Here is a 69,473-nt window from a genome sequence, read left to right on the forward strand (position 1 = left end):
TGTAGGGTATAGAGTGTAGGGTATAGAGTGTATGGTATAGAGTGTAGGGTATAGAGTGTATGGTATAGAGTGTAGGGTATAAAGTGTAGAGTGTATGGTATAGAGTGTAGGGTATAGAGTGTAGAGTGTAGGGTATAGAGTGTATGGTATAGAGTGTAGGATGTAGAGTGTATGGTATAGAGTGTAGGGTATAGAGTGTAGAGTGTAGGGTATAGAGTGTAGGGTATAGAGTGTAGGGTATAGAGTGTAGGGCATAGAGTGTAGGGTATAGAGTGTAGGGTAAAGAGTGTAGAGTGTAGGGTATAGAGTGTAGGGTATAGAGTGTAGGGTATAGAGTGTAGGGTATAGAGTGTAGGGTATAGAGTGAAGAGTGTAGGGTATAGAGTGTAGGGTACAGAGTGCAGGGTGTAGAGTGTAGGGTATAGAGTGTAGAGTGTAGGGTGTAGAGTGTAGGGTATAGAGTGTAGGGTATAAAGTGTAGGGTATAGAGTGTAGAGTATAGGGTATAGAGTGTAGAGTGTAGGGTATAGAGTGTAGGGTATAGAGTGTAGGGTATAGAGTGTAGGGTTGAGAGTGTGGAGTGTAGGGTATAGAGTGTAGGGTATAGAGTGTAGGGTATAGAGTGTAGAGTGTAGGGATTAGAGTGTAGGGTATAGAGTGTAGGGTGTAGAGTGTAGGGTATAGAGTGTAGAGTGTAGGGTATAGAGTGTATGGTATAGAGTGTAGGGTGTAGAGTGTAGGGTATAGAGTGTAGAGTGTAGGGTATCGAGTGCAGGGTATAGAGTGTAGGGTATAGAGTGTAGGGTATAGAATGTAGGGTATAGAGTGTAGATGTAGGGTATAGAGTGTAGGGTATAGAGTGTAGGGTGTAGAGTGTAGGGTATAGAGTGTAGGGTATAGAGTGTAGAGTGTAGGGTATAGAGTGTAGGGTATAGAGTGTATGGTATAGAGTGTAGAGTGTAGGGATTAGAGTGTAGGGTATAGAGTGTAGGGTATAGAGTGTATGGTATAGAGTGTAGGGTATAGAGTGTATGGTATAGAGTGTAGGGTATAGAGTGTATGGTATAGAGTGTAGGGTATAAAGTGTAGAGTGTATGGTATAGAGTGTAGGGTATAGAGTGTAGAGTGTAGGGTATAGAGTGTAGGGCATAGAGTGTAGGGTATAGAGTGTAGAGTGTAGGGCATAGAGTGTAGGGTATAGAGTGTAGGGTGTAGAGTGTAGGGTATAGAGTGTAGGGTATAGAGTGTAGAGTGTAGGGTATAGAGTGTAGAGTGTAGGGTATAGAGTGTAGGGTATAGAGTGTAGGGTATAGAGTGTAGGGTATAGAGTGAAGGGTAGAGAGTGTAGAGTGTAGGGTATAGAGTGTAGGGTATAGAGTGTAGGGTATAGAGTGTAGAATGTAGGGATTAGAGTGTAGGCTATAGAGTGTAGGGTGTAGAGTGTAGGGTATAGAGTGTAGAGTGTAGGGTATAGAGTGTATGGTATAGAGTGTAGGGTATAGAGTGTAGGGTGTAGAGTGTAGGGTATAAAGTGTAGGGTATAGAGTGTAGGGTATAGAGTGTAGGGTATAGAGTGTAGGGAATAGAGTGTAGAGTGTAAGGTGTAGAGTGTAGAGTGTAGGGTATAGAGTGAAGGGTATAGAGTGTAGAGTGTAGGGATTAGAGTGTAGGGTATAGAGTGTAGGGTGTAGAGTGTAGGGTATAGAGTGTAGAGTGTAGGGTATAGAGTGTATGGTATAGAGTGTAGGGTATAGAGTGTATGGTGTAGAGTGTAGGGTATAGAGTGTAGGGTATAGAGTGTAGGGTATAGAGTCTAGGGTATAGAGTGTAGGGAATAGAGTGTAGAGTGTAAGGTATAGAGTGTAGAGTGTAGGGTATAGAGTGTAGGGTATAGAGTGTAGGGTATAGAGTGTAGGGTATAGATTGTAGAGTGTAGGCTATAGAGTGTAGGGTATAGAGTGTGGAGTGTAGGGTATAGAGTGTTGGGTATAGAGTGTAGGGTATAGAGTGTAGGGTATAGAGTGTAGAGTGTAGGGTATAGTGTGTAGGGTATAGAGTGCAGGGTGTAGAGTGTAGGGTATAGAGTGTAGGGTATAAAGTGTAGAGTGTAGGGTATAGAGTGTATAGTGTAGGGTATAGAGTGTAGGGTATAGAGTGTAGGGTATAGAGTGTAGGGTATGGAGTGCAGGGTATAGAGGGTAGAGTGTAAGGTATAGAGTTTATGCTAAAGAGTGTATGGTGTAGAGTGTATGGTATAGAGTGTAGGGTATAGAGTGTAGAGTGTATGGTATAGAGTGTAGGGTATAGAGTGTATGTTATAGAGTGTAGGGTATAGAGTGTAGAGTGTAGGGTATAGAGTTTAGATTGTAGGTTATAGAGTGTAGGGTATAGAGTGTAAGGTATAGAGTGTAGGGTGTAGAGTGTAGGGTATAGAGTGTATAGTATAGAGTGTAGGGTATAGAGTGTATGGTATAGAGTGTAGGGTATAGAGTGTATGGTATAGAGTGTAGGGTATAGAGTGTAGAGTGTAGGGTGTAGAGTGTAGGGTATAGAGTGTAGAGTGTAGGGTATAGAGTGTAGGGAATAGAGTGTAGGGTATAGAGTGTAGGGTATAGAGTGTAGAGTGTAGGGATTAGAGTGTAGGGTATAGAGTGTAGGGTATAGAGTGTATGGATTAGAGTGTAGGGTATAGAGTGTAGGGTATAGAGTGTATGGTATAGAGTGTAGGGTATAGAGTGTAGGGTATAGAGTGTAGGGTATAGAGTGTAGAGTGTAAGGTATAGAGTGTAGAGTGTAGGGTATAGAGTGAAGGGTATAGAGTGTAGAGTGTAGGGATTAGAGTGTAGGGTATAGAGTGTAGGGTGTAGAGTGTTGGGTATAGAGTGTAGAGTGTAGGGTATAGAGTGTATGGTATAGAGTGTAGGGTATAGAGTGTATGGTGTAGAGTGTAGGGTATAGAGTGTAGGGTATAGAGTGTAGGGTATAGAGTCTAGGGTATAGGTGTAGGGAATAGAGTGTAGAGTGTAGAGTGTAGAGTGTAGGGTATAGAGTGTAGGGTATAGAGTGTAGGGTATAGAGTGTATGGTATAGAGTGTAGGGTATAGCGTGTAGAGTGTAGGGTATAGAGTGTAGGGTATAGAGTGTAGGGTATAGAGTGTATGGTATAGAGTGTAGAGTGTAGGGATTAGAGTGTAGGGTATAGAGTGTAGGGTATAGAGTGTATGGTATAGAGTGTAGAGTATAGAGTGTATGGTAAAGAGTGTAGGGTATAGAGTGTAGAGTGTAGGGTATAGAGTGTATGGTATTGAGTGTAGGGTGTAGAGTGTATGGTATAGAGTGTAGGGTATAGAGTGTAGAGTGTAGGGTATAGAGTGTAGGGTATAGAGTGTAGGGCATAGAGTGTAGGGTATAGAGTGTAGGGTATAGAGTGTAGAGTGTAGTGTATAGAGTGTAGGGTATAGAGTGTAGGGTATAGAGTGTAGAGTGTAGGGCATAGAGTGTAGGGTATAGAGTGTATGGTATAGAGTGTAAGGCATAGAGTGTAGGGTATAGAGTGTAGGGTATAGAGTGTAGAGTGTATGGTATAGAGTGTAGGGTATAGAGTGTAGGGTATACAGTGTAGGGTATAGAGTGTAGAGTGTAAGGTATAGAGTGTAGAGTGTAGGGTATAGAGTGAAGGGTATAGAGTGTAGAGTGTAGGGATTAGAGTGTAGGGTATAGAGTGTAGGGTGTAGAGTGTTGGGTATAGAGTGTAGAGTGTAGGGTATAGAGTGTAGGGTATGGAGTGTAGGGTATAGAGTGTAGGGCATAGAGTGTAGGGTATAGAGTGTAGGGTAAAGAGTGTAGAGTGTAGGGTATAGAGTGTAGGGTATAGAGTGTAAGGTATAGAGTGTAGGGTATAGAGTGTAGGGTATAGAATGAAGAGTGTAGGGTATAGAGTGTAGGGTATAGAGTGTAGAGTGTAGGGTATAGAGTGTAGGGTATAGAGTGTAGGGTATAGAGTGTAGGGTATAGAGTGTAGGGTATAGAGTGAAGAGTGTAGGGTATAGAGTGTAGGGTACAGAGTGCTAGGTGTAGAGTGTAGGGTATAGAGTGTAGAGTGTAGGGTGTAGAGTGTAGGGTATAGAGTGTAGGGTATAAAGTGTAGGGTATAGAATGTAGAGTATAGGGTATAGAGTGTAGAGTGTAGGGTATAGAGTGTAGGGTATAGAGTGTAGGGTATAGAGTGTAGGGTTGAGAGTGTGGAGTGTAGGGTATAGAGTGTAGGGTATAGAGTGTAGGGTATAGAGTGTAGAGTGTAGGGATTAGAGTGTAGGGTATAGAGTGTAGGGTGTAGAGTGTAGGGTATAGAGTGTAGAGTGTAGGGTATAGAGTGTATGGTATAGAGTGTAGGGTGTAGAGTGTAGGGTATAGAGTGTAGAGTGTAGGGTATAGAGTGAAGGGTATAGAGTGTAGGGTATAGAGTGTAGGGTATAGAATGTAGGGTATAGAGTGTAGATGTAGGGTATAGAGTGTAGGGTATAGAGTGTAGGGTGTAGAGTGTAGGGTATAGAGTGTAGGGTATAGAGTGTAGAGTGTAGGGATTAGAGTGTAGGGTATAGAGTGTAGGGTATAGAGTGTATGGATTAGAGTGTAGGGTATAGAGTGTAGGGTATAGAGTGTATGGTATAGAGTGTAGGGTATAGAGTGTATGGTATAGAGTGTAGGGTATAAAGTGTAGAGTGTATGGTATAGAGTGTAGGGTATAGAGTGTAGAGTGTAGGGTATAGAGTGTATGGTATAGAGTGTAGGATGTAGAGTGTATGGTATAGAGTGTAGGGTATAGAGTGTAGAGTGTAGGGTATAGAGTGTAGGGTATAGAGTGTAGGGTATAGAGTGTAGGGCATAGAGTGTAGGGTATAGAGTGTAGGGTAAAGAGTGTAGAGTGTAGGGTATAGAGTGTAGGGTATAGAGTGTAGGGTATAGAGTGTAGGGTATAGAGTGTAGGGTATAGAGTGAAGAGTGTAGGGTATAGAGTGTAGGGTACAGAGTGCAGGGTGTAGAGTGTAGGGTATAGAGTGTAGAGTGTAGGGTGTAGAGTGTAGGGTATAGAGTGTAGGGTATAGAGTGTAGGGTATAGAGTGTAGGGTATAGAGTGTAGGGTTGAGAGTGTGGAGTGTAGGGTATAGAGTGTAGGGTATAGAGTGTAGGGTATAGAGTGTAGAGTGTAGGGATTAGAGTGTAGGGTATAGAGTGTAGGGTGTAGAGTGTAGGGTATAGAGTGTAGAGTGTAGGGTATAGAGTGTATGGTATAGAGTGTAGGGTGTAGAGTGTAGGGTATAGAGTGTAGAGTGTAGGGTATCGAGTGCAGGGTATAGAGTGTAGGGTATAGAGTGTAGGGTATAGAATGTAGGGTATAGAGTGTAGATGTAGGGTATAGAGTGTAGGGTATAGAGTGTAGGGTGTAGAGTGTAGGGTATAGAGTGTAGGGTATAGAGTGTAGAGTGTAGGGTATAGAGTGTAGGGTATAGAGTGTATGGTATAGAGTGTAGAGTGTAGGGATTAGAGTGTAGGGTATAGAGTGTAGGGTATAGAGTGTATGGTATAGAGTGTAGGGTATAGAGTGTATGGTATAGAGTGTAGGGTATAGAGTGTATGGTATAGAGTGTAGGGTATAAAGTGTAGAGTGTATGGTATAGAGTGTAGGGTATAGAGTGTAGAGTGTAGGGTATAGAGTGTAGGGCATAGAGTGTAGGGTATAGAGTGTAGAGTGTAGGGCATAGAGTGTAGGGTATAGAGTGTAGGGTGTAGAGTGTAGGGTATAGAGTGTAGGGTATAGAGTGTAGAGTGTAGGGTATAGAGTGTAGAGTGTAGGGTATAGAGTGTAGGGTATAGAGTGTAGGGTATAGAGTGTAGGGTATAGAGTGAAGGGTAGAGAGTGTAGAGTGTAGGGTATAGAGTGTAGGGTATAGAGTGTAGGGTATAGAGTGTAGAATGTAGGGATTAGAGTGTAGGCTATAGAGTGTAGGGTGTAGAGTGTAGGGTATAGAGTGTAGAGTGTAGGGTATAGAGTGTATGGTATAGAGTGTAGGGTATAGAGTGTAGGGTGTAGAGTGTAGGGTATAAAGTGTAGGGTATAGAGTGTAGGGTATAGAGTGTAGGGTATAGAGTGTAGGGAATAGAGTGTAGAGTGTAAGGTGTAGAGTGTAGAGTGTAGGGTATAGAGTGAAGGGTATAGAGTGTAGAGTGTAGGGATTAGAGTGTAGGGTATAGAGTGTAGGGTGTAGAGTGTAGGGTATAGAGTGTAGAGTGTAGGGTATAGAGTGTATGGTATAGAGTGTAGGGTATAGAGTGTATGGTGTAGAGTGTAGGGTATAGAGTGTAGGGTATAGAGTGTAGGGTATAGAGTCTAGGGTATAGAGTGTAGGGAATAGAGTGTAGAGTGTAAGGTATAGAGTGTAGAGTGTAGGGTATAGAGTGTAGGGTATAGAGTGTAGGGTATAGAGTGTAGGGTATAGATTGTAGAGTGTAGGCTATAGAGTGTAGGGTATAGAGTGTGGAGTGTAGGGTATAGAGTGTTGGGTATAGAGTGTAGGGTATAGAGTGTAGGGTATAGAGTGTAGAGTGTAGGGTATAGTGTGTAGGGTATAGAGTGCAGGGTGTAGAGTGTAGGGTATAGAGTGTAGGGTATAAAGTGTAGAGTGTAGGGTATAGAGTGTATAGTGTAGGGTATAGAGTGTAGGGTATAGAGTGTAGGGTATAGAGTGTAGGGTATGGAGTGCAGGGTATAGAGGGTAGAGTGTAAGGTATAGAGTTTATGCTAAAGAGTGTATGGTGTAGAGTGTATGGTATAGAGTGTAGGGTATAGAGTGTAGAGTGTATGGTATAGAGTGTAGGGTATAGAGTGTATGTTATAGAGTGTAGGGTATAGAGTGTAGAGTGTAGGGTATAGAGTTTAGATTGTAGGTTATAGAGTGTAGGGTATAGAGTGTAAGGTATAGAGTGTAGGGTGTAGAGTGTAGGGTATAGAGTGTATAGTATAGAGTGTAGGGTATAGAGTGTATGGTATAGAGTGTAGGGTATAGAGTGTATGGTATAGAGTGTAGGGTATAGAGTGTAGAGTGTAGGGTGTAGAGTGTAGGGTATAGAGTGTAGAGTGTAGGGTATAGAGTGTAGGGAATAGAGTGTAGGGTATAGAGTGTAGGGTATAGAGTGTAGAGTGTAGGGATTAGAGTGTAGGGTATAGAGTGTAGGGTATAGAGTGTATGGATTAGAGTGTAGGGTATAGAGTGTAGGGTATAGAGTGTATGGTATAGAGTGTAGGGTATAGAGTGTAGGGTATAGAGTGTAGGGTATAGAGTGTAGAGTGTAAGGTATAGAGTGTAGAGTGTAGGGTATAGAGTGAAGGGTATAGAGTGTAGAGTGTAGGGATTAGAGTGTAGGGTATAGAGTGTAGGGTGTAGAGTGTTGGGTATAGAGTGTAGAGTGTAGGGTATAGAGTGTATGGTATAGAGTGTAGGGTATAGAGTGTATGGTGTAGAGTGTAGGGTATAGAGTGTAGGGTATAGAGTGTAGGGTATAGAGTCTAGGGTATAGGTGTAGGGAATAGAGTGTAGAGTGTAGAGTGTAGAGTGTAGGGTATAGAGTGTAGGGTATAGAGTGTAGGGTATAGAGTGTATGGTATAGAGTGTAGGGTATAGCGTGTAGAGTGTAGGGTATAGAGTGTAGGGTATAGAGTGTAGGGTATAGAGTGTATGGTATAGAGTGTAGAGTGTAGGGATTAGAGTGTAGGGTATAGAGTGTAGGGTATAGAGTGTATGGTATAGAGTGTAGAGTATAGAGTGTATGGTAAAGAGTGTAGGGTATAGAGTGTAGAGTGTAGGGTATAGAGTGTATGGTATTGAGTGTAGGGTGTAGAGTGTATGGTATAGAGTGTAGGGTATAGAGTGTAGAGTGTAGGGTATAGAGTGTAGGGTATAGAGTGTAGGGCATAGAGTGTAGGGTATAGAGTGTAGGGTATAGAGTGTAGAGTGTAGTGTATAGAGTGTAGGGTATAGAGTGTAGGGTATAGAGTGTAGAGTGTAGGGCATAGAGTGTAGGGTATAGAGTGTATGGTATAGAGTGTAAGGCATAGAGTGTAGGGTATAGAGTGTAGGGTATAGAGTGTAGAGTGTATGGTATAGAGTGTAGGGTATAGAGTGTAGGGTATACAGTGTAGGGTATAGAGTGTAGAGTGTAAGGTATAGAGTGTAGAGTGTAGGGTATAGAGTGAAGGGTATAGAGTGTAGAGTGTAGGGATTAGAGTGTAGGGTATAGAGTGTAGGGTGTAGAGTGTTGGGTATAGAGTGTAGAGTGTAGGGTATAGAGTGTATGGTATAGAGTGTAGGGTATAGAGTGTATGGTGTAGAGTGTAGGGTATAGTGTGTAGGGTATAGAGTGTAGGGTATAGAGTCTAGGGTATAGAGTGTAGGGAATAGAGTGTAGAGTGTAGAGTGTAGAGTGTAGGGTATAGAGTGTAGGGTATAGAGTGTAGGGTATAGAGTGTAGAGTGTAGAGTGTAGGGTATAGAGTGTAGGGTATAGAGTGTAGGGTATAGAGTGTATGGTATAGAGTGTAGGGTATAGCGTGTAGAGTGTAGGGTATAGAGTGTAGGGTATAGAGTGTAGGGTATAGAGTGTATGGTATAGAGTGTAGAGTGTAGGGATTAGAGTGTAGGGTATAGAGTGTATGGTAAAGAGTGTAGGGTATAAAGTGTAGAGTGTATGGTATAGAGTGTAGGGTATAGAGTGTAGAGTGTAGGGTATAGAGTGTATGGTATTGAGTGTAGGGTGTAGAGTGTATGGTATAGAGTGTAGGGTATAGAGTGTAGAGTGTAGGGTATAGAGTGTAGGGTATAGAGTGTAGGGTATAGAGTGTAGGGCATAGAATGTAGGGTATAGAGTGTAGGGTATAGAGTGTAGAGTGTAGGGTATAGAGTGTAGGGTATAGAGTGTAGGGTATAGAGTGTAGAGTGTAGGGCATAGAGTGTAGGGTATAGAGTGTATGGTATAGAGTGTAAGGCATAGAGTGTAGGGTATAGAGTGTAGGGTATAGAGTTTAGAGTGTAGGGTATAGAGTGTAGGGTATAGAGTGTAGAGTGTAGGGTATAGAGTGTAGGGTATAGAGTGTAGGGTATAGAGTGTAGGGTATAGAGTGTAGAGTGTAGGATATAGAGTGAAGAGTGTAGGGTATAGAGTGTAGGGTATAGAGTGTAGGGTATAGAGTGAAGGGTAGAGAGTGTAGAGTGTAGGGTATAGAGTGTAGGGTATAGAGTTTAGAATGTAGGGATTAGAGTGTAGGGTATAGAGTGTAGGGTGTAGAGTGTAGCGTATAGAGTGTAGAGTGTAGGGTATAGAGTGTATGGTATAGAGTGTAGGGTATAGAGTGTAGGGTATAGAGTGTAGGGTATAGAGTGTAGGGTATAGAGTGTAGGGTATAGAGTGTAGAGTGTAAGGTATAGAGTGTAGAGTGTAGGGTATAGAGTGAAGGGTATAGAGTGTAGAGTGTAGGGATTAGAGTGTAGGGTATAGAGTGTAGGGTATAAAGTGTAGAGTGTATGGTATAGACTGTAGGGTATAGAGTGTAGAGTGTAGGGTATAGAGTGTATGGTATAGAGTTTAGGGTGTAGAGTGTATGGTATAGAGTGTAGGGTATAGAGTGTAGAGTGTAGGGTATAGAGTGTAGGGTATGGAGTGTAGGGTATAGAGTGTAGGGCATAGAGTGTAGGGTATAGAGTGTAGGGTAAAGAGTGTAGAGTGTAGGGTATAGAGTGTAGGGTATAGAGTGTAAGGTATAGAGTGTAGGGTATAGAGTGTAGGGTATAGAGTGAAGAGTGTAGGGTATAGAGTGTAGGGTACAGAGTGCAGGGTGTAGAGTGTAGGGTGTAGAGTGTAGGGTGTAGAGTGTAGGTTATAGAGTGTAGGGTATAGAGTGTAGGGTATAGAGTGTAGGGTATAGAGTGTAGGGTTGAGAGTGTGGAGTGTAGGGTATAGAGTGTAGGGTATAGAGTGTAGGGTATAGAGTGTAGGGTATAGAGTGTAGAGTGTAGGGATTAGAGTGTAGGGTATAGATTGTAGGGTGTAGAGTGTAGGGTATAGAGTGTAGAGTGTAGGGTATAGAGTGTATGGTATAGAGTGTAGGGTGTAGAGTGTAGGGTATAGAGTGTAGAGTGTAGGGTATAGAGTGTAGGGTATAGAGTGTAGAGTGTAGGGTATAGAGTGTAGGGTATAGAGTGTAGAGTGTAGGGATTAGAGTGTAGGGTATAGAGTGTAGGGTATAGAGTGTAGGGTATAGAGTGTAGAGTGTAGGGTATAGAGTGTAGGGTATAGAGTGTAGGGTATAGAGTGTAGGGTATAGAGTGTAGAGAGTAGGGTATAGAGTGTAGGGTATAGAGTGTAGAGTAAAGGGTATAGAGTGTAGGGTAAAGAGTGTAGGGTATAGAGGGTAGATTGTAGTGTATAGATTGTAGGGTATAGAGTGTAGGGTATAGAGTGTATGGTATAGAGTGTAGGGTATAGAGTGTAGAGTGTAGGGTATAGAGTGTTGGGTATAGAGTGTAGGGTATAGAGTGTAGGGTATAGAGTGTAGAGTGTAGGGTATAGTGTGTAGGGTATAGAGTGCAGGGTGTAGAGTGTAGGGTATAGAGTGTAGGGTATAGAGTGTAGGGTATAAAGTGTAGAGTGTAGGGTATAGAGTGTATAGTGTAGGGTATAGAGTGTAGGGTATAGAGTGTAGGGTATAGAGTGTAGGGTATAGAGTGCAGGGTATAGAGTGTAGAGTGTAAGGTATAGAGTTTATGCTATAGAGTGTATGGTGTAGAGTGTATGGTATAGAGTGTAGGGTATAGAGTGTAGAGTGTATGGTATAGAGTGTAGGGTATAGAGTGTATGTTATATAGTGTAGGGTATAGAGTGTAGAGTGTAGGGTATAGAGTTTAGATTGTAGGTTATAGAGTGTAGGGTATAGAGTGTAAGGTATAGAGTGTAGGGTGTAGAGTGTAGGGTATAGAGTGTAGAGTATAGAGTGTAGGGTATAGAGTGTATGATATAGAGTGTAGGGTATAGAGTGTATGGCATAGAGTGTAGGGTATAGAGTGTAGAGTGTAGGGTATAGAGTGTAGGGTATAGAGTGTAGAGTGTAGGGTATAGAGTGTAGGGTATAGAGTGTAGGGTATAGAGTGTAGGGTATAGAGTGTAGAGTGTAGGGATTAGAGTGTAGGGTATAGAGTGTAGGGTATAGAGTGTATGGATTAGAGTGTAGGGTATAGAGTGTAGGGTATAGAGTGTATGGTATAGAGTGTAGGGTATAGAGTGTATGGTATAGAGTGTAGGGTATAAAGTGTAGAGTGTATGGTATAGAGTGTAGGGTATAGAGTGTAGAGTGTAGGATATAGAGTGTATGGTATAGAGTGTAGGATGTAGAGTGTATGGTATAGAGTGTAGGGTATAGAGTGTAGAGTGTAGGGTATAGAGTGTAGGGTATAGAGTGTAGGGTATAGAGTGTAGGGCATAGAGTGTAGGGTATAGAGTGTAGGGTAAAGAGTGTAGAGTGTAGGGTATAGAGTGTAGGGTATAGAGTGTAGGGTATAGAGTGCAGGGTATAGAGTGTAGGGTATAGAGTGAAGAGTGTAGGGTATAGAGTGTAGGGTACAGAGTGCAGGGTGTAGAGTGTAGGGTATAGAGTGTAGAGTGTAGGGTGTAGAGTGTAGGGTATAGAGTGTAGGGTATAAAGTGTAGGGTATAGAGTGTAGAGTGTAGGGTATAGAGTGTAGAGTGTAGGGTATAGAGTGTAGGGTATAGAGTGTAGAGTGTAGGGTATAGAGTGTAGGGTATAGAGTGTAGGGTATAGAGTGTAGGGTATAGAGTGTAGAGTGTAGGGATTAGAGTGTAGGGTATAGAGTGTAGGGTATAGAGTGTATGGATTAGAGTGTAGGGTATAGAGTGTAGGGTATAGAGTGTATGGTATAGAGTGTAGGGTATAGAGTGTAGGGTATAGAGTGTAGGGTATAGAGTGTAGAGTGTAAGGTATAGAGTGTAGAGTGTAGGGTATAGAGTGAAGGGTATAGAGTGTAGAGTGTAGGGATTAGAGTGTAGGGTATAGAGTGTAGGGTGTAGAGTGTTGGGTATAGAGTGTAGAGTGTAGGGTATAGAGTGTATGGTATAGAGTGTAGGGTATAGAGTGTATGGTGTAGAGTGTAGGGTATAGAGTGTAGGGTATAGAGTGTAGGGTATAGAGTCTAGGGTATAGGTGTAGGGAATAGAGTGTAGAGTGTAGAGTGTAGAGTGTAGGGTATAGAGTGTAGGGTATAGAGTGTAGGGTATAGAGTGTATGGTATAGAGTGTAGGGTATAGCGTGTAGAGTGTAGGGTATAGAGTGTAGGGTATAGAGTGTAGGGTATAGAGTGTATGGTATAGAGTGTAGAGTGTAGGGATTAGAGTGTAGGGTATAGAGTGTAGGGTATAGAGTGTATGGTATAGAGTGTAGAGTATAGAGTGTATGGTAAAGAGTGTAGGGTATAGAGTGTAGAGTGTAGGGTATAGAGTGTATGGTATTGAGTGTAGGGTGTAGAGTGTATGGTATAGAGTGTAGGGTATAGAGTGTAGAGTGTAGGGTATAGAGTGTAGGGTATAGAGTGTAGGGTATAGAGTGTAGGGCATAGAGTGTAGGGTATAGAGTGTAGGGTATAGAGTGTAGAGTGTAGTGTATAGAGTGTAGGGTATAGAGTGTAGGGTATAGAGTGTAGAGTGTAGGGCATAGAGTGTAGGGTATAGAGTGTATGGTATAGAGTGTAAGGCATAGAGTGTAGGGTATAGAGTGTAGGGTATAGAGTGTAGAGTGTATGGTATAGAGTGTAGGGTATAGAGTGTAGGGTATACAGTGTAGGGTATAGAGTGTAGAGTGTAAGGTATAGAGTGTAGAGTGTAGGGTATAGAGTGAAGGGTATAGAGTGTAGAGTGTAGGGATTAGAGTGTAGGGTATAGAGTGTAGGGTGTAGAGTGTTGGGTATAGAGTGTAGAGTGTAGGGTATAGAGTGTATGGTATAGAGTGTAGGGTATAGAGTGTATGGTGTAGAGTGTAGGGTATAGTGTGTAGGGTATAGAGTGTAGGGTATAGAGTCTAGGGTATAGAGTGTAGGGAATAGAGTGTAGAGTGTAGAGTGTAGAGTGTAGGGTATAGAGTGTAGGGTATAGAGTGTAGGGTATAGAGTGTAGAGTGTAGAGTGTAGAGTGTAGAGTGTAGGGTATAGAGTGTAGGGTATAGAGTGTAGGGTATAGAGTGTATGGTATAGAGTGTAGGGTATAGCGTGTAGAGTGTAGGGTATAGAGTGTAGGGTATAGAGTGTAGGGTATAGAGTGTATGGTATAGAGTGTAGAGTGTAGGGATTAGAGTGTAGGGTATAGAGTGTAGGGTATAGAGTGTATGGTAAAGAGTGTAGGGTATAAAGTGTAGAGTGTATGGTATAGAGTGTAGGGTATAGAGTGTAGAGTGTAGGGTATAGAGTGTATGGTATTGAGTGTAGGGTGTAGAGTGTATGGTATAGAGTGTAGGGTATAGAGTGTAGAGTGTAGGGTATAGAGTGTAGGGTATAGAGTGTAGGGTATAGAGTGTAGGGCATAGAATGTAGGGTATAGAGTGTAGGGTATAGAGTGTAGAGTGTAGGGTATAGAGTGTAAGGTATAGAGTGTAGGGTATAGAGTGTAGAGTGTAGGGCATAGAGTGTAGGGTATAGAGTGTATGGTATAGAGTGTAAGGCATAGAGTGTAGGGTATAGAGTGTAGGGTATAGAGTTTAGAGTGTAGGGTATAGAGTGTAGGGTATAGAGTGTAGAGTGTAGGGTATAGAGTGTAGGGTATAGAGTGTAGGGTAAAGAGTGTAGGGTATAGAGTGTAGAGTGTAGGATATAGAGTGAAGAGTGTAGGGTATAGAGTGTAGGGTATAGAGTGTAGGGTATAGAGTGAAGGGTAGAGAGTGTAGAGTGTAGGGTATAGAGTGTAGGGTATAGAGTTTAGAATGTAGGGATTAGAGTGTAGGGTATAGAGTGTAGGGTGTAGAGTGTAGGGTATAGAGTGTAGAGTGTAGGGTATAGAGTGTATGGTATAGAGTGTAGGGTATAGAGTGTAGGGTATAGAGTGTAGGGTATAGAGTGTAGGGTATAGAGTGTAGGGTATAGAGTGTAGAGTGTAAGGTATAGAGTGTAGAGTGTAGGGTATAGAGTGAAGGGTATAGAGTGTAGAGTGTAGGGATTAGAGTGTAGGGTATAGAGTGTAGGGTGTAGAGTGTTGGGTATAGAGTGTAGAGTGTAGGGTATAGAGTGTATGGTATAGAGTGTAGGGTATAGAGTGTATGGTGTAGAGTGTAGGGTATAGAGTGTAGGGTATAAAGTGTAGAGTGTATGGTATAGACTGTAGGGTATAGAGTGTAGAGTGTAGGGTATAGAGTGTATGGTATAGAGTTTAGGGTGTAGAGTGTATGGTATAGAGTGTAGGGTATAGAGTGTAGAGTGTAGGGTATAGAGTGTAGGGTATGGAGTGTAGGGTATAGAGTGTAGGGCATAGAGTGTAGGGTATAGAGTGTAGGGTAAAGAGTGTAGAGTGTAGGGTATAGAGTGTGGGGTATAGAGTGTAAGGTATAGAGTGTAGGGTATAGAGTGTAGGGCATAGAGTGAAGAGTGTAGGGTATAGAGTGTAGGGTACAGAGTGCAGGGTGTAGAGTGTAGGGTGTAGAGTGTAGGGTGTAGAGTGTAGGTTATAGAGTGTAGGGTATAGAGTGTAGGGTATAGAGTGTAGGGTATAGAGTGTAGGGTTGAGAGTGTGGAGTGTAGGGTATAGAGTGTAGGGTATGGAGTGTAGGGTATAGAGTGTAGGGCATAGAGTGTAGAGTGTAGGGATTAGAGTGTAGGGTATAGAGTGTAGGGTGTAGAGTGTAGGGTATAGAGTGTAGAGTGTAGGGTATAGAGTGTATGGTATAGAGTGTAGGGTGTAGAGTGTAGGGTATAGAGTGTAGAGTGTAGGGTATAGAGTGTAGGGTATGGAGTGTAGAGTGTAGGGTATAGAGTGTAGGGTATAGAGTGTAGAGTGTAGGGATTAGAGTGTAGGGTATAGAGTGTAGGGTATAGAGTGTAGGGTATAGAGTGTAGAGTGTAGGGTATAGAGTGTAGGGTATAGAGTGTATGGTATAGAGTGTAGGGTATAGAGTGTAGAGTGTAGGGTATAGAGTGTAGGGTATAGAGTGTAGAGTAAAGGGTATAGAGTGTAGGGTATAGAGTGTAGGGTATAGAGGGTAGATTGTAGTGTATAGATTGTAGGGTATAGAGTGTAGGGTATAGAGTGTATGGTATAGAGTGTAGGGTATAGAGTGTAGAGTGTAGGGTATAGAGTGTTGGGTATAGAGTGTAGGGTATAGAGTGTAGGGTATAGAGTGTAGAGTGTAGGGTATAGTGTGTAGGGTATAGAGTGCAGGGTGTAGAGTGTAGGGTATAGAGTGTAGGGTATAGAGTGTAGGGTATAAAGTGTAGAGTGTAGGGTATAGAGTGTATAGTGTAGGGTATAGAGTGTAGGGTATAGAGTGTAGGGTATAGAGTGTAGGGTATAGAGTGCAGGGTATAGAGTGTAGAGTGTAAGGTATAGAGTTTATGCTATAGAGTGTATGGTGTAGAGTGTACGGTATAGAGTGTAGGGTATAGAGTGTAGAGTGTATGGTATAGAGTGTAGGGTATAGAGTGTATGTTATATAGTGTAGGGTATAGAGTGTAGAGTGTAGGGTATAGAGTTTAGATTGTAGGTTATAGAGTGTAGGGTATAGAGTGTAAGGTATAGAGTGTAGAGTATAGAGTGTAGGGTATAGAGTGTATGATATAGAGTGTAGGGTATAAAGTGTATGGTATAGAGTGTAGGGTATAGAGTGTAGAGTGTAGGGTATAGAGTGTAGGGTATAGAGTGTAGAGTGTAGGGTATAGAGTGTAGGGTATAGAGTGTAGGGTATAGAGTGTAGGGTATAGAGTGTAGAGTGTAGGGATTAGAGTGTAGGGTATAGAGTGTAGGGTATAGAGTGTATGGATTAGAGTGTAGGGTATAGAGTGTAGGGTATAGAGTGTATGGTATAGAGTGTAGGGTATAGAGTGTATGGTATAGAGTGTAGGGTATAAAGTGTAGAGTGTATGGTATAGAGTGTAGGGTATAGAGTGTAGAGTGTAGGGTATAGAGTGTATGGTATAGAGTGTAGGATGTAGAGTGTATGGTATAGAGTGTAGGGTATAGAGTGTAGAGTGTAGGGTATAGAGTGTAGGGTATAGAGTGTAGGGTATAGAGTGTAGGGCATAGAGTGTAGGGTATAGAGTGTAGGGTAAAGAGTGTAGAGTGCAGGGTATAGAGTGTAGGGTATAGAGTGTAGGGTATAGAGTGCAGGGTATAGAGTGTAGGGTATAGAGTGAAGAGTGTAGGGTATAGAGTGTAGGGTACAGAGTGCAGGGTGTAGAGTGTAGGGTATAGAGTGTAGAGTGTAGGGTGTAGAGTGTAGGGTATAGAGTGTAGGGTATAAAGTGTAGGGTATAGAGTGTAGAGTGTAGGGTATAGAGTGTAGAGTGTAGGGTATAGAGTGTAGGGTATAGAGTGTAGGGTATAGAGTGTAGGGTTGAGAGTGTGGAGTGTAGGGTATAGAGTGTAGGGTATAGAGTGTAGAGTGTAGGGATTAGAGTGTAGGGTATAGAGTGTAGGGTGTAGAGTGTAGGGTATAGAGTGTAGAGTGTAGGGTATAGAGTGTATGGTATAGAGTGTAGGGTGTAGAGTGTAGGGTATAGAGTGTAGAGTGTAGGGTATAGAGTGCAGGGTATAGAGTGTAGGGTATAGAGTGTAGGGTATAGAATGTAGGGTATAGAGTGTAGATGTAGGGTATAGAGTGTAGGGTGTAGAGTGTAGGGTATAGAGTGTAGGGTATAGAGTGTAGAGTGTAGGGTATAGAGTGTAGGGTATAGAGTGTATGGTATAGAGTGTAGTGTGTAGGGATTAGAGTGTAGGGTATAGAGTGTAGGGTATAGAGTGTATGGTATAGAGTGTAGGGTATAGAGTGTATGGTATAGAGTGTAGGGTATAAAGTGTAGAGTGTATGGTATAGAGTGTAGGGTATAGAGTGTAGAGTGTAGGGTATAGAGTGTAGGGCATAGAGTGTAGGGTATAGAGTTTAGAGTGTAGGGTATAGAGTTTAGATTGTAGGTTATAGAGTGTAGGGTATAGAGTGTAAGGTATAGAGTGTAGGGTGTAGAGTGTAGGGTATAGAGTGTAGAGTATAGAGTGTAGGGTATAGAGTGTATGATATAGAGTGTAGGGTATAGAGTGTATGGTATAGAGTGTAGGGTATAGAGTGTAGAGTGTAGGGTATAGAGTGTAGGGTATAGAGTGTAGAGTGTAGGGTATAGAGTGTAGGGTATAGAGTGTAGGGTATAGAGTGTAGGGTATAGAGTGTAGAGTGTAGGGATTAGAGTGTAGGGTATAGAGTGTAGGGTATAGAGTGTATGGATTAGAGTGTAGGGTATAGAGTGTAGGGTATAGAGTGTATGGTATAGAGTGTAGGGTATAGAGTGTATGGTATAGAGTGTAGGGTATAAAGTGTAGAGTGTATGGTATAGAGTGTAGGGTATAGAGTGTAGAGTGTAGGGTATAGAGTGTATGGTATAGAGTGTAGGATGTAGAGTGTATGGTATAGAGTGTAGGGTATAGAGTGTAGAGTGTAGGGTATAGAGTGTAGGGTATAGAGTGTAGGGTATAGAGTGTAGGGCATAGAGTGTAGGGTATAGAGTGTAGGGTAAAGAGTGTAGAGTGTAGGGTATAGAGTGTAGGGTATAGAGTGTAGGGTATAGAGTGTAGGGTATAGAGTGAAGAGTGTAGGGTATAGAGTGTAGGGTACAGAGTGCAGGGTGTAGAGTGTAGGGTATAGAGTGTAGAGTGTAGGGTGTAGAGTGTAGGGTATAGAGTGTAGGGTATAAAGTGTAGGGTATAGAGTGTAGAGTGTAGGGTATAGAGTGTAGAGTGTAGGGTATAGAGTGTAGGGTATAGAGTGTAGGGTATAGAGTGTAGGGTTGAGAGTGTGGAGTGTAGGGTATAGAGTGTAGGGTATAGAGTGTAGAGTGTAGGGATTAGAGTGTAGGGTATAGAGTGTAGGGTGTAGAGTGTAGGGTATAGAGTGTAGAGTGTAGGGTATAGAGTGTATGGTATAGAGTGTAGGGTGTAGAGTGTAGGGTATAGAGTGTAGAGTGTAGGGTATAGAGTGCAGGGTATAGAGTGTAGGGTATAGAATGTAGGGTATAGAGTGTAGATGTAGGGTATAGAGTGTAGGGTATAGAGTGTAGGGTGTAGAGTGTAGGGTATAGAGTGTAGGGTATAGAGTGTAGAGTGTAGGGTATAGAGTGTAGGGTATAGAGTGTAGAATGTAGGGATTAGAGTGTAGGGTATAGAGTGTAGGGTATAGAGTGCATGGTATAGAGTGTAGGGTATAGAGTGTATGGTATAGAGTGTAGGGTATAGAGTGTATGGTATAGAGTGTAGGGTATAAAGTGTAGAGTGTATGGTATAGAGTGTAGGGTATAGAGTGTAGAGTGTAGGGTATAGAGTGTAGGGCATAGAGTGTAGGGTATAGAGTGTAGAGTGTAGGGTATAGAGTGTAGGGTATAGAGTGTAGGGTGTAGAGTGTAGGGTATAGAGTGTAGGGTATAGAGTGTAGAGTGTAGGGTATAGAGTGTAGAGTGTAGGGTATAGAGTGTAGGGTATAGAGTGTAGGGTATAGAGTGAAGGGTAGAGAGTGTAGAGTGTAGGGTATAGAGTGTAGGGTATAGAGTGTAGGGTATAGAGTGTAGAATGTAGGGATTAGAGTGTAGGGTATAGAGTGTAGGGTGTAGAGTGTAGGGTATAGAGTGTAGAGTGTAGGGTATAAAGTGTATGGTATAGAGTGTAGGGTATAGAGTGTAGGGTGTAGAGTGTAGGGTATAAAGTGTAGGGTATAGAGTGTAGGGTATAGAGTGTAGGGTATAGAGTGTAGGGAATAGAGTGTAGAGTGTAAGGTGTAGAGTGTAGAGTGTAGGGTATAGAGTGAAAGGTACAGAGTGTAGAGTGTAGGGTATAGAGTGTAGGGTATAGAGTGTAGAATGTAGGGATTAGAGTGTAGGGTATAGAGTGTAGGGTGTAGAGTGTAGGGTATAGAGTGTAGAGTGTAGGGTATAGAGTGTATGGTATAGAGTGTAGGGTATAGAGTGTAGGGTATAGAGTGTAGGGTATAGAGTGTAGGGTATAGAGTGTAGGGTATAGAGTGTAGAGTGTAAGGTATAGAGTGTAGAGTGTAGGGTATAGAGTGAAGGGTATAGAGTGTAGAGTGTAGGGATTAGAGTGTAGGGTATAGAGTGTAGGGTGTAGAGCGTTGGGTATAGAGTGTAGAGTGTAGGGTATAGAGTGTATGGTATAGAGTGTAGGGTATAGAGTGTATGGTGTAGAGTGTAGGGTATAGAGTGTAGGGTATAGAGTGTAGGGTATAGAGTCTAGGGTATAGAGTGTAGGGAATAGAGTGTAGAGTGTAGAGTGTAGAGTGTAGGGTATAGAGTGTAGGGTATAGAGTGTAGGGTATAGAGTGTAGGGTATAGATTGTAGAGTGTAGGCTATAGAGTGTAGGGTATAGAGTGTGGAGTGTTGGGTATAGAGTGTAGGGTATAGAGTGTAGGGTATAGAGTGTAGGGTATAGAGTGCAGGGTATAGAGTGTAGAGTGTAGGGTATAGTGTGTAGGGTATAGAGTGCAGGGTGTAGAGTGTAGGGTATAGAGCGTAGGGTATAGAGTGTAGGGTATAAAGTGTAGAGTGTAGGGTATAGAGTGTATAGTGTAGGGTATAGAGTGTAGGGTAGAGTGTAGGGTATAGAGTGTAGGGTATAGAGTGTAGAGTGTAGGGTATAGAGTGTATGCTATAGAGTGTATGGTGTAGAGTGTATGGTATAGAGTGTAGGGTATAGAGTGTAGAGTGTATGGTATAGGGCGTAGGGTATAGAGTGTATGTTATAGAGTGTAGGGTATAGATTGTAGAGTGTAGGGTATAGAGTTTAGATTGTAGGGTATAGAGTGTAGGGTATAGAGTGTAAGGTATAGAGTGTAGGGTGTAGAGTGTAGGGTATAGAGTGTAGAGTATAGAGTGTAGGGTATAGAGTGTATGGCATAGAGTGTAGGGTATAGAGTGTATGGTATAGAGTGTAGGGTATAGAGTGTAGAGTGTAGGATATAGAGTGTAGGGTATAGAGTGTAGAGTGTAGGGTATAGAGTGTAGGGTATAGAGTGTAGGGTATAGAGTCTAGGGTATAGAGTGTAGGGAATAGAGTGTAGAGTGTAGAGTGTAGAGTGTAGGGTATAGAGTGTAGGGTATAGAGTGTAGGGTATAGAGTGTAGGGTATAGAGTGTAGGGTATAGATTGTAGAGTGTAGGCTATAGAGTGTAGGGTATAGAGTGTGGAGTGTTGGGTATAGAGTGTAGGGTATAGAGTGTAGGGTATAGAGTGTAGGGTATAGAGTGTAGGGTATAGAGTGTAGAGTGTAGGGTATAGTGTGTAGGGTATAGAGTGCAGGGTGTAGAGTGTAGGGTATAGAGTGTAGGGTATAGAGTGTAGGGTATAAAGTGTAGAGTGTAGGGTATCGAGTGTATAGTGTAGGGTATAGAGTGTAGGGTAGAGTGTAGGGTATAGAGTGTAGGGTATAGAGTGTAGAGTGTAGGGTATAGAGTGTATGCTATAGAGTGTATGGTGTAGAGTGTATGTTATAGAGTGTAGGGTATAGAGTGTAGAGTGTATGGTATAGAGCGTAGGGTATAGAGTGTATGTTATAGAGTGTAGGGTATAGATTGTAGAGTGTAGGGTATAGAGTTTAGATTGTAGGGTATAGAGTGTAGGGTATAGAGTGTAAGGTATAGAGTGTAGGGTGTAGAGTGTAGGGTATAGAGTGTAGAGTATAGAGTGTAGGGTATAGAGTGTATGGCATAGAGTGTAGGGTATAGAGTGTATGGTATAGAGTGTAGGGTATAGAGTGTAGAGTGTAGGATATAGAGTGTAGGGTATAGAGTGTAGAGTGTAGGGTATAGAGTGTAGGGTATAGAGTGTAGGGTATAGAGTCTAGGGTATAGAGTGTAGGGAATAGAGTGTAGAGTGTAGAGTGTAGAGTGTAGGGTATAGAGTGTAGGGTATAGAGTGTAGGGTATAGAGTGTAGGGTATAGAGTGTAGGGTATAGATTGTAGAGTGTAGGCTATAGAGTGTAGGGTATAGAGTGTGGAGTGTTGGGTATAGAGTGTAGGGTATAGAGTGTAGGGTATAGAGTGTAGGGTATAGAGTGTAGGGTATAGAGTGTAGAGTGTAGGGTATAGTGTGTAGGGTATAGAGTGCAGGGTGTAGAGTGTAGGGTATAGAGTGTAGGGTATAGAGTGTAGGGTATAAAGTGTAGAGTGTAGGGTATCGAGTGTATAGTGTAGGGTATAGAGTGTAGGGTAGAGTGTACGGTATAGAGTGTAGGGTATAGAGTGTAGAGTGTAGGGTATAGCGTGTATGCTATAGAGTGTATGGTGTAGAGTGTATGTTATAGAGTGTAGGGTATAGAGTGTAGAGTGTATGGTATAGAGTGTAGGGTATAGAGTGTATGTTATAGAGTGTAGGGTATAGATTGTAGAGTGTAGGGTATAGAGTTTAGATTGTAGGGTATAGAGTGTAGGGTATAGAGTGTAAGGTATAGAGTGTAGGGTGTAGAGTGTAGGGTATAGAGTGTAGAGTATAGAGTGTAGGGTATAGAGTGTATGGCATAGAGTGTAGGGTATAGAGTGTATGGTATAGAGTGTAGGGTATAGAGTGTAGAGTGTAGGATATAGAGTGTAGGGTATAGAGTGTAGAGTGTAGGGTATAGAGTGTAGGGTACAGAGTGTAGGGTATAGAGTGTAGGGTGTAGGGATTAGATTGTAGTGTATAGAGTGTAGGGTATAGAGTGTAGGGTATAGAGTGTAGGGTATAGAGTGAAGAGTGTAGGGTATAGAGTGTAGGGTACAGAGTGCAGGGTGTACAGTGTAGGGTATAGAGTGCAGAGTGTAGGGTGTAGAGTGTAGGGTATAGAGTGTAGGGTATAGAGTGTAGGGTATAGAGTGTAGAGTGTAGGGTATAGAGTATATAGTGTAGGGTATAGAATGTAGGGTATAGAGTGTAGGGTATAGAGTGTAGAGTATAGAGTGTAGGGTATAGAGTGTAGGGTAGAGAGTGTAGAGTGTAGGGATTAGAGTTTAGGGTATAGAGTGAAGGGTGTAGAGTGTAGGGTATAGAGTGTAGAGTGTAGGGTATAGAGTGTATGGTATAGAGTGTAGGGTATAGAGTGTAGGGTGTAGAGTGTAGGGTATAGAGTGTAGGGTATAGAGTGTAGGGTATAGAGTGTAGAGTGTAGGGTATAGAGTGTAGGGTATAGAGTGTATGGTATAGAGTGTAGGGTATAGAGTGTAGAGTGTAGGGTATAGAGTGTAGGGTATAGAGTGTAGGGTATAGAGTGTAGGGTATAGAGTGTAGAGTGTAGGGATTAGAGTGTAGGGTATAGAGTGTAGGGTATAGAGTGTATGGATTAGAGTGTAGGGTATAGAGTGTAGGGTATAGAGTGTAGGGTATAGAGTGTAGGGTATAGAGTGTATGGTATAGAGTGTAGGGTATAAAGTGTAGAGTGTATGGTATAGACTGTAGGGTATAGAGTGTAGAGTGTAGGGTATAGAGTGTATGGTATAGAGTTTAGGGTGTAGAGTGTATGGTATAGAGTGTAGGGTATAGAGTGTAGAGTGTAGGGTATAGAGTGTAGGGTATGGAGTGTAGGGTATAGAGTGTAGGGCATAGAGTGTAGGGTATAGAGTGTAGGGTAAAGAGTGTAGAGTGTAGGGTATAGAGTGTAGGGTATAGAGTGTAAGGTATAGAGTGTAGGGTATAGAGTGTAGGGTATAGAGTGAAGAGTGTAGGGTATAGAGTGTAGGGTACAGAGTGCAGGGTGTAGAGTGTAGGGTGTAGAGTGTAGGGTGTAGAGTGTAGGTTATAGAGTGTAGGGTATAGAGTGTAGGGTTTAGAGTGTAGAGTGTTGGGTATAGAGTGTAGAGTGTAGGGTATAGAGTGTAGGGTATAGAGTGTAGGTTATAAAGTGTAGGGTATAGAGTGTAGAGTGTAGGGTATAGAGTGTAGAGTGTAGGGTATAGAGTGTAGGGTATAGAGTGTAGGGTATAGAGTGTAGGGTAGAGAGTGTAGAGTGTAGGGATTAGAGTGTAGGGTATAGAGTGTAGGGTGTAGAGTGTAGGGTATAGAGTGTAGAGTGTAGGGTATAGAGTGTATGGTATAGAGTGTAGGGTGTAGAGTGTAGGGTGTAGAGTGTAGGGTATAGAGTGTAGGGTATAGAGTGTAGAGTGTAGGGTATAGAGTGTAGGGTATAGAGTGTAGGGTATAGAGTGTATGGTATAGAGTGTATGGTATAGAATGTAGAGTGTAGGATATAGAGTGTAGGGTATAGAGTGTAGAGTGTAGGGTATAGAGTGTAGGGTATAGAGTGAAGGGTATAGAGTGTAGGGTATAGAGTGTAGAGTGTAGTGTATAGATTGTAGGGTATAGAGTGTAGGGTATAGAGTGTATGGTATAGAGTGTAGGGTATAGAGTGTAGAGTGTAGTGTATAGAGTGTAGGGTATAGAGTGTAGGGTATAGAGTGTATGGTATAGAGTGTAGAGTGTAGGGATGAGAGTGTAGGCTATAGAGTGTAGGGTATAGAGTGTATGGTATAGAGTGTAGGGTATAGAGTGTATGGTATAGAGTGTAGGGTATAAAGTGTAGAGTGTATGTTATAGAGTGTAGGGTATAGAGTGTAGAGTGTAGGGTATAGAGTGTATGGTATTGAGTGTAGGGTGTAGAGTGTATGGTATAGAGTGTAGGGTATAGAGTGTAGAGTGTAGGGTATAGAGTGTAGGGTATAGAGTGTAGGGTATAAAGTGTAGGGTATAGAATGTAGAGTGTAGGGTATAGAGTGTAGGGTATAGAGTGTAGGGTATAGAGTGTAGAGTGTAGGGTATAGAGTGTAGGGTATAGAGTGTATGGTATAGAGTGTAGGGTATAGAGTGTAGGGTATAGAGTGTAGAGTGTAGGGTATAGAGTGTAGGGTATAGAGTGTAGAGTGTAGGGTATAGAGTGTAGGGTATAGAGTGTAGGGTATAGAGTGTAGGGTATAGAGTGTAGGGTATAGAGTGTAGAGTGTAGGGTATAGAGTGTAGAGTGTAGGGTATAGAGTGTAGGGTATAGAGTGTAGGGTAAAGAGTGTAGAATGTAGGGATTAGAGTGTAGGGTATAGAGTGTAGGGTGTAGGGTATAGAGTGTATGGTATAGAGTGTAGGGTATAGAGTGTAGGGTGTAGAGTGTAGGGTATAGAGTGTAGGGTATAGAGTGTAGGGTATAGAGTGTAGGGTATAGAGTGTAGAGTGTAAGGTATAGAGTGTAGATTGTAGGGTATAGAGTGAAGGGTCTAGAGTGTAGGGATTAGAGTGTAGGGTATAGAGTGTAGGGTGTAGAGTGTAGGGTATAGAGTGTAGAGTGTAGGGTATAGAGTGTATGGTATAGAGTGTAGGGTATAGAGTGTATGGTGTAGAGTGTAGGGTATAGAGTGTAGGGTATAGAGTGTAGGGTATAGAGTCTAGGGTATAGAGTGTAGGGAATAGAGTGTAGAGTGTAGGATATAGAGTGTAGTGTATAGAGTGTAGGGTATAGAGTGTAGGGTATAGAGTGTAGGGTATAGAGTGTAGGGTATAGATTGTAGAGTGTAGGCTATAGAGTGTAGGGTATAGAGTGTGGAGTGTAGGGTATACAGTGTAGGGTATAGAGTGTAGGGTATAGAGTGTAGAGTGTAGGGTATAGTGTGTAGGGTATAGAGTGCAGGGTGTAGAGTGTAGGGTATAGAGTGTAGGGTATAGAGTGTAGGGTATAAAGTGTAGAGTGTAGGGTATAGAGTGTATAGTGTAGGGTATAGAGTGTAGGGTATAGAGTGTAGGGTATAGAGTGTAGGGTATAGAGTGTAGAGTGTATGGTATAGAGTGTAGGGTATAGAGTGTATGTTATAGAGTGTAGGGTATAGAGTGTAGAGTGTAGGGTATAGAGTTTAGATTGTAGGGTATAGAGTGTAGGGTATAGAGTGTAAGGTATAGAGTGTAGGGTGTAGAGTGTAGGGTATAGAGTGTAGAGTATAGAGTGTAGGGTATAGAGTGTATGGTATAGAGTGTAGGGTATAGAGTGTATGGTATAGAGTGTAGGGTATAGAGTGTAGAGTGTAGGATATAGAGTGTAGGGTATAGAGTGTAGAGTGTAGGGTATAGAGTGTAGGGTATAGAGTGTAGGGTATAGAGTGTAGGGTGTAGGGATTAGATTGTAGTGTATAGAGTGTAGGGTATAGAGTGTAGAGTGTAGGGTATAGAGTGTAGGGTATAGAGTGTATGGTATAGAGTGTACGGCATAGAGTGTAGGGTATAGAGTGTAGGGTATAGAGTGTAGAGTGTAGGGTATAGAGTGTAGGGTAAAGAGTGTAGAGTGTAGGGTATAGAGTGTAGGGTATAGAGTGTAGGGTATAGAGTGTAGGGTATAGAGTGTAGAGTGTAGGGTATAGAGTGTAGAGTGTAGGGTATAGAGTGTAGGGTAAAGAGTGTAGAATGTAGGGATTAGAGTGTAGGGTATAGAGTGTAGGGTGTAGGGTATAGAGTGTATGGTATAGAGTGTAGGGTATAGAGTGTAGGGTGTAGAGTGTAGGGTATAGAGTGTAGGGTATAGAGTGTAGGGTATAGAGTGTAGGGTATAGAGTGTAGAGTGTAAGGTATAGAGTGTAGATTGTAGGGTATAGAGTGAAGGGTCTAGAGTGTAGAGTGTAGGGATTACAGTGTAGGGTATAGAGTGTAGGGTATAGAGTGTATGGTGTAGAGTGTAGGGTATAGAGTGTAGGGTATAGAGTGTAGGGTATAGAGTCTAGGGTATAGAGTGTAAGTAATAGAGTGTAGAGTGTAGGATATAGAGTGTAGTGTATAGAGTGTAGGGTATAGAGTGTAGGGTATAGAGTGTAGGGTATAGATTGTAGGGTATAGATTGTAGAGTGTAGGCTATAGAGTGTAGGGTATAGAGTGTGGAGTGTAGGGTATAGAGTGTAGGGTATAGAGTGTAGGGTATAGAGTGTAGGGTATAGTGTGTAGGGTATAGAGTGCAGGGTGTAGAGTGTAGGGTATAGAGTGTAGGGTATAGAGTGTAGGGTATAAAGTGTAGAGTGTAGGGTATAGAGTGTATAGTGTAGGGTATAGAGTTTAGGGTATAGAGTGTAGGGTATAGAGTGTAGGGTATAGAGTGTAGAGTGTATGGTATAGAGTGTAGGGTATAGAGTGTATGTTATAGAGTGTAGGGTATAGAGTGTAGAGTGTAGGGTATAGAGTTTAGATTGTAGGGTATAGAGTGTAGGGTATAGAGTGTAAGGTATAGAGTGTAGGGTGTAGAGTGTGGGGTATAGAGTGTAGAGTATAGAGTGTAGGGTATAGAGTGTATGGTATAGAGTGTAGGGTATAGAGTGTAGGGTATAGAGTGTAGAGTGTAGGATATAGAGTGTAGGGTATAGAGTGTAGAGTGTAGGGTATAGAGTGTAGGGTATAGAGTGTAGGGTATAGAGTGTAGGGTGTAGGGATTAGATTGTAGTGTATAGAGTGTAGGGTATAGAGTGTAGAGTGTAGGGTATAGAGTGTAGGGTATAGAGTGTATGGTATAGAGTGTACGGCATAGAGTGTAGGGTATAGAGTGTAGGGTATAGAGTGTAGAGTGTAGGGTATAGAGTGTAGGGTAAAGAGTGTAGAGTGTAGGGTATAGAGTGTAGGGTATAGAGTGTAAGGTATAGAGTGTAGGGTGTAGAGTGTGGGGTATAGAGTGTAGAGTATAGAGTGTAGGGTATAGAGTGTATGGTATAGAGTGTAGGGTATAGAGTGTAGGGTATAGAGTGTAGAGTGTAGGATATAGAGTGTAGGGTATAGAGTGTAGAGTGTAGGGTATAGAGTGTAGGGTATAGAGTGTAGGGTATAGAGTGTAGGGTGTAGGGATTAGATTGTAGTGTATAGAGTGTAGGGTATAGAGTGTAGAGTGTAGGGTATAGAGTGTAGGGTATAGAGTGTATGGTATAGAGTGTACGGCATAGAGTGTAGGGTATAGAGTGTAGGGTATAGAGTGTAGAGTGTAGGGTATAGAGTGTAGGGTAAAGAGTGTAGAGTGTAGGGTATAGAGTGTAGGGTATAGAGTGTAGGGTATAGAGTGTAGGGTATAGAGTGTAGAGTGTAGGCTATAGAGTGTAGGGTATAGAGTGTGGAGTGTAGGGTATACAGTGTAGGGTATAGAGTGTAGGGTATAGAGTGTAGAGTGTAGGGTATAGTGTGTAGGGTATAGAGTGCAGGGTGTAGAGTGTAGGGTATAGAGTGTAGGGTATAGAGTGTAGGGTATAAAGTGTAGAGTGTAGGGTATAGAGTGTATAGTGTAGGGTATAGAGTGTAGGGTATAGAGTGTAGGGTATAGAGTGTAGGGTATAGAATGTAGAGTGTATGGTATAGAGTGTAGGGTATAGAGTGTATGTTATAGAGTGTAGGGTATAGATTGTAGAGTGTAGGGTATAGAGTTTAGATTGTAGGGTATAGAGTGTAGGGTATAGAGTGTAAGGTATAGAGTGTAGGGTGTAGAGTGTAGGGTATAGAGTGAAGAGTATAGAGTGTAGGGTATAGAGTGTATGGCATAGAGTGTAGGGTATAGAGTGTATGGTATAGAGTGTAGGGTATAGAGTGTAGAGTGTAGGATATAGAGTGTAGGGTATAGAGTGTAGAGTGTAGGGTATAGAGTGTAGGGTACAGAGTGTAGGGTATAGAGTGTAGGGTGTAGGGATTAGATTGTAGTGTATAGAGTGTAGGGTATAGAGTGTAGGGTATAGAGTGTAGGGTATATAGTGTAGGGTATAGAGTGTAGGGTATAGAGTGAAGAGTGTAGGGTATAGAGTGTACGGTACAGAGTGCAGGGTGTACAGTGTAGGGTATAGAGTGCAGAGTGTAGGGTGTAGAGTGTAGGGTATAGAGTGTAGGGTATAGAGTGTAGGGTATAGAGTGTAGAGTGTAGGGTATAGAGTGTATAGTGTAGGGTATAGAGTGTAGGGTATAGAGTGTAGGGTATAGAGTGTAGGGTATAGAGTGTAGAGTATAGAGTGTAGGGTATAGAGTGTAGGGTAGAGAGTGTAGAGTGTAGGGATTAGAGTGTAGGGTATAGAGTGAAGGGTGTAGAGTGTAGGGTATAGAGTGTAGAGTGTAGGGTATAGAGTGTATGGTATAGAGTGTAGGGTATAGAGTGTAGGGTGTAGAGTGTAGGGTATAGAGTGTAGGGTATAGAGTGTAGGGTATAGAGTGTAGAGTGTAGGGTATAGAGTGTAGGGTATAGAGTGTAGGGTATAGAGTGTATGGTATAGAGTGTAGGGTATAGAGTGTAGAGTGTAGGGTATAAAGTGTAGGGTATAGAGTGTAGGGTATAGAGTGTAGGGTATAGAGTGTAGAGTGTAGGGATTAGAGTGTTGGGTATAGAGTGTAGGGTATAGAGTGTATGGATTAGAGTGTAGGGTATAGAGTGTAGGGTATAGAGTGTAGGGTATAGAGTGTAGGGTATAGAGTGTATGGTATAGAGTGTAGGGTATAAAGTGTAGAGTGTATGGTATAGAGTGTAGGGTATAGAGTGTAGAGTGTAGGGTATAGAGTGTATGGTATAGAGTTTAGGGTATGGAGTGTAGGGTATAGAGTGTAGGGCATAGAGTGTAGGGTATAGAGTGTAGGGTAAAGAGTGTAGAGTGTAGGGTATAGAGTGTAGGGTATAGAGTGTAAGGTATAGAGTGTAGGGTATAGAGTGAAGAGTGTAGGGTATAGAGTGTAGGGTACAGAGTGTATGGTATAGAGTGTACGGCATAGAGTGTAGGGTATAGAGTGTAGGGTATAGAGTGTAGAGTGTAGGGTATAGAGTGTAGGGTATAGAGTGTAGAGTGTAGGGTATAGAGTGTAGGGTATAGAGTGTAGGGTATAGAGTGTAGGGTATAGAGTGTAGGGTATAGAGTGTAGAGTGTAGGCTATAGAGTGTAGGGTATAGAGTGTGGAGTGTAGGGTATACAGTGTAGGGTATAGAGTGTAGGGTAGAGAGTGTAGAGTGTAGGGTATAGTGTGTAGGGTATAGAGTGCAGGGTGTAGAGTGTAGGGTATAGAGTGTAGGGTATTGAGTGTAGGGTATAAAGTGTAGAGTGTAGGGTATAGAGTGTATAGTGTAGGGTATAGAGTGTAGGGTATAGAGTGTAGGGTATAGAGTGTAGGGTATAGAGTGTAGAGTGTATGGTATAGAGTGTAGGGTATAGAGTGTATGTTATAGAGTGTAGGGTATAGATTGTAGAGTGTAGGGTATAGAGTTTAGATTGTAGGGTATAGAGTGTAGGGTATAGAGTGTAAGGTATAGAGTGTAGGGTGTAGAGTGTAGGGTGTAGAGTATAGAATGTAGGGTATAGAGTGTATGGCATAGAGTGTAGGGTATAGAGTGTATGGTATAGAGTGTAGGGTATAGAGAGTAGAGTGTAGGATATAGAGTGTAGGGTATAGAGTGTAGGGTATAGAGTGTAGGGTACAGAGTGTAGGGTATAGAGTGTAGGGTGTAGGGATTAGATTGTAGTGTATAGAGTGTAGGGTATAGAGTGTAGGGTATAGAGTGTAGGGTATATAGTGTAGGGTATAGAGTGTAGGGTATAGAGTGAAGAGTGTAGGGTATAGAGTGTAGGGTACAGAGTGCAGGGTGTACAGTGTAGGGTATAGAGTGCAGAGTGTAGGGTGTAGAGTGTAGGGTATAGAGTGTAGGGTATAGAGTGTAGGGTATAGAGTGTAGAGTGTAGGGTATAGAGTGTATAGTGTAGGTTATAGAGTGTAGGGTATAGAGTGTAGGGTATAGAGTGTAGGGTATAGAGTGTAGAGTATAGAGTGTAGGGTATAGAGTGTAGGGTAGAGAGTGTAGAGTGTAGGGATTAGAGTGTAGGGTATAGAGTGAAGGGTGTAGAGTGTAGGGTATAGAGTGTAGAGTGTAGGTTATAGAGTGTATGGTATAGAGTGTAGGGTATAGAGTGTAGGGTGTAGAGTGTAGGGTATACAGTGTAGGGTATAGAGTGTAGGGTATAGAGTGTAGAGTGTAGGGTATAGAGTGTAGGGTATAGAGTGTAGGGTATAGAGTGTATGGTATAGAGTGTAGGGTATAGAGTGTAGAGTGTAGGGTATAGAGTGTAGGGTATAGAGTGTAGGGTATAGAGTGTAGGGTATAGAGTGTAGAGTGTAGGGATTAGAGTGTAGGGTATAGAGTGTATGGTATAGAGTGTAGAGTGTAGGGATGAGAGTGTAGGGTATAGAGTGTAGGGTATAGAGTGTATGGTATAGAGTGTAGGGTATAGAGTGTATGGTATAGAGTGTAGGGTATAAAGTGTAGAGTGTATGTTATAGAGTGTAGGGTATAGAGTGTAGAGTGTAGGGTATAGAGTGTATGGTATTGAGTGTAGGGTGTAGAGTGTATGGTATAGAGTGTAGGGTATAGAGTGTAGAGTGTAGGGTATAGAGTGTAGGGTATAGAGTGTAGGGTATAAAGTGTAGGGTATAGAATGTAGAGTGTAGGGTATAGAGTGTAGGGTATAGAGTGTAGGGTATAGAGTGTAGAGTGTAGGGTATAGAGTGTAGGGTATAGAGTGTATGGTATAGAGTGTAGGGTATAGAGTGTAGGGTATAGAGTGTAGAGTGTAGGGTATAGAGTGTAGGGTATAGAGTGTAGAGTGTAGGGTATAGAGTGTAGGGTATAGAGTGTAGGGTATAGAGTGTAGGGTATAGAGTGTAGGGTATAGAGTGTAGAGTGTAGGGTATAGAGTGTAGAGTGTAGGGTATAGAGTGTAGGGTATAGAGTGTAGGGTAAAGAGTGTAGAATGTAGGGATTAGAGTGTAGGGTATAGAGTGTAGGGTGTAGGGTATAGAGTGTATGGTATAGAGTGTAGGGTATAGAGTGTAGGGTATAGAGTGTAGAGTGTAAGGTATAGAGTGTAGATTGTAGGGTATAGAGTGAAGGGTCTAGAGTGTAGAGTATAGGGATTAGAGTGTAGGGTATAGAGTGTAGGGTGTAGAGTGTAGGGTATAGAGTGTAGAGTGTAGGGTATAGAGTGTATGGTATAGAGTGTAGGGTATAGAGTGTATAGTGTAGAGTGTAGGGTATAGAGTGTAGGGTATAGAGTGTAGGGTATAGAGTCTAGGGTATAGAGTGTAGGGAATAGAGTGTAGAGTGTAGGATATAGAGTGTAGTGTATAGAGTGTAGGGTATAGAGTGTAGGGTATAAAGTGTAGGGTATAGAATGTAGAGTGTAGGGTATAGAGTGTAGGGTATAGAGTGTAGGGTATAGAGTGTAGAGTGTAGGGTATAGAGTGTAGGGTATAGAGTGTATGGTATAGAGTGTAGGGTATAGAGTGTAGGGTATAGAGTGTAGAGTGTAGGGTATAGAGTGTAGGGTATAGAGTGTAGAGTGTAGGGTATAGAGTGTAGGGTATAGAGTGTAGGGTATAGAGTGTAGGGTATAGAGTGTAGGGTATAGAGTGTAGAGTGTAGGGTATAGAGTGTAGAGTGTAGGGTATAGAGTGTAGGGTATAGAGTGTAGGGTAAAGAGTGTAGAATGTAGGGATTAGAGTGTAGGGTATAGAGTGTAGGGTGTAGGGTATAGAGTGTATGGTATAGAGTGTAGGGTATAGAGTGTAGGGTATAGAGTGTAGAGTGTAAGGTATAGAGTGTAGATTGTAGGGTATAGAGTGAAGGGTCTAGAGTGTAGAGTATAGGGATTAGAGTGTAGGGTATAGAGTGTAGGGTGTAGAGTGTAGGGTATAGAGTGTAGAGTGTAGGGTATAGAGTGTATGGTATAGAGTGTAGGGTATAGAGTGTATAGTGTAGAGTGTAGGGTATAGAGTGTAGGGTATAGAGTGTAGGGTATAGAGTCTAGGGTATAGAGTGTAGGGAATAGAGTGTAGAGTGTAGGATATAGAGTGTAGTGTATAGAGTGTAGGGTATAGAGTGTAGGGTATAGAGTGTAGGGTATAGAGTGTAGGGTATAGATTGTAGAGGGTAGGCTATAGAGTGTAGGGTATAGAGTGTGGAGTGTAGGGTATACAGTGTATGGTATAGAGTGTAGGGTATAGAGTGTAGAGTGTAGGGTATAGTGTGTAGGGTATAGAGTGCAGGGTGTAGAGTGTAGGGTATAGAGTGTAGGGTATAGAGTGTAGGGTATAAAGTGTAGAGTGTAGGGTATAGAGTGTATAGTGTAGGGTATAGAGTGTAGGGTATAGAGTGTAGGGTATAGAGTGTAGGGTATAGAGTGTAGAGTGTATGGTATAGAGTGTAGGGTATAGAGTGTATCTTATAGAGTGTAGGGTATAGAGTGTAGAGTGTAGGGTATAGAGTTTAGATTGTAGGGTATAGAGTGTAGGGTATAGAGTGTAAGGTATAGAGTGTAGGGTGTAGAGTGTAGGGTATAGAGTGTAGAGTATAGAGTGTAGGGTATAGAGTGTATGGTATAGAGTGTAGGGTATAGAGTGTATGGTATAGAGTGTAGGGTATAGAGTGTAGAGTGTAGGATATAGAGTGTAGGGTATAGAGTGTAGAGTGTAGGGTATAGAGTGTAGGGTATAGAGTGTAGGGTGTAGGGATTAGATTGTAGTGTATAGAGTGTAGGGTATAGAGTGTAGAGTGTAGGGTATAGAGTGTAGGGTATAGAGTGTATGGTATAGAGTGTACGGCATAGAGTGTAGGGTATAGAGTGTAGGGTATAGAGTGTAGAGTGTAGGGTATAGAGTGTAGGGTAAAGAGTGTAGAGTGTAGGGTATAGAGTGCAGGGTATAGAGTGTAGGGTATAGAGTGTAGGGTATAGAGTGTAGAGTGTAGGGTATAGAGTGTAGAGTGTAGGGTATAGAGTGTAGGGTATAGAGTGTAGGGTAAAGAGTGTAGAATGTAGGGATTAGAGTGTAGGGTATAGAGTGTAGGGTGTAGGGTATAGAGTGTATGGTATAGAGTGTAGGGTATAGAGTGTAGGGTGTAGAGTGTAGGGTATAGAGTGTAGGGTATAGAGTGTAGGGTATAGAGTGTAGAGTGTAAGGTATAGAGTGTAGATTGTAGGGTATAGAGTGAAGGGTCTAGAGTGTAGAGTGTAGGGATTAGAGTGTAGGGTATAGAGTGTAGGGTGTAGAGTGTAGGGTATAGAGTGTAGAGTGTAGGGTATAGAGTGTATGGTATAGAGTGTAGGGTATAGAGTGTATGGTGTAGAGTGTAGGGTATAGAGTGTAGGGTATAGAGTGTAGGGTATAGAGTCTAGGGTATAGAGTGTAGGGAATAGAGTGTAGAGTGTAGGATATAGAGTGTAGTGTATAGAGTGTAGGGTATAGAGTGTAGGGTATAGAGTGTAGGGTATAGAGTGTAGGGTATAGATTGTAGAGTGTAGGCTATAGAGTGTAGGGTATAGAGTGTGGAGTGTAGGGTATACAGTGTAGGGTATAGAGTGTAGGGTATAGAGTGTAGAGTGTAGGGTATAGTGTGTAGGGTATAGAGTGCAGGGTGTAGAGTGTAGGGTATAGAGTGTAGGGTATAGAGTGTAGGGTATAAAGTGTAGAGTGTAGGGTATAGAGTGTATAGTGTAGGGTATAGAGTGTAGGGTATAGAGTGTAGGGTATAGAGTGTAGGGTATAGAGTGTAGAGTGTATGGTATAGAGTGTAGGGTATAGAGTGTATGTTATAGAGTGTAGGGTATAGAGTGTAGAGTGTAGGGTATAGAGTTTAGATTGTAGGGTATAGAGTGTAGGGTATAGAGTGTAAGGTATAGAGTGTAGGGTGTAGAGTGTAGGGTTTAGAGTGTAGAGTATAGAGTGTAGGGTATAGAGTGTATGGTATAGAGTGTAGGGTATAGAGTGTATGGTATAGAGTGTAGGGTATAGAGTGTAGAGTGTAGGATATAGAGTGTAGGGTATAGAGTGTAGAGTGTAGGGTATAGAGTGTAGGGTATAGAGTGTAGGGTATAGAGTGTAGGGTGTAGGGATTAGATTGTAGTGTATAGAGTGTAGGGTATAGAGTGTAGAGTGTAGGGTATAGAGTGTAGGGTTTAGAGTGTATGGTATAGAGTGTACGGCATAGAGTGTAGGGTATAGAGTGTAGGGTATAGAGTGTAGAGTGTAGGGTATAGAGTGTAGGGTAAAGAGTGTAGAGTGTAGGGTATAGAGTGTAGGGTATAGAGTGTAGGGTATAGAGTGTAGGGTATAGAGTGTAGAGTGTAGGCTATAGAGTGTAGGGTATAGAGTGTGGAGTGTAGGGTATACAGTGTAGGGTATAGAGTGTAGGGTATAGAGTGTAGAGTGTAGGGTATAGTGTGTAGGGTATAGAGTGCAGGGTGTAGAGTGTAGGGTATAGAGTGTAGGGTATAGAGTGTAGGGTATAAAGTGTAGAGTGTAGGGTATAGAGTGTATAGTGTAGGGTATAGAGTGTAGGGTATAGAGTGTAGGGTATAGAGTGTAGAGTGTATGGTATAGAGTGTAGGGTATAGAGTGTATGCTATAGAGTGTAGGGTATAGATTGTAGAGTGTAGGGTATAGAGTTTAGATTGTAGGGTATAGAGTGTAGGGTATAGAGTGTAAGGTATAGAGTGTAGGGTGTAGAGTGTAGGGTATAGAGTGTAGAGTATAGAGTGTAGGGTATAGAGTGTATGGCATAGAGTGTAGGGTATAGAGTGTAGGGTATAGAGTGTAGGGTATATAGTGTAGGGTATAGAGTGTAGGGTATAGAGTGAAGAGTGTAGGGTATAGAGTGTACGGTACAGAGTGCAGGGTGTACAGTGTAGGGTATAGAGTGCAGAGTGTAGGGTGTAGAGTGTAGGGTATAGAGTGTAGGGTATAGAGTGTAGGGTATAGAGTGTAGAGTGTAGGGTATAGAGTGTATAGTGTAGGGTATAGAGTGTAGGGTATAGAGTGTAGGGTATAGAGTGTAGAGTATAGAGTGTAGGGTATAGAGTGTAGGGTAGAGAGTGTAGAGTGTAGGGATTAGAGTGTAGGGTATAGAGTGAAGGGTGTAGAGTGTAGGGTATAGAGTGTAGAGTGTAGGGTATAGAGTGTATGGTATAGAGTGTAGGGTATAGAGTGTAGGGTGTAGAGTGTAGGGTATAGAGTGTAGGGTATAGAGTGTAGGGTATAGAGTGTAGAGTGTAGGGTATAGAGTGTAGGGTATAGAGTGTAGGGTATAGAGTGTATGGTATAGAGTGTAGGGTATAGAGTGTAGAGTGTAGGGTATAAAGTGTAGGGTATAGAGTGTAGGGTATAGAGTGTAGGGTATAGAGTGTAGAGTGTAGGGATTAGAGTGTTGGGTATAGAGTGTAGGGTATAGAGTGTATGGATTAGAGTGTAGGGTATAGAGTGTAGGGTATAGAGTGTAGGGTATAGAGTGTAGGGTATAGAGTGTATGGTATAGAGTGTAGGGTATAAAGTGTAGAGTGTATGGTATAGAGTGTAGGGTATAGAGTGTAGAGTGTAGGGTATAGAGTGTATGGTATAGAGTTTAGGGTGTAGAGTGTATGGTATAGAGTGTAGGGTATAGAGTGTAGAGTGTAGGGTATAGAGTGTAGGGTATGGAGTGTAGGGTATAGAGTGTAGGGTATGGAGTGTAGGGTATAGAGTGTAGGGCATAGAGTGTAGGGTATAGAGTGTAGGGTAAAGAGTGTAGAGTGTAGGGTATAGAGTGTAGGGTATAGAGTGTAAGGTATAGAGTGTAGAGTATAGAGTGTAGGGTATAGAGTGAAGAGTGTAGGGTATAGAGTGTAGGGTACAGAGTGTATGGTATAGAGTGTACGGCATAGAGTGTAGGGTATAGAGTGTAGGGTATAGAGTGTATTGTGTAGGGTATAGAGTGTAGGGTATAGAGTGTAGAGTGTAGGGTATAGAGTGTAGGGTATAGAGTGTAGGGTATAGAGTGTAGGGTATAGAGTGTAGAGTGTAGGCTATAGAGTGTAGGGTATAGAGTGTGGAGTGTAGGGTATACAGTGTATGGTATAGAGTGTAGGGTAGAGAGTGTAGAGTGTAGGGTATAGTGTGTAGGGTATAGAGTGCAGGGTGTAGAGTGTAGGGTATAGAGTGTAGGGTATAGAGTGTAGGGTATAAAGTGTAGAGTGTAGGGTATAGAGTGTATAGTGTAGGGTATAGAGTGTAGGGTATAGAGTGTAGGGTAAAGAGTGTAGGGTATAGAGTGTAGAGTGTATGGTATAGAGTGTAGGGTATAGAGTGTATGTTATAGAGTGTAGGGTATAGATTGTAGAGTGTAGGGTATAGAGTTTAGATTGTAGGGTATAGAGTGTAGGGTATAGAGTGTAAGGTATAGAGTGTAGGGTGTAGAGTGTAGGGTGTAGAGTATAGAGTGTAGGGTATAGAGTGTATGGCATAGAGTGTAGGGTATAGAGTGTATGGTATAGAGTGTATGGTATAGAGTGTAGGGTATAGAGTGTAGAGTGTAGGATATAGAGTGTAGGGTATAGAGTGTAGAGTGTAGGGTATAGAGTGTAGGGTATAGAGTGTAGGGTGTAGGGATTAGATTGTAGTGTATAGAGTGTAGGGTATAGAGTGTAGAGTGTAGGGTATAGAGTGTAGGGTATAGAGTGTATGGTATAGAGTGTACGGCATAGAGTGTAGGGTATAGAGTGTAGGGTATAGAGTGTAGAGTGTAGGGTATAGAGTGTAGGGTAAAGAGTGTAGAGTGTAGGGTATAGAGTGCAGGGTATAGAGTGTAGGGTATAGAGTGTAGGGTATAGAGTGTAGAGTGTAGGGTATAGAGTGTAGAGTGTAGGGTATAGAGTGTAGGGTATAGAGTGTAGGGTAAAGAGTGTAGAATGTAGGGATTAGAGTGTAGGGTATAGAGTGTAGGGTGTAGGGTATAGAGTGTATGGTATAGAGTGTAGGGTATAGAGTGTAGGGTGTAGAGTGTAGGGTATAGAGTGTAGGGTATAGAGTGTAGGGTATAGAGTGTAGAGTGTAAGGTATAGAGTGTAGATTGTAGGGTATAGAGTGAAGGGTCTAGAGTGTAGAGTGTAGGGATTAGAGTGTAGGGTATAGAGTGTAGGGTGTAGAGTGTAGGGTATAGAGTGTAGAGTGTAGGGTATAGAGTGTATGGTATAGAGTGTAGGGTATAGAGTGTATGGTGTAGAGTGTAGGGTATAGAGTGTAGGGTATAGAGTGTAGGGTATAGAGTCTAGGGTGTAGAGTGTAGGGAATAGAGTGTAGAGTGTAGGATATAGAGTGTAGTGTATAGAGTGTAGGGTATAGAGTGTAGGGTATAGAGTGTAGGGTATAGAGTGTAGGGTATAGATTGTAGAGTGTAGGCTATAGAGTGTAGGGTATAGAGTGTGGAGTGTAGGGTATACAGTGTAGGGTATAGAGTGTAGGGTATAGAGTGTAGAGTGTAGGGTATAGTGTGTAGGGTATAGAGTGCAGGGTGTAGAGTGTAGGGTATAGAGTGTAGGGTATAGAGTGTAGGGTATAAAGTGTAGAGTGTAGGGTATAGAGTGTATAGTGTAGGGTATAGAGTGTAGGGTATAGAGTGTAGGGTATAGAGTGTAGGGTATAGAGTGTAGAGTGTATGGTATAGAGTGTAGGGTATAGAGTGTATGTTATAGAGTGTAGGGTATAGAGTGTAGAGTGTAGGGTATAGAGTTTAGATTGTAGGGTATAGAGTGTAGGGTATAGAGTGTAAGGTATAGAGTGTAGGGTGTAGAGTGTAGGGTTTAGAGTGTAGAGTATAGAGTGTAGGGTATAGAGTGTATGGTATAGAGTGTAGGGTATAGAGTGTATGGTATAGAGTGTAGGGTATAGAGTGTAGAGTGTAGGATATAGAGTGTAGGGTATAGAGTGTAGAGTGTAGGGTATAGAGTGTAGGGTATAGAGTGTAGGGTATAGAGTGTAGGGTGTAGGGATTAGATTGTAGTGTATAGAGTGTAGGGTATAGAGTGTAGAGTGTAGGGTATAGAGTGTAGGGTTTAGAGTGTATGGTATAGAGTGTACGGCATAGAGTGTAGGGTATAGAGTGTAGGGTATAGAGTGTAGAGTGTAGGGTATAGAGTGTAGGGTAAAGAGTGTAGAGTGTAGGGTATAGAGTGTAGGGTATAGAGTGTAGGGTATAGAGTGTAGGGTATAGAGTGTAGGGTATAGAGTGTAGAGTGTAGGCTATAGAGTGTAGGGTATAGAGTGTGGAGTGTAGGGTATACAGTGTAGGGTATAGAGTGTAGGGTATAGAGTGTAGAGTGTAGGGTATAGTGTGTAGGGTATAGAGTGCAGGGTGTAGAGTGTAGGGTATAGAGTGTAGGGTATAGAGTGTAGGGTATAAAGTGTAGAGTGTAGGGTATAGAGTGTATAGTGTAGGGTATAGAGTGTAGGGTATAGAGTGTAGGGTATAGAGTGTAGAGTGTATGGTATAGAGTGTAGGGTATAGAGTGTATGCTATAGAGTGTAGGGTATAGATTGTAGAGTGTAGGGTATAGAGTTTAGATTGTAGGGTATAGAGTGTAGGGTATAGAGTGTAAGGTATAGAGTGTAGGGTGTAGAGTGTAGGGTATAGAGTGTAGAGTATAGAGTGTAGGGTATAGAGTGTATGGCATAGAGTGTAGGGTATAGAGTGTAGGGTATAGAGTGTAGGGTATATAGTGTAGGGTATAGAGTGTAGGGTATAGAGTGAAGAGTGTAGGGTATAGAGTGTACGGTACAGAGTGCAGGGTGTACAGTGTAGGGTATAGAGTGCAGAGTGTAGGGTGTAGAGTGTAGGGTATAGAGTGTAGGGTATAGAGTGTAGGGTATAGAGTGTAGAGTGTAGGGTATAGAGTGTATAGTGTAGGGTATAGAGTGTAGGGTATAGAGTGTAGGGTATAGAGTGTAGAGTATAGAGTGTAGGGTATAGAGTGTAGGGTAGAGAGTGTAGAGTGTAGGGATTAGAGTGTAGGGTATAGAGTGAAGGGTGTAGAGTGTAGGGTATAGAGTGTAGAGTGTAGGGTATAGAGTGTATGGTATAGAGTGTAGGGTATAGAGTGTAGGGTGTAGAGTGTAGGGTATAGAGTGTAGGGTATAGAGTGTAGGGTATAGAGTGTAGAGTGTAGGGTATAGAGTGTAGGGTATAGAGTGTAGGGTATAGAGTGTATGGTATAGAGTGTAGGGTATAGAGTGTAGAGTGTAGGGTATAAAGTGTAGGGTATAGAGTGTAGGGTATAGAGTGTAGGGTATAGAGTGTAGAGTGTAGGGATTAGAGTGTTGGGTATAGAGTGTAGGGTATAGAGTGTATGGATTAGAGTGTAGGGTATAGAGTGTAGGGTATAGAGTGTAGGGTATAGAGTGTAGGGTATAGAGTGTATGGTATAGAGTGTAGGGTATAAAGTGTAGAGTGTATGGTATAGAGTGTAGGGTATAGAGTGTAGAGTGTAGGGTATAGAGTGTATGGTATAGAGTTTAGGGTGTAGAGTGTATGGTATAGAGTGTAGGGTATAGAGTGTAGAGTGTAGGGTATAGAGTGTAGGGTATGGAGTGTAGGGTATAGAGTGTAGGGTATGGAGTGTAGGGTATAGAGTGTAGGGCATAGAGTGTAGGGTATAGAGTGTAGGGTAAAGAGTGTAGAGTGTAGGGTATAGAGTGTAGGGTATAGAGTGTAAGGTATAGAGTGTAGAGTATAGAGTGTAGGGTATAGAGTGAAGAGTGTAGGGTATAGAGTGTAGGGTACAGAGTGTATGGTATAGAGTGTACGGCATAGAGTGTAGGGTATAGAGTGTAGGGTATAGAGTGTAGAGTGTAGGGTATAGAGTGTAGGGTATAGAGTGTAGAGTGTAGGGTATAGAGTGTAGGGTATAGAGTGTAGGGTATAGAGTGTAGGGTATAGAGTGTAGAGTGTAGGCTATAGAGTGTAGGGTATAGAGTGTGGAGTGTAGGGTATACAGTGTATGGTATAGAGTGTAGGGTAGAGAGTGTAGAGTGTAGGGTATAGTGTGTAGGGTATAGAGTGCAGGGTGTAGAGTGTAGGGTATAGAGTGTAGGGTATAGAGTGTAGGGTATAAAGTGTAGAGTGTAGGGTATAGAGTGTATAGTGTAGGGTATAGAGTGTAGGGTATAGAGTGTAGGGTATAGAGTGTAGGGTATAGAGTGTAGAGTGTATGGTATAGAGTGTAGGGTATAGAGTGTATGTTATAGAGTGTAGGGTATAGATTGTAGAGTGTAGGGTATAGAGTTTAGATTGTAGGGTATAGAGTGTAGGGTATAGAGTGTAAGGTATAGAGTGTAGGGTGTAGAGTGTAGGGTGTAGAGTATAGAGTGTAGGGTATAGAGTGTATGGCATAGAGTGTAGGGTATAGAGTGTATGGTATAGAGTGTAGGGTATAGATTGTAGAGTGTAGGGTATAGAGTTTAGATTGTAGGGTATAGAGTGTAGGGTATAGAGTGTAAGGTATAGAGTGTAGGGTGTAGAGTGTAGGGTGTAGAGTATAGAGTGTAGGGTATAGAGTGTATGGCATAGAGTGTAGGGTATAGAGTGTAGGGTATAGAGTGTATGGCATAGAGTGTAGGGTATAGAGTGTAGGGTATAGAGTGTAGGGTATAGAGTGTAAGGTATAGAGTGTAGGGTATAGAGTGTAGGGTATAGAGTGAAGAGTGTAGGGTATAGAGTGTAGGGTACAGAGTGTATGGTATAGAGTGTACGGCATAGAGTGTAGGGTATAGAGTGTAGGGTATAGAGTGTAGAGTGTAGGGTATAGAGTGTAGGGTATAGAGTGTAGAGTGTAGGGTATAGAGTGTAGGGTATAGAGTGTAGGGTATAGAGTGTAGAGTGTAGGCTATAGAGTGTAGGGTATAGAGTGTGGAGTGTAGGGTATACAGTGTAGGGTATAGAGTGTAGGGTAGAGAGTGTAGAGTGTAGGGTATAGTGTGTAGGGTATAGAGTGCAGGGTGTAGAGTGTAGGGTATAGAGTGTAGGGTATAGAGTGTAGGGTATAAAGTGTAGAGTGTAGGGTATAGAGTGTATAGTGTAGGGTATAGAGTGTAGGGTATAGAGTGTAGGGTATAGAGTGTAGGGTATAGAGTGTAGAGTGTATGGTATAGAGTGTAGGGTATAGAGTGTATGTTATAGAGTGTAGGGTATAGATTGTAGAGTGTAGGGTATAGAGTTTAGATTGTAGGGTATAGAGTGTAGGGTATAGAGTGTAAGGTATAGAGTGTAGGGTGTAGAGTGTAGGGTGTAGAGTATAGAGTGTAGGGTATAGAGTGTATGGCATAGAGTGTAGGGTATAGAGTGTATGGTATAGAGTGTAGGGTATAGAGTGTAGAGTGTAGGATATAGAGTGTAGGGTATACATTGTAGGGTATAGAGTGTAGGGTACAGAGTGTAGGGTATAGAGTGTAGGGTGCAAGGATTGGATTGTAGTGTATAGAGTGTAGGGTATAGAGTGTAGGGTATAGAGTGTAGGGTATATAGTGTAGGGTATAGAGTGTAGGGAATAGAGTGAAGAGTGTAGGGTATAGAGTGTAGGGTACAGAGTGCAGGGTGTACAGTGTAGGGTATAGAGTGCAGAGTGTAGGGTGTAGAGTGTAGGGTATAGAGTGTAGGGTATAGAGTGTAGGGTATAGAGTGTAGAGTGTAGGGTATAGAGTGTATAGTGTAGGGTATAGAGTGTAGGGTATAGAGTGTAAGGTATAGAGTGTAGGGTATAGAGTGTAGAGTATAGAGTGTAGGGTATAGAGTGTAGGGTAGAGAGTGTAGAGTGTAGGGATTAGAGTGTAGGGTATAGAGTGAAGGGTGTAGAGTGTAGGGTATAGAGTGTAGAGTGTAGGGTATAGAGTGTATGGTATAGAGTGTAGGGTATAGAGTGTAGGGTGTAGAGTGTAGGGTATAGAGTGTAGGGTATAGAGTGTAGGGTATAGAGTGTAGAGTGTAGGGTATAGAGTGTAGGGTATAGAGTGTAGGGTATAGAGTGTATGGTATAGAGTGTAGGGTATAGAGTGTAGAGTGTAGGGTATAGAGTGTAGGGTATAGAGTGTAGGGTATAGAGTGTAGGGTATAGAGTGTAGAGTGTAGGGATTAGAGTGTAGGGTATAGAGTGTAGGGTATAGAGTGTATGGATTAGAGTGTAGGGTATAGAGTGTAGGGTATAGAGTGTAGGGTATAGAGTGTAGGGTATAGAGTGTATGGTATAGAGTGTAGGGTATAAAGTGTAGAGTGTATGGTATAGAGTGTAGGGTATAGAGTGTAGAGTGTAGGGTATAGAGTGTAGGGTATGGAGTGTAGGGTATAGAGTGTAGGGCATAGAGTGTAGGGTATAGAGTGTAGGGTAAAGAGTGTAGAGTGTAGGGTATAGAGTGTAGGGTATAGAGTGTAAGGTATAGAGTGTAGGGTATAGAGTGTAGGGTATAGAGTGAATAGTGTAGGGTATAGAGTGTAGGGTACAGAGTGCAGGGTGTAGAGTGTAGGGTGTAGAGTGTAGGTTATAGAGTGTAGGGTATAGAGTGTAGGGGTTAGAGTGTAGAGTGTTGGGTATAGAGTGTAGAGTGTAGGGTATAGAGTGTAGGGTATAGAGTGTAGGTTATAAAGTGTAGGGTATAGAGTGTAGAGTGTAGGGTATAGAGTGTAGAGTGTAGGGTATAGAGTGTAGGGTATAGAGTGTAGGGTATAGAGTGTAGGGTAGAGAGTGTAGAGTGTAGGGTATAGAGTGTAGGGTATAGAGTGTAGGGTATAGAGTGTAGAGTGTAGGGATTAGAGTGTAGGGTATAGAGTGTAGGGTGTAGAGTGTAGGGTATAGAGTGTAGAGTGTAGGGTATAGAGTGTAGGGTATAGAGTGTAGGGTGTAGAGTGTAGGGTGTAGAGTGTAGGGTATAGAGTGTAGGGTATAGAGTGTAGAGTGTAGGGTATAGAGTGTAGGGTATAGAGTGTAGGGTATAGAGTGTATGGTATAGAGTGTAGGGTATAGAGTGTAGAGTGTAGGGTATAGAGTGTAGGGTATAGAGTGTAGAGTGTAGGGTATAGAGTGTAGGGTATAGAGTGTAGGGTATAGAGTGTAGGGTATAGAGTGTAGAGTGTAGTGTATAGATTGTAGGGTATAGAGTGTAGGGTATAGAGTGTATGGTATAGAGTGTAGGGTATAGAGTGTAGAGTGTAGTGTATAGAGTGTAGGGTATAGAGTGTAGGGTATAGAGTGTATGGTATAGAGTGTAGAGTGTAGGGATTAGAGTGTAGGGTATAGAGTGTAGGGTATAGAGTGTATGGTATAGAGTGTAGGGTATAGAGTGTATGGTATAGAGTGTAGAGTGTAGGGATTAGAGTGTAGGGTATAGAGTGTAGGGTATAGAGTGTATGGTATAGAGTGTACGGCATAGAGTGTAGGGTATAGAGTGTAGGGTATAGAGTGTAGAGTGTAGGGTATAGAGTGTAGGGTAAAGAGTGTAGAGTGTAGGGTATAGAGTGTAGGGTATAGAGTGTAGGGTATAGAGTGTAGGGTATAGAGTGTAGGGTATAGAGTGTAGAGTGTAGGCTATAGAGTGTAGGGTATAGAGTGTGGAGTGTAGGGTATACAGTGTAGGGTATAGAGTGTAGGGTATAGAGTGTAGAGTGTAGGGTATAGTGTGTAGGGTATAGAGTGCAGGGTGTAGAGTGTAGGGTATAGAGTGTAGGGTATAGAGTGTAGGGTATAAAGTGTAGAGTGTAGGGTATAGAGTGTATAGTGTAGGGTATAGAGTGTAGGGTATAGAGTGTAGGGTATAGAGTGTAGGGTATAGAATGTAGAGTGTATGGTATAGAGTGTAGGGTATAGAGTGTATGTTATAGAGTGTAGGGTATAGATTGTAGAGTGTAGGGTATAGAGTTTAGATTGTAGGGTATAGAGTGTAGGGTATAGAGTGTAAGGTATAGAGTGTAGGGTGTAGAGTGTAGGGTATAGAGTGAAGAGTATAGAGTGTAGGGTATAGAGTGTATGGCATAGAGTGTAGGGTATAGAGTGTATGGTATAGAGTGTAGGGTATAGAGTGTAGAGTGTAGGATATAGAGTGTAGGGTATAGAGTGTAGAGTGTAGGGTATAGAGTGTAGGGTACAGAGTGTAGGGTATAGAGTGTAGGGTGTAGGGATTAGATTGTAGTGTATAGAGTGTAGGGTATAGAGTGTAGGGTATAGAGTGTAGGGTATATAGTGTAGGGTATAGAGTGTAGGGTATAGAGTGAAGAGTGTAGGGTATAGAGTGTAGGGTACAGAGTGCAGGGTGTACAGTGTAGGGTATAGAGTGCAGAGTGTAGGGTGTAGAGTGTAGGGTATAGAGTGTAGGGTATAGAGTGTAGGGTATAGAGTGTAGAGTGTAGGGTATAGAGTGTATAGTGTAGGGTATAGAGTGTAGGGTATAGAGTGTAGGGTATAGAGTGTAGGGTATAGAGTGTAGAGTATAGAGTGTAGGGTATAGAGTGTAGGGTAGAGAGTGTAGAGTGTAGGGATTAAAGTGTAGGGTATAGAGTGAAGGGTGTAGAGTGTAGGGTATAGAGTGTAGAGTGTAGGGTATAGAGTGTATGGTATAGAGTGTAGGGTATAGAGTGTAGGGTGTAGAGTGTAGGGTATAGAGTGTAGGGTATAGAGTGTAGGGTATAGAGTGTAGAGTGTAGGGTATAGAGTGTAGGGTATAGAGTGTAGGGTATAGAGTGTATGGTATAGAGTGTAGGGTATAGAGTGTAGAGTGTAGGGTATAAAGTGTAGGGTATAGAGTGTAGGGTATAGAGTGTAGGGTATAGAGTGTAGAGTGTAGGGATTAGAGTGTTGGGTATAGAGTGTAGGGTATAGAGTGTATGGATTAGAGTGTAGGGTATAGAGTGTAGGGTATAGAGTGTAGGGTATAGAGTGTAGGGTATAGAGTGTATGGTATAGAGTGTAGGGTATAAAGTGTAGAGTGTATGGTATAGAGTGTAGGGTATAGAGTGTAGAGTGTAGGGTATAGAGTGTATGGTATAGAGTTTAGGGTGTAGAGTGTATGGTATAGAGTGTAGGGTATAGAGTGTAGAGTGTAGGGTATAGAGTGTAGGGTATGGAGTGTAGGGTATAGAGTGTAGGGCATAGAGTGTAGGGTATAGAGTGTAGGGTAAAGAGTGTAGAGTGTAGGGTATAGAGTGTAGGGTATAGAGTGTAAGGTATAGAGTGTAGGGTATAGAGTGTAGGGTATAGAGTGAAGAGTGTAGGGTATAGAGTGTAGGGTACAGAGTGTATGGTATAGAGTGTACGGCATAGAGTGTAGGGTATAGAGTGTAGGGTATAGAGTGTAGAGTGTAGGGTATAGAGTGTAGGGTATAGAGTGTAGAGTGTAGGGTATAGAGTGTAGGGTATAGAGTGTAGGGTATAGAGTGTAGGGTATAGAGTGTAGGGTATAGAGTGTAGAGTGTAGGCTATAGAGTGTAGGGTATAGAGTGTGGAGTGTAGGGTATACAGTGTAGGGTATAGAGTGTAGGGTAGAGAGTGTAGAGTGTAGGGTATAGTGTGTAGGGTATAGAGTGCAGGGTGTAGAGTGTAGGGTATAGAGTGTAGGGTATAGAGTGTAGGGTATAAAGTGTAGAGTGTAGGGTATAGAGTGTATAGTGTAGGGTATAGAGTGTAGGGTATAGAGTGTAGGGTATAGAGTGTAGGGTATAGAGTGTAGAGTGTATGGTATAGAGTGTAGGGTATAGAGTGTATGTTATAGAGTGTAGGGTATAGATTGTAGAGTGTAGGGTATAGAGTTTAGATTGTAGGGTATAGAGTGTAGGGTATAGAGTGTAAGGTATAGAGTGTAGGGTGTAGAGTGTAGGGTGTAGAGTATAAAATGTAGGGTATAGAGTGTATGGCATAGAGTGTAGGGTATAGAGTGTATGGTATAGAGTGTAGGGTATAGAGAGTAGAGTGTAGGATATAGAGTGTAGGGTATAGAGTGTAGGGTATAGAGTGTAGGGGTTAGAGTGTAGAGTGTTGGGTATAGAGTGTAGAGTGTAGGGTATAGAGTGTAGGGTATAGAGTGTAGGTTATAAAGTGTAGGGTATAGAGTGTAGAGTGTAGGGTATAGAGTGTAGAGTGTAGGGTATAGAGTGTAGGGTATAGAGTGTAGGGTATAGAGTGTAGGGTAGAGAGTGTAGAGTGTAGGGTATAGAGTGTAGGGTATAGAGTGTAGGGTATAGAGTGTAGAGTGTAGGGATTAGAGTGTAGGGTATAGAGTGTAAGGTGTAGAGTGTAGGGTATAGAGTGTAGAGTGTAGGGTATAGAGTGTAGGGTATAGAGTGTAGGGTGTAGAGTGTAGGGTGTAGAGTGTAGGGTATAGAGTGTAGGGTATAGAGTGTAGAGTGTAGGGTATAGAGTGTAGGGTATAGAGTGTAGGGTATAGAGTGTATGGTATAGAGTGTAGGGTATAGAGTGTAGAGTGTAGGGTATAGAGTGTAGGGTATAGAGTGTAGAGTGTAGGGTATAGAGTGTAGGGTATAGAGTGTAGGGTATAGAGTGTAGGGTATAGAGTGTAGAGTGTAGTGTATAGATTGTAGGGTATAGAGTGTAGGGTATAGAGTGTATGGTATAGAGTGTAGGGTATAGAGTGTAGAGTGTAGTGTATAGAGTGTAGGGTATAGAGTGTAGGGTATAGAGTGTATGGTATAGAGTGTAGAGTGTAGGGATTAGAGTGTAGGGTATAGAGTGTAGGGTATAGAGTGTATGGTATAGAGTGTAGGGTATAGAGTGTATGGTATAGAGTGTAGAGTGTAGGGATTAGAGTGTAGGGTATAGAGTGTAGGGTATAGAGTGTATGGTATAGAGTGTACGGCATAGAGTGTAGGGTATAGAGTGTAGGGTATAGAGTGTAGAGTGTAGGGTATAGAGTGTAGGGTAAAGAGTGTAGAGTGTAGGGTATAGAGTGTAGGGTATAGAGTGTAGGGTATAGAGTGTAGGGTATAGAGTGTAGGGTATAGAGTGTAGAGTGTAGGCTATAGAGTGTAGGGTATAGAGTGTGGAGTGTAGGGTATACAGTGTAGGGTATAGAGTGTAGGGTATAGAGTGTAGAGTGTAGGGTATAGTGTGTAGGGTATAGAGTGCAGGGTGTAGAGTGTAGGGTATAGAGTGTAGGGTATAGAGTGTAGGGTATAAAGTGTAGAGTGTAGGGTATAGAGTGTATAGTGTAGGGTATAGAGTGTAGGGTATAGAGTGTAGGGTATAGAGTGTAGGGTATAGAATGTAGAGTGTATGGTATAGAGTGTAGGGTATAGAGTGTATGTTATAGAGTGTAGGGTATAGATTGTAGAGTGTAGGGTATAGAGTTTAGATTGTAGGGTATAGAGTGTAGGGTATAGAGTGTAAGGTATAGAGTGTAGGGTGTAGAGTGTAGGGTATAGAGTGAAGAGTATAGAGTGTAGGGTATAGAGTGTATGGCATAGAGTGTAGGGTATAGAGTGTATGGTATAGAGTGTAGGGTATAGAGTGTAGAGTGTAGGATATAGAGTGTAGGGTATAGAGTGTAGAGTGTAGGGTATAGAGTGTAGGGTACAGAGTGTAGGGTATAGAGTGTAGGGTGTAGGGATTAGATTGTAGTGTATAGAGTGTAGGGTATAGAGTGTAGGGTATAGAGTGTAGGGTATATAGTGTAGGGTATAGAGTGTAGGGTATAGAGTGAAGAGTGTAGGGTATAGAGTGTAGGGTACAGAGTGCAGGGTGTACAGTGTAGGGTATAGAGTGCAGAGTGTAGGGTGTAGAGTGTAGGGTATAGAGTGTAGGGTATAGAGTGTAGGTTATAGAGTGTAGAGTGTAGGGTATAGAGTGTATAGTGTAGGGTATAGAGTGTAGGGTATAGAGTGTAGGGTATAGAGTGTAGGGTATAGAGTGTAGAGTATAGAGTGTAGGGTATAGAGTGTAGGGTAGAGAGTGTAGAGTGTAGGGATTAGAGTGTAGGGTATAGAGTGAAGGGTGTAGAGTGTAGGGTATAGAGTGTAGAGTGTAGGGTATAGAGTGTATGGTATAGAGTGTAGGGTATAGAGTGTAGGGTGTAGAGTGTAGGGTATAGAGTGTAGGGTATAGAGTGTAGGGTATAGAGTGTAGAGTGTAGGGTATAGAGTGTAGGGTATAGAGTGTAGGGTATAGAGTGTATGGTATAGAGTGTAGGGTATAGAGTGTAGAGTGTAGGGTATAAAGTGTAGGGTATAGAGTGTAGGGTATAGAGTGTAGGGTATAGAGTGTAGAGTGTAGGGATTAGAGTGTTGGGTATAGAGTGTAGGGTATAGAGTGTATGGATTAGAGTGTAGGGTATAGAGTGTAGGGTATAGAGTGTAGGGTATAGAGTGTAGGGTATAGAGTGTATGGTATAGAGTGTAGGGTATAAAGTGTAGAGTGTATGGTATAGAGTGTAGGGTATAGAGTGTAGAGTGTAGGGTATAGAGTGTATGGTATAGAGTTTAGGGTGTAGAGTGTATGGTATAGAGTGTAGGGTATAGAGTGTAGAGTGTAGGGTATAGAGTGTAGGGTATGGAGTGTAGGGTATAGAGTGTAGGGCATAGAGTGTAGGGTATAGAGTGTAGGGTAAAGAGTGTAGAGTGTAGGGTATAGAGTGTAGGGTATAGAGTGTAAGGTATAGAGTGTAGGGTATAGAGTGTAGGGTATAGAGTGAAGAGTGTAGGGTATAGAGTGTAGGGTACAGAGTGTATGGTATAGAGTGTACGGCATAGAGTGTAGGGTATAGAGTGTAGGGTATAGAGTGTAGAGTGTAGGGTATAGAGTGTAGGGTATAGAGTGTAGAGTGTAGGGTATAGAGTGTAGGGTATAGAGTGTAGGGTATAGAGTGTAGGGTATAGAGTGTAGGGTATAGAGTGTAGAGTGTAGGCTATAGAGTGTAGGGTATAGAGTGTGGAGTGTAGGGTATACAGTGTAGGGTATAGAGTGTAGGGTAGAGAGTGTAGAGTGTAGGGTATAGTGTGTAGGGTATAGAGTGCAGGGTGTAGAGTGTAGGGTATAGAGTGTAGGGTATAGAGTGTAGGGTATAAAGTGTAGAGTGTAGGGTATAGAGTGTATAGTGTAGGGTATAGAGTGTAGGGTATAGAGTGTAGGGTATAGAGTGTAGGGTATAGAGTGTAGAGTGTATGGTATAGAGTGTAGGGTATAGAGTGTATGTTATAGAGTGTAGGGTATAGATTGTAGAGTGTAGGGTATAGAGTTTAGATTGTAGGGTATAGAGTGTAGGGTATAGAGTGTAAGGTATAGAGTGTAGGGTGTAGAGTGTAGGGTGTAGAGTATAAAATGTAGGGTATAGAGTGTATGGCATAGAGTGTAGGGTATAGAGTGTATGGTATAGAGTGTAGGGTATAGAGAGTAGAGTGTAGGATATAGAGTGTAGGGTATAGAGTGTAGGGTATAGAGTGTAGGGTACAGAGTGTAGGGTATAGAGTGTAGGGTGTAGGGATTAGATTGTAGTGTATAGAGTGTAGGGTATAGAGTGTAGGGTATAGAGTGTAGGGTATATAGTGTAGGGTATAGAGTGTAGGGTATAGAGTGAAGAGTGTAGGGTATAGAGTGTAGGGTACAGAGTGCAGGGTGTACAGTGTAGGGTATAGAGTGCAGAGTGTAGGGTGTAGAGTGTAGGGTATAGAGTGTAGGGTATAGAGTGTAGGGTATAGAGTGTAGAGTGTAGGGTATAGAGTGTATAGTGTAGGTTATAGAGTGTAGGGTATAGAGTGTAGGGTATAGAGTGTAGGGTATAGAGTGTAGAGTATAGAGTGTAGGGTATAGAGTGTAGGGTAGAGAGTGTAGAGTGTAGGGATTAGAGTGTAGGGTATAGAGTGAAGGGTGTAGAGTGTAGGGTATAGAGTGTAGAGTGTAGGTTATAGAGTGTATGGTATAGAGTGTAGGGTATAGAGTGTAGGGTGTAGAGTGTAGGGTATACAGTGTAGGGTATAGAGTGTAGGGTATAGAGTGTAGAGTGTAGGGTATAGAGTGTAGGGTATAGAGTGTAGGGTATAGAGTGTATGGTATAGAGTGTAGGGTATAGAGTGTAGAGTGTAGGGTATAGAGTGTAGGGTATAGAGTGTAGGGTATAGAGTGTAGGGTATAGAGTGTAGAGTGTAGGGATTAGAGTGTAGGGTATAGAGTGTATGGTATAGAGTGTAGAGTGTAGGGATGAGAGTGTAGGGTATAGAGTGTAGGGTATAGAGTGTATGGTATAGAGTGTAGGGTATAGAGTGTATGGTATAGAGTGTAGGGTATAAAGTGTAGAGTGTATGTTATAGAGTGTAGGGTATAGAGTGTAGAGTGTAGGGTATAGAGTGTATGGTATTGAGTGTAGGGTGTAGAGTGTATGGTATAGAGTGTAGGGAATAGAGTGTAGAGTGTAGGGTATAGAGTGTAGGGTATAGAGTGTAGGGTATAAAGTGTAGGGTATAGAATGTAGAGTGTAGGGTATAGAGTGTAGGGTATAGAGTGTAGGGTATAGAGTGTAGAGTGTAGGGTATAGAGTGTAGGGTATAGAGTGTATGGTATAGAGTGTAGGGTATAGAGTGTAGGGTATAGAGTGTAGAGTGTAGGGTATAGAGTGTAGGGTATAGAGTGTAGAGTGTAGGGTATAGAGTGTAGGGTATAGAGTGTAGGGTATAGAGTGTAGGGTATAGAGTGTAGGGTATAGAGTGTAGAGTGTAGGGTATAGAGTGTAGAGTGTAGGGTATAGAGTGTAGGGTATAGAGTGTAGGGTAAAGAGTGTAGAATGTAGGGATTAGAGTGTAGGGTATAGAGTGTAGGGTGTAGGGTATAGAGTGTATGGTATAGAGTGTAGGGTATAGAGTGTAGGGTATAGAGTGTAGAGTGTAAGGTATAGAGTGTAGATTGTAGGGTATAGAGTGAAGGGTCTAGAGTGTAGAGTGTAGGGATTAGAGTGTAGGGTATAGAGTGTAGGGTGTAGAGTGTAGGGTATAGAGTGTAGAGTGTAGGGTATAGAGTGTATGGTATAGAGTGTAGGGTATAGAGTGTATAGTGTAGAGTGTAGGGTATAGAGTGTAGGGTATAGAGTGTAGGGTATAGAGTCTAGGGTATAGAGTGTAGGGAATAGAGTGTAGAGTGTAGGATATAGAGTGTAGTGTATAGAGTGTAGGGTATAGAGTGTAGGGTATAGAGTGTAGGGTATAGAGTGTAGGGTATAGATTGTAGAGGGTAGGCTATAGAGTGTAGGGTATAGAGTGTGGAGTGTAGGGTATACAGTGTAGGGTATAGAGTGTAGGGTATAGAGTGTAGAGTGTAGGGTATAGTGTGTAGGGTATAGAGTGCAGGGTGTAGAGTGTAGGGTATAGAGTGTAGGGTATAGAGTGTAGGGTATAAAGTGTAGAGTGTAGGGTATAGAGTGTATAGTGTAGGGTATAGAGTGTAGGGTATAGAGTGTAGGGTATAGAGTGTAGGGTATAGAGTGTAGAGTGTATGGTATAGAGTGTAGGGTATAGAGTGTATGTTATAGAGTGTAGGGTATAGAGTGTAGAGTGTAGGGTATAGAGTTTAGATTGTAGGGTATAGAGTGTAGGGTATAGAGTGTAAGGTATAGAGTGTAGGGTGTAGAGTGTAGGGTATAGAGTGTAGAGTATAGAGTGTAGGGTATAGAGTGTATGGTATAGAGTGTAGGGTATAGAGTGTATGGTATAGAGTGTAGGGTATAGAGTGTAGAGTGTAGGATATAGAGTGTAGGGTATAGAGTGTAGAGTGTAGGGTATAGAGTGTAGGGTATAGAGTGTAGGGTGTAGGGATTAGATTGTAGTGTATAGAGTGTAGGGTATAGAGTGTAGAGTGTAGGGTATAGAGTGTAGGGTATAGAGTGTATGGTATAGAGTGTACGGCATAGAGTGTAGGGTATAGAGTGTAGGGTATAGAGTGTAGAGTGTAGGGTATAGAGTGTAGGGTAAAGAGTGTAGAGTGTAGGGTATAGAGTGCAGGGTATAGAGTGTAGGGTATAGAGTGTAGGGTATAGAGTGTAGAGTGTAGGGTATAGAGTGTAGAGTGTAGGGTATAGAGTGTAGGGTATAGAGTGTAGGGTAAAGAGTGTAGAATGTAGGGATTAGAGTGTAGGGTATAGAGTGTAGGGTGTAGGGTATAGAGTGTATGGTATAGAGTGTAGGGTATAGAGTGTAGGGTGTAGATTGTAGGGTATAGAGTGTAGGGTATAGAGTGTAGGGTATAGAGTGTAGGGTATAGAGTGTAGAGTGTAAGGTATAGAGTGTAGATTGTAGGGTATAGAGTGAAGGGTCTAGAGTGTAGAGTGTAGGGATTAGAGTGTAGGGTATAGAGTGTAGGGTGTAGAGTGTAGGGTATAGAGTGTAGAGTGTAGGGTATAGAGTGTATGGTATAGAGTGTAGGGTATAGAGTGTATGGTGTAGAGTGTAGGGTATAGAGTGTAGGGTATAGAGTGTAGGGTATAGAGTCTAGGGTATAGAGTGTAGGGAATAGAGTGTAGAGTGTAGGATATAGAGTGTAGTGTATAGAGTGTAGGGTATAGAGTGTAGGGTATAGAGTGTAGGGTATAGAGTGTAGGGTATAGATTGTAGAGTGTAGGCTATAGAGTGTAGGGTATAGAGTGTGGAGTGTAGGGTATACAGTGTAGGGTATAGAGTGTAGGGTATAGAGTGTAGAGTGTAGGGTATAGTGTGTAGGGTATAGAGTGCAGGGTGTAGAGTGTAGGGTATAGAGTGTAGGGTATAGAGTGTAGGGTATAAAGTGTAGAGTGTAGGGTATAGAGTGTATAGTGTAGGGTATAGAGTGTAGGGTATAGAGTGTAGGGTATAGAGTGTAGGGTATAGAGTGTAGAGTGTATGGTATAGAGTGTAGGGTATAGAGTGTATGTTATAGAGTGTAGGGTATAGAGTGTAGAGTGTAGGGTATAGAGTTTAGATTGTAGGGTATAGAGTGTAGGGTATAGAGTGTAAGGTATAGAGTGTAGGGTGTAGAGTGTAGGGTTTAGAGTGTAGAGTATAGAGTGTAGGGTATAGAGTGTATGGTATAGAGTGTAGGGTATAGAGTGTATGGTATAGAGTGTAGGGTATAGAGTGTAGAGTGTAGGATATAGAGTGTAGGGTATAGAGTGTAGAGTGTAGGGTATAGAGTGTAGGGTATAGAGTGTAGGGTATAGAGTGTAGGGTGTAGGGATTAGATTGTAGTGTATAGAGTGTAGGGTATAGAGTGTAGAGTGTAGGGTATAGAGTGTAGGGTTTAGAGTGTATGGTATAGAGTGTACGGCATAGAGTGTAGGGTATAGAGTGTAGGGTATAGAGTGTAGAGTGTAGGGTATAGAGTGTAGGGTAAAGAGTGTAGAGTGTAGGGTATAGAGTGTAGGGTATAGAGTGTAGGGTATAGAGTGTAGGGTATAGAGTGTAGGGTATAGAGTGTAGAGTGTAGGCTATAGAGTGTAGGGTATAGAGTGTGGAGTGTAGGGTATACAGTGTAGGGTATAGAGTGTAGGGTATAGAGTGTAGAGTGTAGGGTATAGTGTGTAGGGTATAGAGTGCAGGGTGTAGAGTGTAGGGTATAGAGTGTAGGGTATAGAGTGTAGGGTATAAAGTGTAGAGTGTAGGGTATAGAGTGTATAGTGTAGGGTATAGAGTGTAGGGTATAGAGTGTAGGGTATAGAGTGTAGAGTGTATGGTATAGAGTGTAGGGTATAGAGTGTATGCTATAGAGTGTAGGGTATAGATTGTAGAGTGTAGGGTATAGAGTTTAGATTGTAGGGTATAGAGTGTAGGGTATAGAGTGTAAGGTATAGAGTGTAGGGTGTAGAGTGTAGGGTATAGAGTGTAGAGTATAGAGTGTAGGGTATAGAGTGTATGGCATAGAGTGTAGGGTATAGAGTGTAGGGTATAGAGTGTAGGGTATATAGTGTAGGGTATAGAGTGTAGGGTATAGAGTGAAGAGTGTAGGGTATAGAGTGTACGGTACAGAGTGCAGGGTGTACAGTGTAGGGTATAGAGTGCAGAGTGTAGGGTGTAGAGTGTAGGGTATAGAGTGTAGGGTATAGAGTGTAGGGTATAGAGTGTAGAGTGTAGGGTATAGAGTGTATAGTGTAGGGTATAGAGTGTAGGGTATAGAGTGTAGGGTATAGAGTGTAGAGTATAGAGTGTAGGGTATAGAGTGTAGGGTAGAGAGTGTAGAGTGTAGGGATTAGAGTGTAGGGTATAGAGTGAAGGGTGTAGAGTGTAGGGTATAGAGTGTAGAGTGTAGGGTATAGAGTGTATGGTATAGAGTGTAGGGTATAGAGTGTAGGGTGTAGAGTGTAGGGTATAGAGTGTAGGGTATAGAGTGTAGGGTATAGAGTGTAGAGTGTAGGGTATAGAGTGTAGGGTATAGAGTGTAGGGTATAGAGTGTATGGTATAGAGTGTAGGTTATAGAGTGTAGAGTGTAGGGTATAAAGTGTAGGGTATAGAGTGTAGGGTATAGAGTGTAGGGTATAGAGTGTAGAGTGTAGTGATTAGAGTGTTGGGTATAGAGTGTAGGGTATAGAGTGTATGGATTAGAGTGTAGGGTATAGAGTGTAGGGTATAGAGTGTAGGGTATAGAGTGTAGGGTATAGAGTGTATGGTATAGAGTGTAGGGTATAAAGTGTAGAGTGTATGGTATAGAGTGTAGGGTATAGAGTGTAGAGTGTAGGGTATAGAGTGTATGGTATAGAGTTTAGGGTGTAGAGTGTATGGTATAGAGTGTAGGGTATAGAGTGTAGAGTGTAGGGTATAGAGTGTAGGGTATGGAGTGTAGGGTATAGAGTGTAGGGTATGGAGTGTAGGGTATAGAGTGTAGGGCATAGAGTGTAGGGTATAGAGTGTAGGGTAAAGAGTGTAGAGTGTAGGGTATAGAGTGTAGGGTATAGAGTGTAAGGTATAGAGTGTAGAGTATAGAGTGTAGGGAATAGAGTGAAGAGTGTAGGGTATAGAGTGTAGGGTACAGAGTGTATGGTATAGAGTGTACGGCATAGAGTGTAGGGTATAGAGTGTAGGGTATAGAGTGTAGAGTGTAGGGTATAGAGTGTAGGGTATAGAGTGTAGAGTGTAGGGTATAGAGTGTAGGGTATAGAGTGTAGGGTATAGAGTGTAGGGTATAGAGTGTAGAGTGTAGGCTATAGAGTGTAGGGTATAGAGTGTGGAGTGTAGGGTATACAGTGTATGGTATAGAGTGTAGGGTAGAGAGTGTAGAGTGTAGGGTATAGTGTGTAGGGTATAGAGTGCAGGGTGTAGAGTGTAGGGTATAGAGTGTAGGGTATAGAGTGTAGGGTATAAAGTGTAGAGTGTAGGGTATAGAGTGTATAGTGTAGGGTATAGAGTGTAGGGTATAGAGTGTAGGGTATAGAGTGTAGGGTATAGAGTGTAGAGTGTATGGTATAGAGTGTAGGGTATAGAGTGTATGTTATAGAGTGTAGGGTATAGATTGTAGAGTGTAGGGTATAGAGTTTAGATTGTAGGGTATAGAGTGTAGGGTATAGAGTGTAAGGTATAGAGTGTAGGGTGTAGAGTGTAGGGTGTAGAGTATAGAGTGTAGGGTATAGAGTGTATGGCATAGATTGTAGGGTATAGAGTGTATGGTATAGAGTGTAGGGTATAGATTGTAGAGTGTAGGGTATAGAGTTTAGATTGTAGGGTATAGAGTGTAGGGTATAGAGTGTAAGGTATAGAGTGTAGGGTGTAGAGTGTAGGGTGTAGAGTATAGAGTGTAGGGTATAGAGTGTATGGCATAGAGTGTAGGGTATAGAGTGTAGGGTATAGAGTGTATGGCATAGAGTGTAGGGTATAGAGTGTAGGGTATAGAGTGTAGGGTATAGAGTGTAAGGTATAGAGTGTAGGGTATAGAGTGTAGGGTATAGAGTGAAGAGTGTAGGGTATAGAGTGTAGGGTACAGAGTGTATGGTATAGAGTGTACGGCATAGAGTGTAGGGTATAGAGTGTAGGGTATAGAGTGTAGAGTGTAGGGTATAGAGTGTAGGGTATAGAGTGTAGAGTGTAGGGTATAGAGTGTAGGGTATAGAGTGTAGGGTATAGAGTGTAGAGTGTAGGCTATAGAGTGTAGGGTATAGAGTGTGGAGTGTAGGGTATACAGTGTAGGGTATAGAGTGTAGGGTAGAGAGTGTAGAGTGTAGGGTATAGTGTGTAGGGTATAGAGTGCAGGGTGTAGAGTGTAGGGTATAGAGTGTAGGGTATAGAGTGTAGGGTATAAAGTGTAGAGTGTAGGGTATAGAGTGTATAGTGTAGGGTATAGAGTGTAGGGTATAGAGTGTAGGGTATAGAGTGTAGGGTATAGAGTGTAGAGTGTATGGTATAGAGTGTAGGGTATAGAGTGTATGTTATAGAGTGTAGGGTATAGATTGTAGAGTGTAGGGTATAGAGTTTAGATTGTAGGGTATAGAGTGTAGGGTATAGAGTGTAAGGTATAGAGTGTAGGGTGTAGAGTGTAGGGTGTAGAGTATAGAGTGTAGGGTATAGAGTGTATGGCATAGAGTGTAGGGTATAGAGTGTATGGTATAGAGTGTAGGGTATAGAGTGTAGAGTGTAGGATATAGAGTGTAGGGTATAGATTGTAGGGTATAGAGTGTAGGGTACAGAGTGTAGGGTATAGAGTGTAGGGTGTAGGGATTGGATTGTAGTGTATAGAGTGTAGGGTATAGAGTGTAGGGTATAGAGTGTAGGGTATATAGTGTAGGGTATAGAGTGTAGGGTATAGAGTGAAGAGTGTAGGGTATAGAGTGTAGGGTACAGAGTGCAGGGTGTACAGTGTAGGGTATAGAGTGCAGAGTGTAGGGTGTAGAGTGTAGGGTATAGAGTGTAGGGTATAGAGTGTAGGGTATAGAGTGTAGAGTGTAGGGTATAGAGTGTATAGTGTAGGGTATAGAGTGTAGGGTATAGAGTGTAGGGTATAGAGTGTAGGGTATAGAGTGTAGAGTATAGAGTGTAGGGTATAGAGTGTAGGGTAGAGAGTGTAGAGTGTAGGGATTAGAGTGTAGGGTATAGAGTGAAGGGTGTAGAGTGTAGGGTATAGAGTGTAGAGTGTAGGGTATAGAGTGTATGGTATAGAGTGTAGGGTATAGAGTGTAGGGTGTAGAGTGTAGGGTATAGAGTGTAGGGTATAGAGTGTAGGGTATAGAGTGTAGAGTGTAGGGTATAGAGTGTAGGGTATAGAGTTTAGGGTATAGAGTGTATGGTATAGAGTGTAGGGTATAGAGTGTAGAGTGTAGGGTATAGAGTGTAGGGTATAGAGTGTAGGGTATAGAGTGTAGGGTATAGAGTGTAGAGTGTAGGGATTAGAGTGTAGGGTATAGAGTGTAGGGTATAGAGTGTATGGATTAGAGTGTAGGGTATAGAGTGTAGGGTATAGAGTGTAGGGTATAGAGTGTAGGGTATAGAGTGTATGGTATAGAGTGTAGGGTATAAAGTGTAGAGTGTATGGTATAGAGTGTAGGGTATAGAGTGTAGAGTGTAGGGTATAGAGTGTAGGGTATGGAGTGTAGGGTATAGAGTGTAGGGCATAGAGTGTAGGGTATAGAGTGTAGGGTAAAGAGTGTAGAGTGTAGGGTATAGAGTGTAGGGTATAGAGTGTAAGGTATAGAGTGTAGGGTATAGAGTGTAGGGTATAGAGTGAATAGTGTAGGGTATAGAGTGTAGGGTACAGAGTGCAGGGTGTAGAGTGTAGGGTGTAGAGTGTAGGTTATAGAGTGTAGGGTATAGAGTGTAGGGGTTAGAGTGTAGAGTGTTGGGTATAGAGTGTAGAGTGTAGGGTATAGAGTGTAGGGTATAGAGTGTAGGTTATAAAGTGTAGGGTATAGAGTGTAGAGTGTAGGGTATAGAGTGTAGAGTGTAGGGTATAGAGTGTAGGGTATAGAGTGTAGGGTATAGAGTGTAGGGTAGAGAGTGTAGAGTGTAGGGTATAGAGTGTAGGGTATAGAGTGTAGGGTATAGAGTGTAGAGTGTAGGGATTAGAGTGTAGGGTATAGAGTGTAGGGTGTAGAGTGTAGGGTATAGAGTGTAGAGTGTAGGGTATAGAGTGTAGGGTATAGAGTGTAGGGTGTAGAGTGTAGGGTGTAGAGTGTAGGGTATAGAGTGTAGGGTATAGAGTGTAGAGTGTAGGGTATAGAGTGTAGGGTATAGAGTGTAGGGTATAGAGTGTATGGTATAGAGTGTAGGGTATAGAGTGTAGAGTGTAGGGTATAGAGTGTAGGGTATAGAGTGTAGAGTGTAGGGTATAGAGTGTAGGGTATAGAGTGTAGGGTATAGAGTGTAGGGTATAGAGTGTAGAGTGTAGTGTATAGATTGTAGGGTATAGAGTGTAGGGTATAGAGTGTATGGTATAGAGTGTAGGGTATAGAGTGTAGAGTGTAGTGTATAGAGTGTAGGGTATAGAGTGTAGGGTATAGAGTGTATGGTATAGAGTGTAGAGTGTAGGGATTAGAGTGTAGGGTATAGAGTGTAGGGTATAGAGTGTATGGTATAGAGTGTAGGGTATAGAGTGTATGGTATAGAGTGTAGGGTATAAAGTGTAGAGTGTATGTTATAGATTGTATTGTGTCTTCAGGTTTCTTGGTGGTGTGTGAACATGATCATACAGACTTGTTCACTGTGCAAGTAGCCCATGTGTTCCTGTTTCCATAATTGTTCTCTTGTGTCTACAAGACTGGGGAGTTCCACCACTCCTCTTGGGCTATCTGCACAAAAGCTGTTCTACCCTGTATGCACACATGGATTGTTCCTCTCTGAACCCTGTTCACACAGGTTATATACAGATGATCAGGTTTTTAAATACATCAGATAGGGATTGCATACATTAGTTAGGACTGCTCTGATAAGGGTATACCGTGAAGATTGGTAGAGCAGCTTAGTATACATTTTTTGCAAAAAACGTATCAACCAAATACCCTGTTTTTTACATCTTTTACTAGCACTTGCGGATTACTGCAACATTTTTTCAAACTGAGTGTTTTTGGTTTTACTACTCTCTTTTGTGTCTTCAGGTTTCTTGGTGGTGTGTGAACATGATCATACAGACTTGTTCACTGTGCAAGTAGCCCATGTGTTCCTGTTTCCATAATTGTTCTCTTGTGTCTACAAGACTGGGGAGTTCCACCACTCCTCTTGGGCTATCTGCACAAAAGCTGTTCTACCCTGTATGCACACATGGATTGTTCCTCTCTGAACCCTGTTCACACAGGTTATATACAGATGATCAGGTTTTTAAATACATCAGATAGGGATTGCATACATTAGTTAGGACTGCTCTGATAAGGGTATACCGTGAAGATTGGTAGAGCAGCTTAGTATACATTTTTTGCAAAAAACGTATCAACCAAATACCCTGTTTTTTACATCTTTTACTTGCACTTGCGGATTACTGCAACATTTTTTCAAACTGAGTGTTTTTGGTTTTACCACTCTCTTTTGTGTCTTCAGGTTTCTTGGTGGTGTGTGAACATGATCATACAGACTTGTTCACTGTGCAAGTAGCCCATGTGTTCCTGTTTCCATAATTGTTCTCTTGTGTCTACAAGACTGGGGAGTTCCACCACTCCTCTTGGGCTATCTGCACAAAAGCTGTTCTACCCTGTATGCACACATGGATTGTTCCTCTCTGAACCCTGTTCACACAGGTTATATACAGATGATCAGGTTTTTAAATACATCAGATAGGGATTGCATACATTAGTTAGGACTGCTCTGATAAGGGTATACCGTGAAGATTGGTAGAGCAGCTTAGTATACATTTTTTGCAAAAAACGTATCAACCAAATACCCTGTTTTTTACATCTTTTACTAGCACTTGCGGATTACTGCAACATTTTTTCAAACTGAGTGTTTTTGGTTTTACTACTCTCTTTTGTGTCTTCAGGTTTCTTGGTGGTGTGTGAACATGATCATACAGACTTGTTCACTGTGCAAGTAGCCCATGTGTTCCTGTTTCCATAATTGTTCTCTTGTGTCTACAAGACTGGGGAGTTCCACCACTCCTCTTGGGCTATCTGCACAAAAGCTGTTCTACCCTGTATGCACACATGGATTGTTCCTCTCTGAACCCTGTTCACACAGGTTATATACAGATGATCAGGTTTTTAAATACATCAGATAGGGATTGCATACATTAGTTAGGACTGCTCTGATAAGGGTATACCGTGAAGATTGGTAGAGCAGCTTAGTATACATTTTTTGCAAAAAACGTATCAACCAAATACCCTGTTTTTTACATCTTTTACTAGCACTTGCGGATTACTGCAACATTTTTTCAAACTGAGTGTTTTTGGTTTTACTACTCTCTTTTGTGTCTTCAGGTTTCTTGGTGGTGTGTGAACATGATCATACAGACTTGTTCACTGTGCAAGTAGCCCATGTGTTCCTGTTTCCATGTATGTTATAGAGTGTAGGGTATAGAGTGTAGAGTGTAGGGTATAGAGTGTATGGTATTGAGTGTAGGGTGTAGAGTGTATGGTATAGAGTGTAGGGTATAGAGTGTAGAGTGTAGGGTATAGAGTGTAGAGTGTAGGGTATAGAGTGTAGGGTATAGAGTGTAGGGTATAGAGTGTAGGGTATAGAATGTAGAGTGTAGGGTATAGAGTGTAGGGTATAGAGTGTAGAGTGTAGGGCATAGAGTGTAGGGTATAGAGTGTAGGGTATAGAGTGTAGGGTATAGAGTGTAGAGTGTAGGGTATAGAGTGTAGGGTATAGAGTGTAGGGTATAGAGTGTAGGGTATAGAGTGTAGAGTGTAGGGTATAGAGTGTAGGGTATAGAGTGTAGGGTATAGAGTGTAGGGTATAGAGTGTAGGGTATAGAGTGTAGAATGTAGGAATTAGAGTGTAGGGTATAGAGTGTAGGGTGTAGAGTGTAGGATGTAGAGTGTAGGGTATAGAGTGTATGGTATAGAGTGTAGGGTATAGAGTGTAGAGTGTAAGGTATAGAGTGTAGATTGTAGGGTATAGAGTGAAGGGTATAGAGTGTAGAGTGTAGGGTATAGAGTGTATGGTATAGAGTGTAGGGTATAGAGTGTATGGTGTAGAGTCTAGGGTATAGAGTGTAGGGAATAGAGTGTAGAGTGTAGAGTGTACGATATAGAGTGTAGTGTATAGAGTGTAGGGTATAGAGTGTAGGGTATAGAGTGTAGGGTATAGAGTGTAGGGTATAGATTGTAGAGTGTAGGCTATAGAGTGTAGGGTATAGAGTGTGGAGTGTAGGGTATACAGTGTAGGGTATAGAGTGTAGGGTATAGAGTGTAGAGTGTAGGGTATAGTGTGTAGGGTGTAGAGTGTAGGGTATAAAGTGTAGAGTGTAGGGTATAGAGTGTATAGTGTAGGGTATAGAGTGTAGGGTATAGAGTGTAGGGTATAGAGTGTAGGGTATAGAGTGTAGAGTGTATGGTATAGAGTGTAGGGTATAGAGTGTAGAGTGTAGTGTATAGATTGTAGGGTATAGAGTGTAGGGTATAGAGTGTATGGTATAGAGTGTAGGGTATAGAGTGTAGAGTGTAGTGTATAGAGTGTAGGGAATAGAGTGTAGGGTATAGAGTGTATGGTATAGAGTGTAGAGTGTAGGGATTAGAGTGTAGGGTATAGAGTGTAGGGTATAGAGTGTATGGTATAGAGTGTAGGGTATAGAGTGTATGGTATAGAGTGTAGGGTATAAAGTGTAGAGTGTATGTTATAGAGTGTAGGGTATAGAGTGTAGAGTGTAGGGTATAGAGTGTATGGTATTGAGTGTAGGGTGTAGAGTGTATGGTATAGAGTGTAGGGTATAGAGTGTAGAGTGTAGGGTATAGAGTGTAGGGTATAGAGTGTAGGGTATAGAATGTAAAGTGTAGGGTATAGAGTGTAGGGTATAGAGTGTAGGGTATAGAGTGTAGAGTGTAGGGTATAGAGTGTAGGGTATAGAGTGTATGGTATAGAGTGTAGGGCATAGAGTGTAGGGTATAGAGTGTAGGGTATAGAGTGTAGAGTGTAGGGTATAGAGTGTAGGGTATAGAGGGTAGAGTGTAGGGTATAGAGTGTAGGGTATAAAGTGTAGGGTGTATGTTATAGAGTGTAGGGTATAGAGTGTAGAGTGTAGGGTATAGAGTGTATGGTATTGAGTGTAGGGTGTAGAGTGTATGGTAAAGAGTGTAGGGTATAGAGTGTAGACTGTAGGGTATAGAGTGTAGGGTATAGAGTGTAGGGTATAGAGTGTAGGGTATAGAATGTAGAGTGTAGGGTATAGAGTGTAGGGTATAGAGTGTAGGGTATAGAGTGTAGAGTGTAGGGCATAGAGTGTAGGGTATAGAGTGTAGAGTGTAGGGTATAGAGTGTAGGGTATAGAGTGTAGAGTGTAGGGTATAGAGTGTAGGGTATAGAGTGTAGGGTATAGAGTGTAGGGTATAGAGTGTAGGGTATAGAGTGTAGAGTGTAGGGTATAGAGTGTAGAGTGTAGGGTATAGAGTGTAGGGTATAGAGTGTAGGGTATAGAGTGTAGGGTATAGAGTGTAGAATGTAGGGATTAGAGTGTAGGGTATAGAGTGTAGGGTGTAGAGTGTAGGGTATAGAGTGTAGAGTGTAGGGTATAGAGTGTATGGTATAGAGTGTAGGGTATAGAGTGTAGGGTGTAGAGTGTAGGGTATAGAGTGTAGGGTATAGAGTGTAGGGTATAGAGTGTAGGGTATAGAGTGTAGAGTGTAAGGTATAGAGTGTAGATTGTAGGGTATAGAGTGAAGGGTATAGAGTGTAGAGTTTAGGGATTAGAGTGTAGGGTATAGAGTGTAGGGTGTAGAGTGTAGGGTGTAGAGTGTAGGGTATAGAGTGTAGAGTGTAGGGTGTAGAGTGTAGGGTATAGAGTGTAGGGTATAGAGTGTAGGGTGTAGAGTGTAGGGTATAGAGTGTAGGGTATAGAGTGTAGGGTATAGAGTGTAGGGTATAGAGTGTAGGGAATAGAGTGTAGAGTGTAGAGTGTAGGATATAGAGTGTAGTGTATAGAGTGTAGGGTATAGAGTGTAGGGTATAGAGTGTAGGGTATAGAGTGTAGGGTATAGATTGTAGAGTGTAGGCTATAGAGTGTAGGGTATAGAGTGTGGAGTGTAGGGTATACAGTGTAGGGTATAGAGTGTAGGGTATAGAGTGTAGAGTGTAGGGTATAGTGTGTAGGGTATAGAGTGCAGGGTGTAGAGTGTAGGGTATAGAGTGTAGGGTATAGAGTGTAGGGTATAGAGTGTAGGGTATAGAGTGTAGGGTATAAAGTGTAGAGTGTAGGGTATAGAGTGTATAGTGTAGGGTATAGAGTGTAGGGTATAGAGTGTAGGGTATAGAGTGTAGGGTATAGAGTGTACAGTGTATGGTATAGAGTGTAAGGTATAGAGTGTATGTTATAGAGTGTAGGGTATAGAGTGTAGAGTGTAGGGTATATAGTTTAGATTGTAGGGTATAGAGTGTAGGGTATAGAGTGTAAGGTATAGAGTGTAGAGTATAGAGTGTAGGGTATAGAGTGTATGGTATAGAGTGTAGGGTACAGAGTGTATGGTATAGAGTGTAGGGTATAGAGTGTAGAGTGTAGGATATAGAGTGTAGGGTATAGAGTGTAGAGTGTAGGGTATAGAGTGTAGGGTATAGAGTGTAGGGTATAGAGTGTAGGGTGTAGGGATTAGATTGTAGTGTATAGAGTGTAGGGTATAGAGTGTAGAGTGTAGGGTATAGAGTGTAGGGTATAGAGTGTAGGGTATAGAGTGTAGGGTATAGAGTGTAGAGTGTAGGGTGTAGAGTGTAGGGTATAGAGTGTAGGGTATAGAGTGTAGGGTATAGAGTGTAGAGTGTAGGGTATAGAGTGTAGGGTATAGAGTGTAGGGTATAGAGTGTAGGGTATAGAGTGTAGAGTGTAGGGTATAGAGTGTAGAGTGTAGGGTATAGAGTGTAGGGTATAGAGTGTAGGGTATAGAGTGTAGGGTGTAGAGTGTAGGGTATAGACTGTAGGGTATAGAGTGTAGGGTATAGAGTGTAGGGTATAGATTGTAGAGTGTAGGCTATAGAGTGTAGGGTATAGAGTGTAGAGTGTAGGGTATAGAGTGTAGGGTATAGAGTGTAGGGTATAGAGTGCAGAGTGTAGGGTATAGTGTGTATGGTATAGAGTGCAGGGTGTAGAGTGTAGGGTATAGAGTGTAGGGTATAGAGTGTAGGGTATAAAGTGTAGAGTGTAGGGTATAGAGTGTATAGTTTAGGGTATAGAGTGTAGAGTATAGAGTGTAGGGTATAGAGTGTAGGGTATAGAGTCTAGAGTGTAGGGTATAGAGTGTATGCAATAGAGTGTATAGTGTAGAGTGTATGGTATAGAGTGTAGGGTATAGAGTGTAGAGTGTATGGTATAGAGTGTAGGGTATAGAGTGTAGGGTATAGAGTGTATGTTATAGAGTGTAGGGTATAGAGTGTAGAGTGTAGGGTATACAGTTTAGATTGTAGGGTATAGAGTGTAGGGTATAGAGTGTAAGGTATAGAGTGTATGGTATAGAGTGTAGGGTATAGAGTGTATGGTATAGAGTGTAGGGTATAGAGTGTAGAGTGTAGGATATAGAGTGTAGGGTATAGAGTGTAGAGTGTAGGGTATAGAGTGTAGGGTATAGAGTGTAGGGTATAGAGTGTAGAGTGTTGGGATTAGAGTGTAGGGTACAGAGTGTAGGGTATAGAGTGTAGAGTGTAGGGTATAGAGTGTAGGGTATAGAGTGTAGGGTATAGAGTGTAGAGTGTAGGGTATAGAGTGTAGGGTATAGAGTGTAGGGTATAGAGTGTAGGGCATAGAGTGTAGGGTATAGAATGTAGGGTATAGATTGTAGAGTGTAGGGTATAGAGTGTAGGGTATAGAGTGTAGGGTATAGAGTGTAGGGTATAGATTGTAGAGTGTAGGGTATAGAGTGTAGGGTATAGAGTGTAGAGTATAGAGTGTAGGGTATAGATTGTAGAGTGTAGGGTATAGAGTGTAGGGTATAGAGTGTAGGGTATAGAGTGTAGGGTATAGAGTGTAGGGTATAGATTGTGGAGTGTAGGGTATAGAGTGTAGGGTATAGAGTGTAGGGTATAGAGTGTAGGGTATAGAGTGTAGGGTATAGAGTGTAGAGTGTAGGGTATAGAGTGTAGGGTATAGAGGGTAGAGTGTAGGGTATAGAGTGTAGGGTATAGAGTGTAGGGTATAGAGTGTAGCGCATAGAGTGTAGGGTATAGAGTGTAGGGTATAGAGTGTAGAGTGTAGGGTATAGAGTGTAGGATATAGAGTGTAGAGTGTAGGGTATAGAGTGTAGGGTATAGAGTGTAGGGTATAGAGTGTAGAGTATAGAGTGTAGGGTATAGAGTGTAGAGTGTAGGGTATAGAGTGTAGAGTGTAGGGTATAAAGTGTAGGTTATAGAGTGTAGGGTATAGAGTGTAGAGTGTAGGGTATAGAGTGTATAGTGTAGGGTATAGAGTGTATGGTATAGAGTGTAGGGTATAGAGTGTAGGGTGTAGAGTGTAGGCTATAGAGTGTAGGGTATAGAGTGTAGGGTATAGAGTGTAGGGTATAGAGTGTAGGGAATAGAGTGTAGAGTGTAAGGTATAGAGTGTAGAGTGTAGGGTATAGAGTGTATGGTATAGAGTGTAGGGTATAGAGTGTATGGATTAGAGTGTAGGGTATAGAGTGTAGGGTATAGAGTGTAGGGTATAGAGTGTAGGGTATAGAGTGTAGAGTGTAGGGTATAGAGTGTAGGGTATAGAGTGTAAGGTATAGAGTGTAGGGCATAGAGTGTAGGGTATAGAGTGTAGGGTATAGAGTGTAGAGTGTATGGCATAGAGTGTAGGGTATAGAGTGTAGGGTATAGAGTGTAGAGTGTAGGGTATAGAGTGTAGGGTATAGAGTGTAGGGTATAGAGTGTAGGGTATAGAGTGTAGGGCATAGAGTGTAGGGTATAGAGTGTAGTGTATAGAGTGTAGAGTGTAGGGTATAGAGTGTAGGGTATAGAGTGTAGGGTATCGAGTGTAGAGTGTAGGGTATATAGTGTAGGGTATAGAGTGTAGGGCATAGAGTGTAGGGTATAGAGTGTAGTGTATAGAGTGTAGAGTGTAGGGTATAGAGTGTAGGGTATAGAGTGTAGGGTATAGAGTGTAGAGCTTAGGGTATAGAGTGTAGAGCGTAGGGTATAGAGTGTAGGGTATAGAGTGCAGAGTGTAGGGTATAGAGTGTAGAGTGTAGGGTATAGAGTGTAGGGTATAGAGTGTAGGGTAGAGAGTGTAGAGTGTAGGGTATAGAGTGTAGGGTATAGAGTGTAGGGTGTAGAGTGTAGGGTATAGAGTGTAGAGAGTAGGGTATAGAGTGTATGGTATAGAGTGTAGGGTATAGAGTGTAGGGTGTAGAGTGTAGGGTATAGAGTGTAGGGCATAGAGTGTAGGGTATAGAGTGTAGGGTGTAGAGTGTAGGGTATAGAGTGTAGAGTGTAGGGTATAGAGTGTATGGTATAGAGTGTAGGGTATAGAGTGTAGGGTGTAGAGTGTAGAGTATAGAGTGTAGGGCATAGAGTGTAGGGTATAGAGTGTAGGGTATAGAGTGTAGAGTGTAGGGTATAGAATGTATGGTATAGAGTGTAGGGTATAGAGTGTAGGGTATAGGGTGTAGGGCAAAGCGTGTAGGGTATAGAGTGTAGAGTGTAGGGTATAGAGTGTATGCAATAGAGTGTATAGTGTAGAGTGTATGGTATAGAGTGTAGGGTATAGAGTGTAGAGTGTATGGTATAGAGTGTAGGGTATAGAGTGTAGGGTATAGAGTGTAGGGCATAGAGTGTATGTTATAGAGTGTAGGGTATAGAGTGTAGAGTGTAGGGTATACAGTTTAGATTGTACTGTATAGAGTGTAGGGTATAGAGTGTAGGGTATAGAGTGTAGGGTATAGAGTGTAGAGTGTAGGGTATAGAGTGTAGGGTATAGAGTGTAAGGTATAGAGTGTAGGGCATAGAGTGTAGGGTATAGAGTGTACGGTATAGAGTGTAGAGTGTATGGCATAGAGTGTAGGGTATAGAGTGTAGGGTATAGAGTGTAGAGTGTAGGGTATAGAGTGTAGGGTATAGAGTGTAGGGTATAGAGTGTAGGGTATAGAGTGTAGGGCATAGAGTGTAGGGTATAGAGTGTAGTGTATAGAGTGTAGAGTGTAGGGTATAGAGTGTAGGGTATAGAGTGTAGGGTATCGAGTGTAGAGTGTAGGGTATATAGTGTAGGGTATAGAGTGTAGGGCATAGAGTGTAGGGTATAGAGTGTAGTGTATAGAGTGTAGAGTGTAGGGTATAGAGTGTAGGGTATAGAGTGTAGGGTATAGAGTGTAGAGCGTAGGGTATAGAGTGTAGAGCGTAGGGTATAGAGTGTAGGGTATAGAGTGTAGGGTATAGAGTGTAGGGTATAGAGTGCAGAGTGTAGGGTATAGAGTGTAGAGTGTAGGGTATAGAGTGTAGGGTATAGAGTGTAGGGTATAGAGTGTAGGGTAGAGAGTGTAGAGTGTAGGGTATAGAGTGTAGGGTATAGAGTGTAGGGTGTAGAGTGTAGGGTATAGAGTGTAGAGTGTAGGGTATAGAGTGTATGGTATAGAGTGTAGGGTATAGAGTGTAGGGTGTAGAGTGTAGGGTATAGAGTGTAGGGCATAGAGTGTAGGGTATAGAGTGTAGGGTGTAGAGTGTAGGGTATAGAGTGTAGAGTGTAGGGTATAGAGTGTATGGTATAGAGTGTAGGGTATAGAGTGTAGGGCGTAGAGTGTAGAGTATAGATTGTAGGGCATAGAGTGTAGGGTATAGAGTGTAGGGTATAGAGTGTAGAGTGTAGGGTATAGAATGTATGGTATAGAGTGTAGGGTATAGAGTGTAGGGCAAAGAGTGTAGGGTATAGAGTGTAGGGTATAGAGTGTATGGTATAGAGTGTAGGGTATAGAGTGTAGGGAATAGAGTGTAGAGTGTAAGGTATAGAGTGTAGAGTGTAGGGTATAGAGTGTAGGGTATAGACTGTAGGGTATAGAGTGTAGGGTATAGAGTGTAGGGTATAGATTGTAGAGTGTAGGCTATAGAGTGTAGGATATAGAGTGTAGAGTGTAGGGTATAGAGTGTAGTGTATAGAGTGTAGGGTATAGAGTGTAGAGTGTAGGGTATAGTGTGTAGGGTATAGAGTGCAGGATGTAGAGTGTAGGGTATAGAGTGTAGGGTATAGAGTGTAGGGTATAAAGTGTAGAGTGTAGCGTATAGAGTGTATAGTGTAGGGTATAGAGTGTAGGGTATAGAGTGTAGGGCATAGAGTGTAGGGTATAGAGTGTAGGGTATAGAGTGTAGAGTGTAGGGTATAGAGTGTAGGGTATAGAGTGTAGGGTATAGAGTGTAGGGTAGAGAGTGTAGAGTGTAGGGTATAGAGTGTAGGGTATAGAGTGTAGGGTATAGAGTGTAGAGTATAGAGTGTAGGGTATAGAGTGTAGAGTGTAGGGTATAGAGTGTAGAGTGTAGGGTATAGAGTGTAGGGTATAGAGTGTAGGGTATAGAGTGTAGAGTGTAGGGAATAGAGTGTAGAGTGTAGGGTATAGAGTGTATGGTATAGAGTGTAGGGTATAGAGTGTAGGGTGTAGAGTGTAGGCTATAGAGTGTAGGGTATAGAGTGTAGGGTATAGAGTGTAGGGAATAGAGTGTAGAGTGTAAGGTATAGAGTGTAGAGTGTAGGGTATAGAGTGTATGGTACAGAGTGTAGGGTATAGAGTGTAGAGTGTAGGGTATAGAGTGTAGGGTATAGAGTGTAAGGTATAGAGTGTAGGGCATAGAGTGTAGGGTATAGAGTGTAGGGTATAGAGTGTAGAGTGTATGGCATAGAGTGCAGGGTATAGAGTGTAGGGTATAGAGTGTAGAGTGTAGGGTATAGAGTGTAGGGTATAGAGTGTAGGGTATAGAGTGTAGGGCATAGAGTGTAGGGTATAGAGTGTAGTGTATAGAGTGTAGAGTGTAGGGTATAGAGTGTAGGGTATAGAGTGTAGAGTGTAGGGTATATAGTGTAGGGTATAGAGTGTAGGGCATAGAGTGTAGGGTATAGAGTGTAGTGTATAGAGTGTAGAGTGTAGGGTATAGAGTGTAGGGTATAGAGTGTAGGGTATAGAATGTAGAGCGTAGGGTATAGAGTGTAGGGTATAGAGTGTAGGGTATAGAGTGTAGGGTATAGAGTGTAGGGTATAGAGTGCAGAGTGTAGGGTATAGAGTGTAGAGTGTAAGGTATAGAGTGTAGGGTATAGAGTGTAGGGTATAGAGTGTAGGGTATAGAGTGCAGAGTGTAGGGTATAGAGTGTAGAGTGTAGGGTATAGAGTGTAGGGTATAGAGTGTAGGGTATAGAGTGTAGGGTAGAGAGTGTAGAGTGTAGGGTATAG

The sequence above is a fragment of the Ranitomeya imitator genome, chromosome 2 (genome assembly GCF_032444005.1).
Source record: "Ranitomeya imitator isolate aRanImi1 chromosome 2, aRanImi1.pri, whole genome shotgun sequence".
Taxonomy (NCBI): domain Eukaryota; kingdom Metazoa; phylum Chordata; class Amphibia; order Anura; family Dendrobatidae; genus Ranitomeya; species Ranitomeya imitator.